This window comes from Styela clava, chromosome 12 (assembly GCF_964204865.1).
Source record: "Styela clava chromosome 12, kaStyClav1.hap1.2, whole genome shotgun sequence".
Taxonomy (NCBI): domain Eukaryota; kingdom Metazoa; phylum Chordata; class Ascidiacea; order Stolidobranchia; family Styelidae; genus Styela; species Styela clava.
In genome coordinates this window covers 6,699,110-6,770,669 of record NC_135261.1, presented here as the reverse complement: position 1 = coordinate 6,770,669, position 71,560 = coordinate 6,699,110, and the positions used below count along the sequence as shown (strand labels likewise).

The 71,560-nt window shown below is 34.8% G+C and overlaps 6 protein-coding genes and 3 long non-coding RNA genes across 12 annotated transcripts in view; 5 read left to right on the top strand and 4 right to left on the bottom strand.

Moving 5' to 3' along the window:
- Positions 1-5,572, bottom strand: part of LOC120329497 (uncharacterized) — a 6,244-nt gene extending 672 nt beyond the window's left edge. The window contains exons 1-4 of one of the 2 annotated variants that reach the window (XM_039396145.2): positions 5,428-5,572; positions 2,335-2,448; positions 1,860-1,965; positions 166-371 (exon numbers count right to left, since the gene is read on the bottom strand). In XM_039396145.2, the coding sequence (XP_039252079.2) occupies positions 166-371; positions 1,860-1,965; positions 2,335-2,412 (390 nt within the window). In that variant the 5' untranslated portion in view covers positions 2,413-2,448; positions 5,428-5,572. Of the gene's footprint in view, positions 1-165; positions 372-1,859; positions 1,966-2,250; positions 2,449-5,427 lie in introns of both variants that reach the window. The other variant, XM_039396144.2, reaches the window with a different exon arrangement.
- An 8,381-nt stretch (positions 5,573-13,953) lies between these two features.
- Positions 13,954-22,479, top strand: LOC120329476 (neuropeptide Y receptor type 1-like). 3 transcript variants are annotated; one of them, XM_078118719.1, is made up of 10 exons: positions 13,954-14,190; positions 14,692-14,814; positions 15,385-15,507; positions 16,161-16,290; positions 16,449-16,577; positions 16,747-16,874; positions 18,022-18,152; positions 19,091-19,207; positions 20,123-20,264; positions 21,304-22,477. In XM_078118719.1, the coding sequence occupies exons 2-10, from the start codon at positions 14,714-14,716 to the stop codon at positions 21,446-21,448; spliced, it is 1,146 nt and encodes a 381-aa protein (XP_077974845.1). In that variant the 5' UTR covers positions 13,954-14,190; positions 14,692-14,713; the 3' UTR covers positions 21,449-22,477. The 3 variants fall into 3 exon arrangements, with proteins under 3 accessions (XP_077974845.1, XP_077974846.1, XP_077974847.1); XM_078118720.1 differs by having other exon boundaries at positions 13,955-14,190; positions 21,307-22,475; XM_078118721.1 differs by lacking the exons at positions 13,954-14,190; positions 14,692-14,814 and adding an exon at positions 14,902-14,994 and having other exon boundaries at positions 21,304-22,479.
- Positions 22,480-24,688: 2,209 nt separating this feature from the next.
- On the top strand, positions 24,689-28,591 carry LOC120329485 (lactadherin-like). Its single transcript, XM_039396133.2, has 5 exons — positions 24,689-25,002; positions 25,272-25,304; positions 25,995-26,123; positions 26,607-26,773; positions 27,472-28,591. Exons 1-5 carry the CDS (start codon positions 24,702-24,704, stop codon positions 27,607-27,609), a joined length of 768 nt encoding a protein of 255 aa, XP_039252067.2. The 5' UTR covers positions 24,689-24,701; the 3' UTR covers positions 27,610-28,591.
- A 145-nt stretch (positions 28,592-28,736) lies between these two features.
- LOC120329493 (lactadherin-like) lies at positions 28,737-33,989 on the top strand. Its single transcript, XM_039396140.2, has 5 exons — positions 28,737-31,133; positions 31,523-31,555; positions 32,396-32,524; positions 33,012-33,178; positions 33,722-33,989. The coding sequence occupies exons 1-5, from the start codon at positions 30,833-30,835 to the stop codon at positions 33,857-33,859; spliced, it is 768 nt and encodes a 255-aa protein (XP_039252074.2). The 5' UTR covers positions 28,737-30,832; the 3' UTR covers positions 33,860-33,989.
- A 3,388-nt stretch (positions 33,990-37,377) lies between these two features.
- LOC120329860 (uncharacterized) lies at positions 37,378-39,503 on the top strand. The gene is made up of 3 exons (XR_013479505.1): positions 37,378-37,474; positions 37,776-37,923; positions 38,819-39,503. It is a non-coding gene; the product is annotated as an uncharacterized LOC120329860 (long non-coding RNA).
- Positions 39,504-43,106: 3,603 nt separating this feature from the next.
- LOC120329859 (lactadherin-like) lies at positions 43,107-46,812 on the bottom strand. The gene is made up of 5 exons (XM_078118964.1): positions 46,652-46,812; positions 46,077-46,161; positions 45,248-45,379; positions 43,689-43,858; positions 43,107-43,293 (listed from the first exon to the last, which is right to left on the bottom strand). The coding sequence occupies exons 1-5, from the start codon at positions 46,799-46,801 to the stop codon at positions 43,156-43,158; spliced, it is 675 nt and encodes a 224-aa protein (XP_077975090.1). The 5' UTR covers positions 46,802-46,812; the 3' UTR covers positions 43,107-43,155.
- Positions 46,813-51,473: 4,661 nt separating this feature from the next.
- Positions 51,474-54,634, bottom strand: LOC120329515 (uncharacterized). Its single transcript, XR_013479678.1, has 6 exons — positions 54,512-54,634; positions 54,259-54,392; positions 53,474-53,568; positions 52,999-53,034; positions 52,582-52,687; positions 51,474-51,970 (listed from the first exon to the last, which is right to left on the bottom strand). It is a non-coding gene; the product is annotated as an uncharacterized LOC120329515 (long non-coding RNA).
- A 3,214-nt stretch (positions 54,635-57,848) lies between these two features.
- Positions 57,849-60,362, bottom strand: LOC144430362 (uncharacterized). Its single transcript, XR_013479488.1, has 3 exons — positions 60,251-60,362; positions 59,793-59,828; positions 57,849-59,125 (listed from the first exon to the last, which is right to left on the bottom strand). It is a non-coding gene; the product is annotated as an uncharacterized LOC144430362 (long non-coding RNA).
- Positions 60,363-65,739: 5,377 nt separating this feature from the next.
- Positions 65,740-70,842, top strand: LOC120329506 (uncharacterized). Its single transcript, XM_078118959.1, has 8 exons — positions 65,740-65,830; positions 66,750-66,834; positions 67,565-67,688; positions 67,817-67,950; positions 68,556-68,650; positions 69,203-69,244; positions 69,985-70,108; positions 70,468-70,842. The coding sequence occupies exons 1-8, from the start codon at positions 65,824-65,826 to the stop codon at positions 70,490-70,492; spliced, it is 636 nt and encodes a 211-aa protein (XP_077975085.1). The 5' UTR covers positions 65,740-65,823; the 3' UTR covers positions 70,493-70,842.
- The last annotated feature ends 718 nt before the right edge of the window (positions 70,843-71,560 follow it).

The window sequence follows — 71,560 nt, the reverse complement described above, 5'->3', positions numbered from 1 at the left end:
ATATTGAGACCTGACTTCATAATAAAATTGAAATTGCGAAGGGAGTTTATGGACACTCTTTATTACTCGGATATAGGTGTATCAAAACTCGCTCAATGGCATTTTGGGTAAAAAATATACAACACATATAATGCTAAATAGAGGAAGTTACATAGATGTGCTTACTTTCAAGGCAATTATTTCCCCAGTTTGAATTTCGCGTTTTTCCAGTTGATCTGCTTCATGCAAAGCCGCTGTTCCTACTTTTTCCCACTGACCATCTTTGAAAACCTCAGAAATCCAAAATTTCACGTAAGTCTTGTCTGCGTTGACAATCTCCTTTTTAGTCGTTGTCATTCCCGGTGCAAAGAAACGATAAAACGAAACTGCATCTAATCGCAAAAATAACATAAAACGATTGGTAACTTTTTATTTTATCGAGTGCTAAATTTGTTTGTGTTGAATTAGTTGTACTTAAACAGGAGAGTAATGCTCCAATATAGGAACACCAAGGCCAAAGTCACCGGTACGGCAGTCTTTCCGACTTCGACTGACCACCAGATCGCGATCGCGAAACCACTACAAAATGCGGAATTTTGGTGACGTCATCACACAAAAATTATTACCGATAAACGAATCACATATCAGCAAGAAGAAGAAGAAGAGAAAGAAACAACATAATAACAAAACGATTCATAGGTCATCTTCGTGTCCAATAACTTTTTTACAACTTGGTGCAAAAATGGTGACATCATAGAATAAAGAATTACTGCACTCAAATATCAGTTAAAGCTTTTTATCGTTGAAATTATCGCTTAGGGTTCGCACTATCAGCCCATGCTGGTCCAAGATTAGTGAACAATCCAGAAATGAGCGAACCAAACAATCAAATTTGGGATTCAACTATACCAGGGATGGCGAACCTTTTTCAATGAATGGGTCAAAAATTATATTTATATCGCGGAACAGAAGAGAGTGGGTCACAGATATATGATCAATGTTTGTATCTATAAGAAACTTCTGAAACAAATCTTTTAGGCTTCAGTTGGTGTAATTTCAGGCTTTACTTATGCATCACTTCTAAAAGGGACTTTTTATGGCTCTCGATTTTATGAAATTAGAGTACGAAAACACGCATATGAATAACCAAAAACGTTTAGGATGATGCGGTAAATTATTTTACGGTTTCAAAGAGTTCGGAGGGAATCCCACCCTGACAGTGTTCTATTTTTCGATCAACTTTCAACCTCATTAGGGCACTTTTACACTGCCCCATTGGTATTTCAGATTTCTAGGCTTTTATTTCAAGTCTGAAAGATTTTGTTCTCTTAACGGTATTGTGGGCGAGGAACTATTAAAATACAAAGTAGCATCTAGTTCTCTCATAACCCCTAAAACAGTCTGCAGATAAACTTCCGAAAGAGACCAGACGTAGCGACAAATGAACATATCAGTTGCATTGTTATTTCATAAACGATGTCAGAGCCAATAGCTGAATAATGGTTCACAGCGGTGCAGACATGCGTCCAAGATTAGGGGTTTTGAAAATTACCATACCGGCCCGAAATTAACAATTTGAATATGAGCTCTCGCGGCCCTGACTGCCCAACTGACGGTAGATTATAATAGTTTAGGTATTTTTAAATTAATTTAAGGCCGGTTTTATCAATTTTTATCACTGATATGTTAGCATTTTTTTTAAATATTTTATTCGTGCCTTGGCGGGTCACGAATAAAACGCGGTGGGTCACTTTGTGACCCGCGGGTCAGTGGTTCGCCATCCCTGAACTATACCATCATTTGTCCAGTTTACCCAAGAAATTGGCAATCACGAAGTATAACTGTTACACCGATACTACGACTTAAACAAAATAACTCACTTGCAATAGTCGGGAGAAATATTTGAAAAAAGAGGAAAACAACAATATACTGAGCATCGTATCCGAAGTAATTGAGAAGCAATACGGTCAATCCTGACAGAACAATCTGAATATAGTTTAGTAAGGTTAAGATTTTAGTTATCTTTTTTGTCGAACTTTGAAACTTGTAATTTTTGCATGTGGCATGAGAGTTTCATGAACGTGTTACATTGATAACGACAAAGCAAAATATTTTAAAATAACAGTTTTTTTTTTCTGGGGATTTTGTCAATGTTCGAAATTGAAAAAAAAAAAACAGCTGGGAATGCATTCTGTTGTAATATGAATTTTTAAAACTGTGATATATATATACTTCATTACAATAAGATTTTTCTGAATATTTTGACCCTACCAGTAATCGCCAATTTTTCACAAATAAAGCTTCGAATGCAGTAAACACGTTTTCATGTAAACTGTTGTTGACCAAAACACGTACTCCTGGTATGTCGTCGTGTTCCAACTCACGAATTCTGAAATCGAGGTCGTCAACTGACCATTTGACATCTGGGTACATTCTTAGAACTTGATGATATTCACCGTTTAAACTAATCTAAACATCATTAAAAGTTTATGATAAGCATGCACTATTGTTTACTAGTGTATATACCACTGGTTCTCAACCTTTTTATTTTTCGAGCGGCTAATAATAATCAACCGATTTTTCATCGTGACATCATGTTTGCTTACACAATATTTTTTTAAGAATATCTTAAGAAGAAGTTAGACTAGGATGTTAACGAAAGCTTACAAATATCTTGCATTTCGCGGAAAGAGATTTTGCTATTATTAATTATCTCCATAACAATAATACAATCTCGTTCAAGTATCATTGTGGCAATGGACACATGCCAATCCGATGTAGGAAGTAAATAAGAAAAGACCTACATACAGTTCAGTACTGTAAAGTCGTAAACAATACAACACCACTCTAATTGTTAAGTATGCAGAACGGCAGAACTAGAACGATTGAGAGTACCTTCCTAAGTAATAATTACACTGTAAAGAAACACTAACCCCACATGTATAACAATATTGTTTTTCGACTGTAATATGATTTCCTCGATTAGTATGACCAAGCGTGTGGACTCAAGTTTTGTAGATTGAACTGAGGTGGTTCTAAATTGTTCGGTTAGTTAACAAAGAGATGGAATCCTCGACTATTCAATGTGCAAACCAATGTTAATCTGAAACATTTCTTTCTATAAGCTTGTGATAATGCATGCGCTTCTAAAACTTCCAATCAGTGCTGCCTATTATCTATTTGTCTTCAAATCATCAATATATGTTTATTCGCTCATATCTACTCAATAAGTCGTAATAAAAGTATTCAATAATAAAAGTTTTGCGAGAAACGATTCAGGTAAAACACTCGGGCTCACCGTCTACTCCGACTCTTGAAAGCTTCTGTTTAAAAATATTGCATGCGCTTCTTAAAAATAATTTGAATACTCTGATGGCCTTGCACGCATACAATTTATTACTTATTGTCAAGTCATATGCGCTTACGCGGCTTGTTCAATTTATCACCTACCATTGCCTTTTATTCTAGACAATTCAGTTACGCTGTTCAGACTCAGTTACGTTGTTTGGTAATGTCTACACAAACGCAGTATCTTAGACCAGGGGTGACCAACCTGCTTTCGACCGCGATCGACTGAAATCTTCAAAATAGCTTGCGATCGACTGATCGGTAATAAGGTCATACACATAAACGAATGAATACTGAATATGCAGATAACTACACACATTCCACCCCTGCCAACAAGCTCGGTTACGTGATCGCAATGTTAATGAAATCGCCACAAAAATTTGTGTTTTTTGTGTTCCATTCAATTTGATTATGTAATTGTACCCGGAGTAAATTTTCAGCATTTATTCGAATCATACAATTCAAATTTAAGACTGCTTAATTTGTGTTAAAATTTCCTCAAAAAACCTTGCCAAGTATCTATATTATCTGAACAGCGAAAAATAAATATGCTTGAACCATAAATGTTACAAAACTGCTCAAACTTAAGTATCTAGAATCTAGATTCTAAGTTACAATTGTCTCCAAGTCCGATTATTCGCTCGCTTGGGCATTCTGATGCCACAGCTGCCGTCGCGAATTCAATTTATCTCACTGCAATTGGAGTGAGACAATAGCTTTCGCATACTGTAGAAGTTATTGTAGGATCGTTTCTCAGGCATGAAACACGATATTGGATACGTTTATTTCTAAACCGTGCCAGCGGCGAAACTTTTGTTACGTAATAATATGCTCTATTGGATTTGCCAGGACTCAAATACTTTGTGTGTACCGTTACTACCGTATACTTTGTTGTGGTGATATGCCTGCATGACTTCGCTACATGCAAGGCTCGTAAAGTAGCCTTCCACTTATCGCGATTCTGTGTCAATTAAATGCAAAATGCATTAAAACGTAAAGACGAATCCACTTATTTCTGTTGAGCTCAAATATCATAGTTATTATCCTTTGTATTCAGTCCCGTCAAATCTTGAACCAATATTGTTAACTACGTACAGGATAGAACTAGAAGGCAAATTTTTTTGCGATAGTCATTGTAAGCGTGATGTACTCGCAATACGCGGAAATAATTATAATCAGTAACTTACTGTGCGATTAAACGTGTGATTGATTAGAATGCCTATGCCAAACAATGCAAATTGCAGGCCTAAATATTTTTATAACGCAGGCCATTCAAAGAATATGGTACTCCTGTAGTACGTGAACCAAGATAGCGGACGCCGGAACATAGTATGTGTGTACCAGGTTAGAGTTAGAGCCATAATTTTAGATACAAATACTACGCCACTTGGCTAGTCCCCGAACCCGCTATAGAACTAAAATAAGGAAAATTGGAATAAAATTATGGCCTAACCCTAACCTGGTACACATACCACATTCCGGTGTGCCATCTTGGTTCGATACTATAGGAGTACCGAGTATATAATGAAGCCCTAAGACAGTGGTTACCAGCCTTTTTTTGGCAAACTCCTTCTTTTGTCTATTTTGAAACTCTTCATTCTTCGACCTTGTGCATAAAACTACTTTATTTGTTAAATCTTTAATAGACTCTTTTCTAGTGATGTGCGAAGGTCGCACACTTGCTTTTGTAGAGTTTAAGTAGTTTATTAAGTATAAGTACTTTGATAATATTGAATATTTACAGAATAAGAGTATTACTACAGCGAATACGAAGCAAAAATCCTACCCGGTTGGGAAATCCTACCCAAAGAGAAAACCCTATTCAGTCTGTTTTCTAAGCTTCATTAACCTAAACGTTACTTACTATACTAAAATAAAACTAAATCAATTCACAAGATGTCACAACTATGATGCCCGCTAAATAAATGACGCAAGATTCGCTTTGCTTTGATCAAACATGGAAAATTTAAAGATATTTATACAATAATTGATTGTCTTTCATGATTATGCATGTGTATTTTTTATGATTAGTGATTAATAATGCTGTAGTAGATGTACCGATTAACTGTGTTTTATATATTAATAAAAAAAAAGACTCACTTTGCCTCGTTACTATTACCGCCTTCAAATTGCATGATTATGGCGTCACGAAAGTCATCACAAAAACCAGTGATGGGAATCCGGCCTAGGAAATTTAAGGGATCGACGAACCCGTTCATATTTCTCAAAGATATCAGTTGCATATGATTCTGTTTAATGAGGAAACCTACTGTTAGTGAGTTCGATACAAAAGAGCAAAGTGAGTTCTCAAAATATTGAATCTCACCACTGACAACAACCCACCTATAATTTTCACCAATAACCAATAATTCGGAAATGGAAAAACAACAGCACTTGCACTTTTACCAAGGTTAAGAGAATGGGATCTCCGTACCAATCCGAATTCTTTTGTATTGTACTAAATCTAGTTAAGAGCTATCCTCATGTTCTCTAACAGCATCTAAATATCCATCGATAGTAGAACTACTCTGAGCTTCCTTTGGTAAATTCGTATACGTTTTCTTTACGTAGCTTTTGAAAGAGGAAGCTGCTCTCGCTTCAGCTTTTGATTGATCAGGACATAACGTCATGCCTTTCATACGAACCGTCGTTTGTCTACAACCCGGGTGGCACACCAGGGCATGCTTTGAACTGGCATTCAAAAGATTCATTACAGCAGGGGTTCTCAAACTTTTGATGTTGTGGAGCCCTTGATGAGGTTGAATATTATTCATGAAGCCCCGCAATAAAATTATGAAAAAATGCAAAATAAAAAATAACACACACATTGTTACCTACCGATTAATGTTCCTGAGTAAATTAAAACAAGGCGGTAACATTTCGACGGTACCGTTGTCAAATTTTATTAATGCTGTTATTGCTTTTTTGGACAGTTACAAAATTAGCCAAGTCAGTATTTTGAGAAGTAAACGAATAGCTCGCGGAAATTTAGGGGTTTTCTTGCGGATCGCTAGGGCACAATGCGAACCTATGTACTACGGCACAATCCTTGTTCAACCCTATTTGCGAAACAATACAATATACTATATCTCTCGAGAGTAGCCACTCAGGAAATGACTGACCCAGCATAAACCGTTGTTGAAAACCAAATAATAATAATGATGACAAGAGAATAATTTACCCACAATTTCCCCAAAAATCATATCCCCATTTGAAGATGGAACTGTGGATCATCGTAACTTATTAGTGACGGTAGCCGGGCTGCCCTATAGCTTTACCAGGTTCCGTGACATTGATGATTTATGTGTCTTGTGCCAACGTGAATTAAAATGCTAAATGATTCGATTCACAACTGTGTATCAAATCATTTACAGTACTCTACCCTTTACACTAACTTACTGTATCTAGAGTACCGTGCGTTACCGGTATAGAAAAACTTCCGATTTTCGCATAGCAAGATTTCGCAAAATCAAAAAGGATGATCACCGTCAAGTTTGGCGGGTTAAAAACTGTGTTCGCATAAATTAAAAATAATACATTGAAATTTTGGATAAATCAGAAATCATAGGATTCATAGAAAATTTAGGAATAAATAAAAGTAATAGCCTTCTAGCGACACATACAATCTTTGACAATTTAAAATTTCATAGCAATTGGTCTAGTAGTGGAAGAGAAAAGAGATTTTTCATATCAACAAAAACGAGAACGTAACAAAAAATTCCTACAACAACATGATATTATTGCTAACACATTCTTGATGATATTGAGCGAGTTCTATCTAAGATACAGAGGTACATAAACAATATATCACACGGCGTATTTGTAGGTAAAAATTGAAAAAGGTGATCAGTTTTATAGCTTAGGCCAGTGGTTCCCAACCTTTTTCATGCAACCAAAATTTTCTAAAAAGTAAGTTCTGTAAAATCTCGCGAGTCAAGAATATGCTCAAATATGGAATTATATGTACTACTTTGATGGTCGCAAAACTAAATGAATAACATAAAACAATCATTTTTACATAACATTCATTTCTTCGGAAATTACCTCAACGAGAAAAAGCTGCGCTTGTATGCCCTATAGCGAGATTTTGAAATCTTGGCGTGGCGTTATCTAAGCCAGTGTTTTTCAACCTTTTTCGAGCCATGGCACACTTTTTTCATTGAGAAAATCCCGCGGCACACCACCAGCTGAAAATGCGGGAAGAAGACCTAATATTCACAATATACGGTAAGTGTTATATTGTTAATATAAGCTTTTTTAACATTGAAGAAAGATGTTGAATTGGACATCTTGAATGGTAGTCAAATAAAAACAAAGACAAATCGCCACCTGCTGCTGCCACCTTCTGGTATAGAACAGTATTACATGATTACTCTGCCGGGCGCTACACCGCATAGACATACAAATTGGAGAATTTCCCACGGCACCCCTGACAATATTTTACGGCACATCGGTGTGCCGCGGCACCCCGGTTGAAAAACAATGACCTAAGCAAAATGAATGCTGCCAAGTTTTCACGCTGTGATACTTCGCACGCATCCAATTACTATTGAGTAATACTTAAATACCAAATATAAAATAAACAATAAAATTTATTAAAAAAATGAAATTAGGAACTTTTAGATTTTTGTTAAAAAAAACGAGCGACTCAAGGAAATTTTCATGTGATCCCCTGTTTGGTTGCGACACATAGGTTGGGAACCATTGGCTTAGGCGACTCGTAAATAACTTCTCAGTAATAACTTGTCAGCATCCTGAGTATAACTGAGTTACGAAAAGTAGTTGAAGATCAAAACAATTCCCCTACATATTCGTGTCACAGGTCTGTATTTTGTTTTTAATTTTCAAAATTGTACTATATGTTCAATATAGATATTAACGACTAGCGATAGACTTATGTAGCAGAATGTTAAACAGTTCTTTTTAAATTTGAGAGTGGATAAACACGACAATTCGAACTCTTTACTTCTATCTCAAAAAAAAAATCAGTTATCTCAATTGAAAAATTTTAATCAATTTTTTTCTGAATTACAAATTTGCTGATTCATTTAAACGTAATGCTTGATCGACAAATGCGCTAAACATGACTGCTTCGTAAAGTAAAGATACTTATAAGCTACTTCAAAATGCACGATTTAGCCTCTTACTCTTATCTCGGTAAGATTAAGATTTCCCCCATCGTGCTATAGTTTGTCATGAATTAATTACGTGTGGAAAGAATTCGTGACTGGTCGATTCAGGTTGCTTTCTGGTTACGCTATATGCGATAAGTCCACAAAACGAATTACTTCATGGTACTGCGACCGCTACCAAACACGTAAATATGCCTGCCTATATATAGACATACAGGGCCACACTTCTCCGCACGTTTTTTTTTAACCAGGGTTAAGAATTCCCCTTTGTTCAGTGCCCATTCAACATAATATAGAACTTTTGAAATCACTAGTTTACTGTAATTAAGTGCTTGCTATCATTTCGAAAATTGTAATATTTGATCGTTCACAAACTTGTCATTAGCACTTCAATTTACCCAAGCGTAGTTTTTTGGATTTATGAACATTTTAGTCAATAACGTTGCTAAAACTACAACTTTAAGTCTTACAATTTATTTATTCAACACAGAGAAAATCTACTTTCAGAATTTTTTTGTAACTAGTCTTTGATTTTTAATAAAAATGCAAACCCAAACCGGGACAAAGGGGATTTAAGACCTGGTCAATTAATACTCGTCCTCACAAATTGTTATTGCATTTTCTGTCAATTTCGATATTTAATAATTTTGCGCATTGTCTTCCAACAAGCTTCAAGACAATCCCAGACATGTCTCTACAGATACCTAATAAGCCACATTCAGTAAGGAATCGCCATTGTTCAGCGGTTAAATCGTGAATTAAATTCATACATTCACAAAACCACTGTAGAACAGAAAATATGAGAAAACTGAGCGCAATATTATGAATATAGGGTATAACGACGCTATATCGTTCCAATAAATGTTATTTCAGGAACAATGCGATAATAGCGGTTCATTCCATCTGGCCAGGTGTCGTTTATTGTTGACGTCACAAACTGAAACCAATTAAGCTATATCAATGAATAATTGATAGATTATTTTATACCGATAAATATTACAGGACTGTTTGATCAAAATTACTTACATGGGTTTCGTACCACAGTGATACAGCTTTTATCGTGAACATTGAACCGTTTTCAGAAGGTATTTTGATCAGTTTGCAGTACATTTGTCTAAAGGGATTTATTAATTATGATGTAACTATGAGAATATATGTGTAAGAGTGCTTAGTATGAACATCATTATGGATAAAAGAAAATTCATTATTGCAAACGAAGTGTACACGTGGATTTGTTATTATGTTGTCATTCTTTTCTTCTACTTCTTGCGAAAAAATCGTTTTCTCATTTACTACAGGACCAATTGCTTTGAAATTGGTGGTTGAAGATTGTGTTCTTCGCTAGAAGGTTATTAATTTCATTTATTTCAAACATTTCTGTGGGCTTTCTGTTATTTGTGTGTGATGACGTCTTAAAAATTGAGAATTGTCCGTTTTGTGGTCTACCGTGACAGTTTACATACCTGTACTACGTAGTTTTGATTTTCGTGTCCATATATTTGAGCATCGCTCTCTTGTAATTCGTATCGCGTTGGAAATAGTTCATGTCATTGCCTTAGCAGCAGTTTCTCATAAAATTAAAAACCATAAACTAGAATTAAAACAGATCATTAGTCCTAATTTTTTACTGACAACCGGAAATGTAAGAACCAAACCGATTATAAAAAAAAATAGATAAAAGGAGTCAAGTTAATTGCTGAGGTATGATTACCGTCATTCGAGGTTTCAAAACAGATCGAAACTACCTTAAAAATTGGGCTTAATTAGTATTTGTCAAATTTGGAATGTTACAAAAACTAGCAAATATTTTAGACACGTTAGGACCAGTTATGGTACCAGATATAACCTATTGCTCATTGAGATTATTTAAGTGTGTGCATAGAACATCAATTATATTTTCAAGCATGTTAAACGTGTAATTTTGTGATAGAATGAGGTATATTTAAATCGAAAACCGCAGCCAAAGTGCTAATTACATTACTACGAAAGCTAAAAACATCAAAATAGATAGTGAAACTGTTATTCTTATAGAATCGAGATGATTTGTCAAAAAATTGAAAAAAAAACTGATTCACCTTTTTAAAATTTTGGTTAAACTATTGTTACAGTTGACATTGTTACAGTGATTAACAAAATAATGGTGACTCGAATTTGAAATAATTATTTTTAACGTGACTAACTAGTTTGCAGTAAAAAAGGTGCCTTATTGCGAATCAAAAATCCCCCTCTGTACAGACAATATTGGGCATATACATAGTGGGTTTGCTTTTGTAGGATAGCTACACCATACCTGTATCTATAATGCAGTGCTTTGTAACGTCTTGGTATTTTAATCTGTGATGAAATATTTTAATGCGTGATGTAAATAAGGACCTCACGGCGAAGTGTAAGGCAAGAAGAAGATCGAGTTTGAATTTGAAATCAGCAAAGGTTTTACTTTCGGGGAGGAGATTTTTCAAGAAGTATAACTCTTAGTTACACTTTAAGATTTAAATTGAATATTTCGTTTTTTGGGATGTGTCGGTATTATTTTCTCACAAAGGACCGCTAACAACTTTGGTCTCGTATGGAATTTGAAAACACAAAGTTGATACAGAACTTCCAAAGTTGAGTTTGAAAGATTGAGCGTATAATATCTTTAGATAGAATTAAAATCAGCTCGTTTAAACGAACAATATACCTTTACAAAATCATAAACTTTTGTTAGCAATGCCACAAAACCTTGAAACTTGTTTGGGTAAGAAATTTGACTGAATGAAATGAGTGATCCACGCTTAGCCAGATAGAAAAAACGGCATGAAATTCTAAATTGTAATACTGAATGAATTTATTTGAAACTTGTGTCAATTTTAACCAACCCAAACCTTTTAAACACGGACGGTAAACTTAATTAATTTTATTACCACGAGTGCACAAAAAGTTAAATGGCAGGGTATACCCGTGTTATTAAATGATATCACTGGCTTGATAAGCAACAAATGTATAGTGGATGGATCTTTACGCTACACTAGCAGGATATAAAGGTAGTTCATGATAAAACACTACTCATGCAGACCCATTACTACTGAGTGATTTCTATCAATATTAAAGATCAGTCTTGCCAATGGTTGTAAAGTAAAAAACATGTAATTTAATAATTCATGATGTGATAAATAATGCTGGGTACAAGACGAGAAATGAATGAAGCAGTATCAATCACCGAAGGCGTACAAGAAATTTAACTTCGAAGGGGGCTGTTGTTCAGAGTTGGTGGATTTGAATTGCTAAGCCTGCATTACAAATTTCTGATTATCGCAAGATTTCGCCTAGATAAATAATGTTCGAGAAATACAAAAAGTAGCCGTCCTTGAATGCGAAATTGGGTTCGTTTTAAATTGAAATGAAACAGTGCAATTTTTGGGGCAATGAACATTGCTCTCGAGAGGAAATTTAAAAATGCGTTTTTTACCAACAGTAGTATAGATCCATATGTATATGTGTACTGCGTATCCAATAAATAGTTGAGCAATGGAAAATCTTTTTGTATCGTTTTATAATAAATCCACTCATTATAAATAGATGATTATTATTTTAACCATGGCTGCAAACATGAGAAGAATGAAGGCCATGGAACTAGAGAATACTAGAAAAAATATTGTTTATAAAAGAGTAGACGTTGATAAAATATATTTTATGTTGGGCTGGAAAAGCAAACTATCTTCGAGTATTGTATTTAGAACACATTAATTTAATTTGAATTTTGAAATGAAAATTTTAGCAAATAACTAAACTAAAATTACATCAAAATAGGCTAATCTGATATTTCCCCTCATTTTAATGTTCCAAATATGAAATATTATTTATTTTATAATTTGTATATGGAATGATGGAATGTTCTGATATAGCATTTAAATGATACTACTATTTTAAATGCGCTTAAAATGTTAGGCCATTTTATTTCATTGCTAAACTTTTCCGTCGTGAGTCATCTGAGAACGAGCAGAAGTTAGTTTCGCGCCGGTATTTTTTTAATCTGCTTACATGAAGTCTTAGTATAAACACAAATGTTTTCTTGGAATAATTAAGCAAATGTACACACAAAATAAGGACATGAGCAAAAATCACAGTTTGTTTTATGAAATTTTTTCAAAGGTACGCAGAATAAGGATATCATGTTCTTGTAAACATGCGAAATCTGGGATTTACGTCAAATTCAATCCTTTCGTTTTCGACGTTATTATCTTAAATTCCAATGGTATGGCAATAAAGAGATACAACTGGCACACACTTGAATTGTTTTTTGTTTCAATAGAAATGTTGATACATGTTCCCTTCCAATACTCATATTGATAGAAAATATAGACTGAAAACAAACTACATTGCGTGACAAGGGAAATGCGGATGTATAGCTAGTTACTAATCGGACTCGAAATAAGCGTCAGCGTTATATAACGAGGTAGAAAAGTTGAATGCTAAAGATTATAGCACACTGATGGGTTCTTACATGCAACGCGTAAAATTAAATTAGAATTTGCACCCCAATTGCTTTAATGGAAGGCTACTGTTTTTATTTGTGTTTAATTTTTCTGTGGGATCTGATATTTCTGCTAATCAGCGCTGTGTAATTTTCTAATTATAAAACACGTTTTTATGATATCGTGATGGGTGTCTTTGAGGTTTTATGAAATCGTGGCGGCTGGTATCGGTAGTCTATTGTGGCAGATTGCATACCCGTACCACGGCGTTTTAAACTTCGCGTATATTTGATCATTGCTCTCTTGTTTAAAAAAGTACCATACGTTGACTATTTTTGATTGGAAATACCACAATTGGTGTGCATAGACTTTTGCAAGAATATATTTTACTTCAATATGCCGTCTACAAGTTTTACCGCTTAATTTAGGAGTTTTGGGTAATTTCTGGAAGTTTTTAGACGAAATATTCAGTGAATTTTTCAGTGAAGTACATATGCATCGATTTTGAGTATCCCAAATTACAGTCGGTATTAGGAACTAGTATATGATAATTTGGAGAATCGTTCAGGATAGTGATTCCAACTCGTTTCCGCTAATTTGCCTCACTTCGCTTATTTTAAAACATTTTATTCCTCCCTCGCTATGCATAAAATCTTTAATGGATCCCAACTAGTGTAATGAAAAAGTCTCTCTTCCGCTTGTGTACAGTTTGAGTAGTTTATAATGTGTGAAAAACTATAGGATATTAGAAATACTACATCAAAGACGAAATTCCTCCCAGAGATCGACAAAATTCTTCCGTTGGGGGAAATCTCTCCCCGGCTGGGCAAGACTGGTCCCCGAAATGCGATGTTTATAACATAAATATATTATGAGGTGTTCAAAATTTCTGTTAACTGCAGTTTGTAAGATCCTATTTATGTCAGCGAAAAGTTTAACAATTTTGTATAATAAACATTTGCAATATTTTATTTTGAATAATTGTACAATTTTTTCCTTATTATGAAGATACCCCATTATCACAGGTTGCGGCTTATATCATGATGATTTAGTCGGCCTAGTAGGCTAATGATGATACCGCACGATGTGACGGATTAGAGATACCTGACACGTCCATGTTCGCAGCTAAATCAGTTGGGAGTGCGCTTTTCCCGAACAGAAAGGAATTCCTCGTTAGGGAGGAATTTTGTGGTTCTTGGGAAAAAAAATTTACTTTATTATCGTCTGTACGGGCAAAATATCTCTTTGTTGGTGAAACTTAATTGTCTACAACCAGGGTAACTATTAAAAATTTTTTGGGATTATTTTACTTTCAATTTCCTTGGAATGTCCTTTTTCTAGTTTCTATTCACCAGTTTTCACGAACAGGATTTAGTTGCAATTATTAACGGGTCATTACTTGAAGCAACTATTATTTATTTAGAGTAGTAATAAATTATTACTGATAATTCATTTAATTTTTACACGTGTATGACCGGAGAGAAATTTTGTCATTATTGGGTGAGAATTTTGCTCGGTATTTGCTGTAGTATTGCTAATGCTTTTTAGTTTTTTATTATTACTGAAATATAATACTTATTTATATATGATTTACTGCATGAGCTCTCCCAAGCCGGAGTGCGACATGAGCGTTTCAAATTGGGCCAAGGGGGAAAATAAACGAAAAAAAATGGGAACCGCAGGATAGGTTATTTAAGAAAATCTAAAAATATTGAAATAAAAATGTAATTCCACAATATTTTCATGTTTTCAGCTGAACTAAATTATAAAACTTTTAGGTGATAGTATTGTTTTAACCCGATGTCGATCTTGGTAGAATCGCAAGTCAACGTTACTGAACATCCAATCATCATGAACTCCACTGTGATGAATGGAACAACAACACCTTATGATTATTTAGTGTGCGTTTTTACATTTTCATATATATATACATATTTTTCATTTTTCTGTTTTTTTGTTATAAACTATACTGCAATGCCTTTATCAGGCACAGTCTAACAATATAAAATATAAAGGATTCCCATAAAGTCCCTTCAATTTCAATTTTGTTATGAAGTCAGCTCTCTATATATCGTAACCAGGTTTGTTGTTTTTCAATCAGTAACTGTTTAAGCATTTTTACGTAGTTTAATACATCTGTGAGGGACAAAACAATATATGGTATCGTTAATTCCCTTTGCAATTCTTAACTAGTTAAGATTTTATGCATACCCTACTTATATATACACACTTAGTAAGAATAAGTGATTACATTTTTGTTGGTTCAGAATACAATATATATGCTAATCTAAATAAAAATGAATCATTTGAACAACATTCACTCCCCACCCCTAGAGAGCTTCAAATAATTTTCGCGTGTTCAAAGTATTGGTAAGGTTCGTTTTCATTCTGTACTTGCTTCAATTATACAACAAATTTACAGTCGGTTTTAAGCTATTTTTTGCAGATATTACCTTATATTTTTATTACAGAGACCAGAACAAGCTCTTCACATTTGCTGGTGCAGTAACAGTTACAACTTTTCTAGGAATTCTTTCCTTATTTGGGATGTTCGCGAATCTTATTACGTTCATCGTGATTTTAAGAATGAAGAAGTAAGTTTTTTGTGAAATATTTTGAATGAATAAATGTCTGATCACATTTCATGTAAATTACCTGTGTGTTTATTGACATTGGATGAAATAAAAAAAAAAAGTAATCTGATTTTTATGAGGTCCGAGAATGGTGGTTCTAAACACTTTTTGTTGACACATTTCGACAGTCAGGGGCGTGACATACTTTTCTGATGTTTAGAGTGAGTTTTTCAGAGGATAAAAAAAATATTAATGTTGGTATACATGAGAATGAATAAATTAAAGGTCAAGTAAGAGTGAAATGTTTGTATTATTATTAATTAAATCATCAAACTAAGCAACAAACCTACAGCGTGTGGCCCGGGGCGGCTGCCCTTATGCCCCTTCCCCAAGGCACACCCTGCCTACTGTGTGTTGGCGAACTGTCGTTTTAAAGGCACACTGGTCTACCTTGCATATGGTGTCAGCTCAATCCTTATGCTCGAAACGGTAACGTAGCCAGCTTCAATGCGCTAATCACAAGAATCTACATGAATAGCGCTCCATTTCTAATTTTCACAAGTTTGAAATAAAATTTGTTCAATTTTAATATCCGTTTTATATTCTTCCTACATGGAATGACCGTATTCAAAAAAATTAAACTCGAGTAATCATTTCATTCTGTTATTTTGCAGGACAATTTTCAGTATGATTCTAGCAAGCTTGTGTTTGTCAGATTTTCTGTCTGCACTTGATAGTCCGTTTGTGATTTACCGAAGCACGTTTGGATATCGATATTACGAAGCATCAGAGGCTGTCTGCAAAGTAAGATAAATTCATATATAAATATTTATGGATTTGGGTAAAAAATGATAACTGCAAATCATCTTTGTAGTGTGAGATCTTGATTAATCCTAATTAACCAGGTACACATATTACGCGAGTACCGTTTTCTCATTTCAAATTTTCTTTTGTTTGTTTAGATAGCACAAGCAGTTGATTTCTGGACTACTATTTTAACAATTCAACATATTCTCATATTTGCAATACTCAGGCTTATTTCAGTTTCGAATCCACATAAATTCAGAAAAGTTAATACAAAACATGCGACGGTAAGTCGATTTTTAGATTATTTAAGAAACAAGGCTCGCGGTCACAGACAATCACTGTACAATAAAATATTCTATTTTTAATTTTATTTCTGCAAAACACCAAAAATATTTTATTTGTCCATTTCGTTTTGTCTGACTTTTTAATTTTTTTTCATCAATCCCTGTTTAGTTTATTGTCGCTTTCATATGGATTGAAACTCTGCTTGTTGGATTTGTATGTTTTGTTTTGTGGCCTGGAGTACACATGCCACCAGCTCATGCATTTGGAGGAAGGTCTTGTAGAATGCAAAGGAAATGGTATGATTTTTATCTAACACATCTGACAATTAAACCGGTTTCAAATTTTATTAATGATAATCGCTATATAGAATATTTGAAAAATTTTTTTTTTAAATTTATTTTGCCTTTTATGTTTGCTAATACGCTTTAATCAGATGTAATGACAGGAAATTATGACGTCATTATGGTTTGCGGAATTTCTAATTGGGCGGAAAAAGAACTCAATCGGAAAAAAATCGAAACCAAAAAATAGCCAAATTATGAGCTTAACTGCACCAATTACCACGTTTGAAATGTTCTTCGAAGTGTTCATTTATTCTACCATTGTTAGTTTTTGTAGGAAACAACACTTCAATTTTACCATTCCTAACGTTATGACATTTGTTCATTTATTTAAATAGCTTATATTGGAAAAACTGTTAAAATTATATATTTAAAATGCTTCTTTATATAAAAAAAGTGAAAAGTAACCAAATTGATTTGCTTCTTTGAATGTATCCAGTATTAGATCTAGCTTTTTGAGCTTGAATTGATAAAAAAAATATTAAAAAATGATTACCGTATTTAAGTATTTAACGGACCAAGAGGCCCTTTGAGAAAAGTGGATTTAAAGTGATCCTTATAGTTATTCAACTTCAAGTTAATTTTGATTTTTAAATTCACCTACAACTTTAAAATAACAGAATACGACTCGGATAATGTGGGTCTCGTGTTAGAAACTTAGACCGAATTATTTGATATTATAAGACACGAGGAGTGATCGTGTTTTTACCCTGTTGTTGCTGTAAAAATAGCTTTTTACTTCAACTACTGGACCAATTGGTTTGAAATTTTTAGTGGTTAAAGCTTGTTGTTGTCGATTGAAAGCTATTAGTATTTTTATTTTTTAAAAATATTCATGGGTTCTATGGAATTCTTTTTTTTTCACTTGCAAGTTTTGTGTAATGACGTCCCCAAAATTAAAAATTGCGCACTGTGCGTGGTTCCGTGATCACATCTCAGCGATCAGACTAACGTTACTATTAGAGATTTGATAATACTTTGTTTAATCTTTCGTGCCCATATATTTGAGCATTGCTCATTTTTTATTGCTAATTTAAAAATTCATGGAAAAATATTTCAGAAATTTCCACACACAAGCTTATAATACGTATTTATACTACAGGGTACCGATGGCGATGATCTATTCAATCTACATTTTTCCGATACTTCTATATCTACCAATGCTTCTTGTTGTTGTTGTTTGCGTTATTTTATGCATAGTAATATTGAGAAAACGATTCAAGCCTAGTGGAGGTTAGTAGCAGTGGCATATTTACGTAAAATAGCGTCCATGGGAGAGTTTTAGAATACGCGTCATTGATAGTTGAGATGGTTGTACGTTATTATTTGAGTACAAATAGGAGTTTCAATTATTTCTGATGTTCCCAAATGGGGTGTTTCCAAATCTACCAGCTGCACTTCTATGTGCGCCACTTTCTGAATATTCAAATACAATTATTTTTACCGTATTTCCCGGCGAATAAGTCTACCCGGTAAATAAGACGAGGCCCGTTTTTAAGCCTGAAAAAATGGGTTTTTGCATATAACCTGCCAATAAGTTGGGGTAGTAAAATCGCGTCAACATCGGAATCTCAAATTACCATGCAGTGGCTTTTGAGCGGTCGCCGCGTTTGCGCATTGGTTAAAATAGCCTATAATGACGATTCTTGTATAGCGCAATATTCAATCCATAATAATTACGGGAATTCAAACTGTCTTCAAATTTTCATCTAATTGTGTTCAACTTGCGATTGCGTCCACCATAAAAGAACTTTACCTAATACATAATAAAGCGACACAAAAAAAAAGTTACCATACTCGACTAATAAGACGAGCCGCAAAATAAGGCCAAAAATTTGAGAAAGGCCAAAAGGGCCAAAAATTCTAGAAAAGCGACTTATTCGCCGGGTAATACGGTAATTTAGAAATTTAAAGTATGATGTCACACTTCAAAATTGGGAGGGTGTTTGAAATTTTACCAGGGTGTCCACCCTTTATGGGAGGGTGTGGGAAAATCACTGACCATTTCAACCAAGTATATCAGCAGCATTAGGATAATTTTCCATGAATTAGAGTTGAGCGATAACTCGTTTTTGTAAAATTGTGCTTCATTGTACTTGCTAGCAGATTTACCATTAACATTTTTGTTTTTGAATATTTATATCATGCAAGAGTGTCTTATTGTTTTCCAGAAAATTTCTCAATTACTCATCGGCGAAGTGCTAATACCGAGAAGAAAGAAAATTATGCTTTGCTACAACTAACCTTGATCGTTGCTTCATTTTTATTTGGATACATTCCTGATATATGTGAGTGGAATGGTATTGGCAAAAGTTGAAAATCTCAAATATTTTTAATGTATTAAACAAGTGTTTCCTTGATATTTTTGAAATAGAGTATTTTTTAGTTATTTTAACGACGGCAATGATAGAGGCTGACATTTGGAGTCCAGCAGGATCCTAAAATACACTAAACGTCCAAAACTGTGTTAAAAGAGATGCATTAAATGCGGCTGGTTTCGCATTAACTCTATCCTGGTCAAGTAATCGAAGACTATTCTAAGACTAATTAATTTCAGATTCAGATTCAGATTTTATTTTCGTCATGCAAAACCAATATACGATATGAAAAAATAAAAAAAGACATATAACAGATTACGAAGACAGATATCGGCTTGTTGCAATAGACGAGGGATCGCGAAAGACTCAAAGAGATAATTGTGATTCGCCATCACATACCCAAAGTATACTGGAAATGTGTGTGTGATGGAATAACGGTTAAAGCAGTGATTTCCAACCTATTTTGTTAAATTCCTTGCTTTGCGTTTTTGGAGTTCTCAGTTCCTCCCTTACCCGCATGTAACAAAGTACTTTATTCATTTAATCCTAAATGGATCCTTTGCTGGTAATATCCGCAAGTCTCCACTCCCACTTTTGTACAGTTTGGGTAATTAAATAGGTATTATAGTAATGGTAATAAACTGAAGAATATTTGGAATAGTACAGCAAATACAAAGCTAAATCCTCCCTAAGAACGACAAAACACTTCCGTAGGGAGAAATTCTTCCGTGGTCGGGAAACGTTGAGTTGAAGGGTTAGTAACTATGTTGCACAACAAAAATAACTCACTAGATAAAGACCTCAATTTATGTTTCATTTGTCCTCTGCTTAATCATATATAAGCTCCATGCAATCCAATATTTATTAAAAACACTTCCATTACAGCTTACAGAGCGACAGCAATCATTTCTAAGAGCAGAAAAGCTCCTCTGACACCGAGGGTTGAGTGGTTGTATTCAGTAATTGCACATTGTCTTCTCAGGATATCGGAGTGTTTGAATCCCATATTCTATAACTTGGGATCAAGGTATATAAAGTTCAATATTATTTTATTCATTTTGGGGTACTCTCGTAGTATGTGTACCAGGTTAGGATTAGACCTTAATTTTATTCCGATTTTCCATATTTTAGTTCCATTACTAGTTCGAGGACTTTCTGTGTTAGCCAATTGAATATACCTCATGCCCATAGGTTTCAGTTTCTTTACACAACTTGATGTAAAGTAGGCGAACAAAATTATTTACCTCCATATTGGTACACATACTTCTGGAGCGCTCATTTTTGCAATCCTATGCTTCAATATAGTCTGACGTAGAATATCATCGCAATTTGCAATATGTGGTATTTGTAATTTTGAATCATTAAATTGAGTCGAGTCACCATTTATCAAAGACTCGAAATAACTCTTCTGACTCGAATTGACTTGATGTGAATGAAATGATGCAGACTCGTCCTAAACTATTCACCAGTGAGACTTCGAGTTCTATGATTGACTCGACTTCGAACTCAATTCAAGATTCGGATTGCCCGTGACTCGCAACTTGGGGTTTAGGGACCGCTATACTAATCCCAGGCATGTGCCTTCGTTTCTTAAGGTTCTTAAAAATAAATTTTCAATTATTAGAAGAGCGTGAATTCTATACAGTATTCAACTGTATTTACAAATTCCAAGCATGGATGATGTATACTTGACTTTTTGACTTTATCACGATGGTGCCCACGTCCAGCAAGTTATACTCAATCCGACTCGACTAATCCAAACTTTCACATTTAACTCGATTTTATTCATTATTGAATCAAGATCAAAGTAAATCAGGATCTTTTGTAGAAAGCCCTCGCCCCCGTTCCGGGGTGAGCGCAATCTGCAGTACTTAAAAGGGGCGGGAGTATTTTTCTAAAAATCACATTTTTCGAAAAACGATCAGAAAATTTATTTCAAAAGTTCAGGCAGTGGCGATAAAACATTGTTCAAACAGTCGCATGAATCGTTATCAATATAGTATTATTAGCAAACTATCTTACTGCGTGGTATACTATTGTTGCTTTTACTTCAATTCATTTTTTTGCAGTAAAATGCGACGTGCTACGTTCGCGTTTCTACGCAAGTGTGCTCACTTGACACCGACTGTCGGATCAAGATCATCAAAATCAATATCCTCCAGTAGAAGCGGTAATCCGTCCACTCCACAATTAGCGACGACTAGGATATAAAAACATCATACATATTCCGATAGATTACAAATATGGACTTGAACAGCGTTCAAATTTGTTTAACAGTTTCCCGTACAGCAGTTGGTGTTTTGACGCTATAATGCTCACTTGAGAAATTAACTATCTCTATTGAGCAATGTTAGATTATTGATTCGTACAATACTCACCGTCAAAAACAGTAGTTTCCTAACTCTAAAATTGCATTTTTTAAATTCGACATTTGAACCTGGTGTCGCTGCTCGCTGCTTGATAGCCAGCTTTGGTTCCCCGCGACTTCTCCTCCTCAGTATATCTGTATACTTTTCATTTGTATCGTATTTTTTTCATTTTTTCATTTTATTATTTACTGGTTGGAAAAAATAAACTTGACTTGACTTTAACATTAGATGTAGAATTGTGTTGAAATACATGACTTGTAAATTTGATTATAAGAGAAAAAATTTACTGTGTTTTCCTAACTTTATTTTATGTTGCAATTTTGTCACCAATCATTAAATCTGAACAAATATTTTGTGTAGTGAATTACTATTTCAAAGCGTACAAAATGAGAAATACTTGACCCTCTATTCAAATATTGTAGTCAAATTCAATATAACGAAATGGATTGACTTATTTTAATCTTCAAACTCTAGTGAATGTATCTGTATGTAATGTGTGCAAGGATACTCAATCGACTATTATAACATTGAGATTAAAATTTTAGCTATTCGTCTACTTATATATGTGACATATGGACGAAACGCTTTTTCATAAACATTTATTCGTGGTGCAAAACATTGATTCAGATATGAAAATATTGATGGAAAAAAGGAAAAAAAGAAAAAATAGCGTTTCGAAAATTTCATTTGTTTTACCGGTACCTTATTTTCAATTACATGCTTGGGTTTGAAGTATTTTCGCTAATTGTTATCTTCCGATTTCCGATTGGTTGCCAATCATATACAATTTAACCGTAATTTCATGCTGTAGATATACTGAGTGGTATCGACAACACTATACTAATCCTCAATCATGAAATTAGTAATACTAACTATTGAAGATCATGGTACCATAAGATTATGTGAGATGCACTTTTAATAATTATGGTATTCATGTCATAAACAAGAAAAAGTGCTAGCCTAATTGGTATCCATTAAAGGGCGCTCCAGATGTATGTGTATCAATATGGAAGTAACTAATTTTGTTCGCCTACTTTACATCATAACAAGTTGTGTAAAGGGACTGGAACCTATACAGGCTAGGGATATATTCACTTGTTTAACGCATACAGTCCACGAACTCGTATCAGAACTAAAATAATAAAAATCGAAATAAAATTATGCCTTAACGCTACCCTGGTACACACACTATGGGAGTACCCTTGAATGAGTTGTTTGCGGTAATGAGGTAGTCCTTAACAGGCAGAATTAAAAAGCTGGGGCTACGGTGCAGTATGAGAGTTATGAGTTTATGTATAAAGAATCCCAATTGAAAGGCGAAATGAAATGGTTTCACAGATATACACAATTTTATGAGGAAATTTCAATAGAATGCATTGAATGGGTTGTAGACAGTACTATATTTTAAAAAGTCATAAGCTTTTATTATGTATCAAATGTAATGGTCTACTCTATGCGGCGAATGTAATGGGCTACGTCACAAATTACTATTCGACGTTTTGACAGAAACAGAGTCAGTTGCTGCTCGAGAGGGCTATGTTCAGGACGAAAGAAGGGATTAAGAGCTTTAAAAATAAAATAAAAAAAACTCGATGAAGATATGACGCTTAAAAATTATAAGATAGATATGACGCTTAAAAATTTAGCACCATTTTGGTAAAGTGCGAATGTTTTGGATTTTCAAATATCTTTTATTTCTATTGCACTCGGCCGATTTAAAATACATGCATGTGCTTGGTATTGTAGTTCGAACACACACAATTCCTTTCCAATACAAACATTCTGAGCCAATTACTCATTTTTCGGTGAGTATTTTTCTTCAAACCCTGCTATCCCGGGATGAGACTTATGTCCAATATAAATATGGCTCTAATATGATTGGTCAGTAAGAGTTAATATTCTTCATGTATAGGTCTTATCTTGGACTTAACTCAAAACAAACCCAATAAGACATTTTCGCGCCGTTTTCAAGCATGATATAGGCTTGTCCGAGTGTTTTTGTATCTGGGCTGTGCGTCACTCCCTGTTGGCCTATTTCCAATTTTACGAGTTTATATCTGTAAATATTTGGAAGCTAAGAAACATACAAAGAAATACGTTATTACTTGAAAGAAAGTACTTTGCGCGGCCGAGCGCTCATTTTTCTCGCGTAAACACGCACTAATAATTACCCCCACAATAATAAACAAACAAGAACTGCGTTGAACTACGTTGACTTCACAAACATACCGCTTCGTCACTCGGCAGCTGTTTGCGCTACACCATTGCCTGTGGTATCATTTTGTTAGGAAAAAAAACAGCAAGACGACTATTACGCTTGCGAGAGAGTGCCGTTATCATAAGTAACGGTTCAACCGCCATAAAGAAGAAAGGTTCGAATGTTTGTTTACTATCGTCGATGAATTTTCTCACGTACGCAAAATTTCGTAGCTGGAGCGGTCCATTAGCGACCTCTTGCGTATAGAAAACAATAATACGATTCAAACAAGCCTTCAATGGCTTTTCAAGCCATCTTGGTTAGGTGACAAATTCTAATTGAAAATATTTAAAAAAATTTGACTAGGGAGTGTCGAGATAAGGAGGGTTTACTCTAGTCTCAAAATAGGCAGCCATCTGAATCATATAAATTGTCGAATAAAAATTTTCCGCCTCTTACCAATCAATGCCCACGGGCAATTTCAAATCGTTGAATCGCATATCAAGGTTAATGGTTTGGTGAACCAAAATTTTTAATGAATGAGCAATGAAGCATCTTCAACCGCGTAGTTCATTGTTTATGCCTGAAGGGGATAAAAAATATGAGGCATAAGTGTTCGACATAAAGTGAGTTCGCCATAGCACATTAATCTATTTCCACGACTAGAATTTTTCAGATTACGTTAGTTAGATGGTAAAAATCATTAATTAAAGTAGAGAATAGGTCTTGTTTGATAGCTAGTTACAAAACTTGCTTTAAGATTAATAACGTTCGCTAGTTCAAGCTTTTGATTCGTATGCATCCCGACAATTACTGAGACTCATGTCAAACATTATGCAAAACGTAAATCATTATTTTCTGTATAAAAATACCACCTATTTTTAGATTTTACTTTAAAATGAGATCTATTTGGTTGGGAACGTTCGTATTCCTCTGCCAATCATTGTCATCTTGCTTTGCGACTAACGATGAGGCGTGCATGTCCGTAATGCGACAGTTGGTCGGAGACCAAACAAAAGGAAATATGGACAAAGTAAACCCAGTTGGGTGCAACAAATGCGAGTCTAGGCCCGGTAAGCGAGGTCCTTTGGGACCTCCTGGAGACCGTGGGCCAAAAGGTTTGAAAGGAGACGAGGGTTCTTGCGTATGTGACCTGAGTGAGGTGGAAAGACTAAAGCAGCGATTAAGCAGACAAGAAGGTAAGGTATATACTTCTGAGTTGAGTCAAACTTCACAATACTTGAATTCAATCAATTATATAACTGAAGGTGTGGTTTACACCTAAATCCATAAACTCTCTCATTGATATATTGACTGAATTCCGGAGTTTTATAAAAACGCACTGTGGCAAGGAATCCATGCGGACTTGATATAGAATTCGGAGAATTTTTTTGCATATATATATATTCCGTATACATTATTTATATACGTGAAAACCGAAACTAATGTTTTTTTCGTTCGATTGCAGAAATTTTACAAAGAGTTGGACGTCTTGTAAAAGGTAATGTATTACATTACTCCTTGAAATTATTTGATAAAGCCAGAAATACGTAGAAAGAAAAAGTGATCGTGACTATCGAATACTGTGAAGTGTATTTTTTGCTGTTATTGTTGAAAAATAACCCGCATTTTCACATATGACTGAATCAATTATACCAAAGTGTCAAAGATAGGAGAGTCGCTGAAATCGGTTTCATTTTTGAACACTAAATGAACATATGGGTCGTTTTGTTTGTATGTTGTTGTAAACAAATTACCGTTCTCTTCTCAAGTACTAGACCAAATTGCTTTGAAATTTTCAGTGTTGAAGCTTGTTGTTGAAGGCTATTACTATATTCATTTCAAAAATATCTGTGAGCTCTGTGGGATTCGTTTTTCGTTTCGAAGTTATGTGTAATGACGTAATCAAAATTGAAAATTGCATCGTGCTGTGGTTCCCTGATCACATCTCAGTGATTTAGTGCTTAGACTACTTGTACTGTAAAATATTTGATACATTTTCGTTTTACCTTTCGTGTCTATATATTTGTACATTGCTCTCTTGCTTATTTTTATCAACTCAAATGTTCTGTCTTCATTCTGTAAAACAATTTTGTTGGTTTTGAACTATTAGAGTGTGGATTACATGCTTGTTCATTTTGTTGAGCTCGAACTCGTTTTACCAACAATTTAAGCCGATATTTTCTGACAGGTGTTTGTTACGTTGGAATCTCTTCAGGTCTTGTGCCGATATCTTCGATTACAGCCTCATCTACACATCCTCATTGTCCCCTTGTCAACATACCGCTCAATTCTCGCATCTCATGGTGTTCGTTGGCGAGTAAGTAGCAAAATCTAACTTGGTCACTTTCATACTGACTTTTCTGTATATCTAAGAAGTCCTACTACAATTGGTATATTGTTTAACACCAATAGAAAATGAAAAAAAAAACGCATGGTACTATTGCATAGAACTAGTGCAATTTTTAATACTTCTATGTGTAAAATCGGTATTCTGGGGTGTCAATAAAGTCCCTTTACAAATTCAATTTTGTGGTGAAGTCAGTTCTCAATATATCATAACCAGGTTTGTTGTTTTAATCAATAATTGTTCAGGTATTTTTACTTCATTTACTACATCTGTGAGGTCCAGAACAATATATGGTATAATAAATGCCCTTGCAATTAAAAAAAAAATCCAGACTTTATGGACATCATATGTGATTGAACTCGATGAAAAATAAACCGATAGTCTACACAAAAAAGAAAGCTATTATATTTCTGAATGACTAATCACATTTTCATATCGTGGTGACAATGTCAGGTCGATCTGGTGAATGGGTGCAAGTTGATCTTCAAAAACCTCGACCAATCACCGGTGTAGTTACACAAGGAAGATACAGGCACAGCCAGTATGTCAAGTCATATAAAGTACAATATGGAAATTCGGTCTCGGCTTTACGGACATACCAAGAAAATGGATCGGAAAAGGTATTTTAAATACAGAAAATTTTTAAGCGGATTTTTGTTACACTAACTGTGCGCACCGGGTCATGTCTATATATAAATTGTGCGGTTTGTCAGGCGAATCGATTCCACGATCTAAGTGAGGATTTTTTCAAATACCTAAATATAAGTGCAAATCTACTATGTTTGTGGCATTTCCTTAGCTTGGCATAACCTTGCATTGGACAGCATTGCTTCAAAACATTTTAATTCACCTATAATGCCGAACGTTTAGCCAAGTGTATTAAAATAATAACTCTAACTAAGGGTATGCCATAGCACTCCTAATTTTTCTAATAGGCTGCGTCAAATTAAACATCTTACAATTATACAATTATAAATATGCTGATGCTTTTTGCATCGAATATGTACAAGGTGATCCCGACAAAAAACAAACCAATAGAATTGTTATTATTGTTAAATGGAGAAAATTCACCTGATTTTGTATAGGCTTGGACATCGGTTTGCGTATGATTGTACCCAAAGTAACGGCAATCTCAAACGCTTTGCACAAAAGTCATGTTTTGTCTAGATCTAGAACAAGTTCCAAACATGTTACGTTGGAGACAATCTTACATCCTTTTTATTCAATGTATATTTATAATATTGAAATTCATAAAAGCTTCTTAATTAATAAACATACATTGCAAAATTCTCCATGACTTTTGGATTATTATGTTTAGATTTTCAAAGCAAATAGCAATGTGGACACTCCTGTTGAAAATCGCTTTGAAGAAGCAATAGTGGCCAGATATATCAGGATTTATCCAGTTGAATACTACCTTCACATGAGCCTGAGACTTGAATTACTGGATTGCTGACGACCGACATAAACTGTCGTGAATAAATTAGTAAACAATTTACTAAAACAGCAGTTTCCTTTCTAGTAGAGACATTGTTCAAATCTATCCATATATAACTCAATATCCCCATCTCATTCCTTGTATTTCACTTGTCTTTATGTCACACCCTGAATTGGTATTTGCTTTCATCCTAACTGTAAGAGAAAATATTTACTGTGTTTTACGGTTACAATTAAATGCTTTATATATAAATAAATATCAATCAATTCACTCTCCGTGCCCTAAACATTAGAAGATTTTGAAGACTTTCCATATTTTTTTCGAATTCCCACAGGTTTACCTATTGTAACCACTCATACCGGAAGAAATTCCTATTATCCCTGGAAGAACTGAAATATACAATGTAGTTGCGTATCTACCGCATTTTTAATGTGGTTCTAACGAAGATATTCAACGTACTTGGTTAGTTCCGAAGCACCGGAGTGTTAATTTATTTCAGTGATTCTCATACTTTTTAAGCCACGCCCCCTTTCTTGAATTTGTCAAGTTTCGCGCTCTGACTCAAAAATAACGAGCTAAATATAAGCTACAAATAGGAGATAGTACAGCGAAAGTATATTTTATTCAAAAACACTTTGAAAATACGTGGATGGAACGTGAATATCAAAAATAAAAAAATGTTAATATCCAAAATGAGGCGGGCAGTTCAAATCTAACAAATATTTTTATTTTTAATTAGCTTCACGCCAGCTTAAAAATCTTCTACCCTATCTTGTGCGGCGCGCCCCACCGTTTAAGGACCACTGATTTATTCCATCGTTCTAATAGGTGCTCCCGTAGTATGTGCACCACCAAGATGGCGCACAACCTGGATATAGTATGTGTGTCAAGTTAGGGTTCAGCCTGTGCGCTATCTTGGTGCACATATCACGCGAGCGCCTTCTAATGTTCCTAGAAAATAGTATATCTGTTGAAGTGGATGAGATTGAAGGATGGCCGCGCTATGGTCCACAAAAAAAATAAAATAAAAAAATCCGGAAAAGGCAACAACGTTTTGAATTTTTCACGACTCATATAACAATATTGAAGTAATAAATTTTGCGGCTGTGTGTTTGAATTTGTTGTTGAGTTGCAGAGATTACAGAAGGATCATTTTAAACGAACGAACTAATTATTTTTCGTGATAGAATGAATGGACAATTCAACCCTTCACTACCCGAGATTCTAAACTGTCATTATAACCATTTGAAAACATTTGAAAAACATTACATTTCAAAACTTTTCATGATTTACGTCTCAGCCACGTATTTTCAACGTTTTTTGAATAAAAAAGACTTACTTACTACCTTGCTATCTGTTATTTGTAGCTTATTGTTAGCTAGCTTATTCTTAGACTTTACAAATTTTAAAAAGATTGCGCGGTTTAAAAGTTTGAGAACAACTGGGTTTGCAGACGTTTCGGCCTATGGACGCTTCGGACTAGCCGTCAATGACATCATAAGGATAAAGCAACGAAATATTTTTTCATACCTTCAGTGGCGAAATATGCAATCACGGAGATGGAGTCTCGCGCAATATTGATAACGGTATTTTGCACTCGATCTTGCGGGGGCCGAAACGCCTTTATACCATGTAGACCACAGTAGATAGGTACATTTTTGATCATCATTGATACATTTTATCATCTCGTGGTATACAAAAAGTTTTAAATCTTTGAATTGCTTCCGAAAGCAAATAAAATAGACATCAAAAAAATGGGTGCTCCTGTAGTATGTGTACCAAGATGGCGCACAACCTGAACATAGTATGTGTACCAGGTTAGGGTTATCAGGTTGTGTGCCATCTTGGTACACATACTAGGGGAGCTCCAAAAAAATGAGCATCAATCGTTGTAAGCACTTGTAAATCGCTATATTATAATGCTCAATACTTCTTTATCGTTTCCATCAACATCAATGCGTACTGCCCACTGTTCAAGTTTTTGGAAACAAAACAATCGGAAACGATTATTACTTGCGTCTAATAAGCGATGTAAAGGGGATTGCTGACACCAAGCTACGTGCATACATTTGACTTGAATGAGTTGTTTGACGTATTGAAGTAGTCCTTAACAGGCAGAATTAAAAAGCTGAGACTACAGTGCAGTATGGGAGTTATGAATTTATGCATGAAAATTCCTAATTAAAAGACGAAATGAACTGGTTTCACAGATATACACAATTACGGTACGGTACTATATTTTAAAGCTTTAATATGTATCAAAAGTAAGGGTCTATGCAACGAGTGTAATGGGCTACTTCACAAAGTACCATTTGAGGTTTTGACAGAAACAGTATCAGTTACTGCTAGAGAGGGTTTTGTTCAGGACCAAAGAAGGGAATAAGCGCTCTAAAAATGAAACAAAAAACTGATATGACGATAGATATGACGCTTAAAAACTTAGCACCATTTTGGTAACGTGCGTATGTTTTGGATTTTCAAATATATTTTATTTCTATTGCAATAAATATAGACGCATGTGCTTGGTATATCGTAGTTCGAACACCCAGGAGGTGATAACCCAGTTCCTATTCCAATACAAACATTTTGAGCCAGTTACTCATTTTTTCGGTCAGTATTTTTGTTCATTAAACATTCTTCTCAATATAGACAGTTATCAGAACCATATAAATTGTCAAATAAAAGTTTGTTGTCTTGTACTTGTAAATGCCCACGGGCAATTTCACATCGTTGAATGGCATATTAATGATTTGGTAAACAAAAAATTCTAATAAATGAGCAAATAAACCGCGTAGTTCATTATTTATGCCTCAAAGTGATAAAAAATATGTTGCATAAGTGTTCGACATAAATTGAGTTCGCCATAGCACAATAACCTATTTCCACGAATCGCTTTTTTCCGTTTTAGTTGGGTAGATGGTAGAAGAGAGTTGGTGTCTGTTTCAAGAAGCTATTTTTTTCTGCGTTATTTCAATTCAAATAAAACCTTTATATATTTGTCAACCTAGATTCATTACAGAGTTGATAATAGGTCTTGTTTGATGGCTAGTCACAAAATTTGCTTTCAGATGGATAACGTTCGTTGGTTCAAGCTTTTTGCATTCGAGCTGCTTCTTCCCTCAGAACTATGATTTGTATGCATCCCGCAATTACTAAGACACATATCGAATCTTGTGCAAATAGAAAAATGCGCACAATAACATAAATTATTTCTTTTCCGTCTGTAAGATTTTACTTTAAAATGAGGTCTATTTGGATGGGAACGTTTGTATTTCTCTGCCTAACATTGTCATCTTGCTTTGCGACTAACGATGAGGCGTGCATGTCCGTAATGCGACAGTTGGTCGGGGGCCAAGCGAAAAGAAGTATGGGCCAGTTAGCCCCAGTTGGGTGCAACAATTGCGAGTCTAGGCCAGGTAAGCGAGGTCCTTTGGGACCTCCTGGAGACCGTGGGCCAAAAGGTTTAAAAGGAGACGCGGGTGCTTGCGTATGTGACCTGAGTGAGGTAGAAAGGCTAAAACAGCAATTAAGCAGACAAGAAGGTAAGGTATATACTTCTGAGTTGAGTCAAACTTCACAATACTTGAATTTAATCAAGTATATAACTAATTGTGTGGCATTCACATCAATCCATAAATCCAGCGTATTGGCTGAATTCTGGAGTTTTATACTTAGAACGCAATGAGGCAACTCCATGAGAACCTAATATAGAAATAAGAACTTAGTCTAGAATTTTTGTATACACGGCGCTCCAGAAGTATGTGTACCAAGATGGCGCACAATCTCAACCCTAACCGGGTACACATACTATGTTCAGGTTGAGCGCCATCTTGGTACACATACTTCGGAGTACCGTATATATACTGTATATATATTCTAAATATAATATTTAAGTAAAAATTGAAATTAATCATTTTTTGTTCGATTGCAGAAATTTTACAAAGAGTTGGACGTCTTGTAAAAGGTAATGTATAACATTACTCCTTTGAAATGATTCAACAATGCAAGAAATACGCAGAAACAAAAAGTAATCGTGACTATCGTGTATTTTTTGCTGTTGTTGTTGAAAAAGAACCCGCATTTATTACATATGACTTGATCAATTATTTTAAAGTGTCAAATATATTAGAGTCCCTGACAACGTTTTCATTTTTAGACACTAAATGGACGTATGGGTCCTTTTGTTTGTATGTTGTTGTTGTAAAAAATCACATTTCTCTTCTAGACTAGTACGAGACTACTACTAGATCAAATTGCTTTGGAATTTTCAGTGTTAAAGCTTGTTGTTAAAGGCTATTACTTTTGTTTACTTTGAAAATATCTGTGAGCTCTATGGGATTCGCTTTTGGCTTCGAAGTTTTGTTAAATTCAGTGATTTTGTGGTCAGACAAGCGGTAGGTCCCGGTGTAAAAGATTTGATACTTTTTAAGAGTTACTTTTTCAACGAAAACGTTACCTTAATTTTGCGTATTATATTAACTTTTTATACTTGTATTCAATGCATCCGTATTTCCCAACACAAAGTAGTAGTTAGGTACGAGCAGGGATGTAAAAACGAATCGAATATTTGAATAAATTGGAAATGGAATATATTCGATTCATTTAATTCTTGATTTTATTAATATTTTGGAATATATTTATTTGGGATGTTTTTGTAAGATTTTAATTTTGTAAAATTCAAGTTTTGCCATTGTGTCCATATCTTGTTTTTTTATTAATTCAAATGTAATCTCAAACAATTTTGCTGGTTTTGAACTATTTGTGAGTGAATTATATTGGAATTGAAGCTTATATATTCCAACAGGTGTTTGTTATGTTGGAATCTCTTCAGGTCTTGTGCCGATATCTTCAATTACAGCCTCATCTACACATCCTCATTGTCCCCTTGTCAACATACCGCTCAATTCTCGCATCTCATGGTGTGCGTGGGCGAGTAAGTATCAAAATCTAACTTGGAAATTTTCATACTGACTTTTCTGTATATCTAAGAAGTCCTATTACAATTGGTATATTGTTTAATACCAATTGAAAATAAAAAAAACGGATGGTACTATTGCATAGAACTAGTGCAATTTTTAATACCTCTATGTGTAAAATCGGTATTCTATGGTGTCAATAAAGTCCTTTTACAAATTCAATTTTGTTGTGAAGTCAGTTCTCAATATATATATCTTAACCAGGTTTATTGTTTTAATCAGTAATTGTTCAAATATTTTTAATTCATTTAATACATCTGTGAGGTCCCAAACAATAAATGGTATGATAAATGCCCTTGCAATTTAAAAAAAAAATTTCCAGTCATTATGAACATCATATGTGATTGAACTCAATGAAAAATAAACCGATAGTATTCACAAAAATGAAAGCTATTATATTTCTGAATGACTAATGACATTTTCATATCGTGGTGACAATGTCAGGTCGATCTGGTGAATGGGTGCAAGTTGATCTTCAAAAACCTCGATCAATCACTGGTGTTGTTACACAAGGAAGAAACGGAAGCGGCCAGTTTGTAAAGTCATATAAAGTACAATATGGAAATTCAGTCTCGGCTTTGCGGACATACCAAGAAAATGGATCGGAAAGGGTAATTTAAATGCTCAAAATTTTTATGCGGATTTCAGTTGCACTAACTGTACGCGTCGGGGCACGGCTAAACATAAATTGTGCTGTTTGCCAGGTGTATCGATTCCACGATCTAAGTAAAGTTTTCTTTAAACACCTGAATTTAAGTCGAATCTACCGTATGTTTTCGTCATTTTCTTAGCTTGGTATAACCTGCATGTTACAGCGTTGATTCAAAATAATTTACTTTACCTAGAATTCTCAAACAGTTAGTCAAGTACATTACTTTTAACTCAGAGTATGCCATAGCAGTCTCATTTTTTAATAGGCTATGTCGAATCAAACAACTCACACATATGAACTTATAAATATGCTGATGGTTTTACAGCGAATATGTATGTACACGGGGACCGCCGCCAAGAAAATAACGGAACCAATAAATTGTTAATTACTTAATTACGAAAGTGGAGAAAATTTACTAAATTTTTCACAAAAGTTACACTTCGTAATTAAAAAAAAAAATGATTTGCAAAATTCCTTATGACTTTTATATTATTATGTTTAGATTTTCGAAGCAAATAGCGACGGGGACACTCCTGTTGAAAATCGCTTTGAGGAAGCAATAGAAGCCAGATATATCAGGATTTATCCAGTTGATTACATCTCTCACATGAGCATGAGGCTGGAACTACTGGATTGCTAAAAACCGTCTGTGCTAACTGTGTTAAACGAATATTATATCACCGTGGTTTGACATTGTAAATGCAGTACATCAGGGCTGTGGCCAGTGAAGTGGCTGGAAATACCTGAATATCCATCACAATTTCAAATAACACGAATACACATGAAACCTCCACGTTTGGAACAATAACAAAAAAAAGTCAAATGGAATTTGTCAGATTTTAATTCCTATTCCAATCTCTCAATGTTTATTTATTTTATTTAGTTATATTAATATGATATCAATTCGGAAGCTATTATACATAATTTAGGAATCTTAGAATATCTTGTTAAAATCGCCAATAGAAAATTTTGGTGTGAATTATACGAAAACATACAATTCCCTATTCTACTTCTCATTTGCAGCTTCCGGAGTTTTATCTATATGTAACCCATTCCAAAACATATAATCTGTCTGAAGTCACCTATAAGCGCGGTGCTTCAAATCTAATTAAGTAGTAAACAATTTACAAAAAGAGCATTTTTTTTCAGTATAGAAACCCGTTTTATATCCATCCATACATTACCCAATATCCCCACCTCATTTCTTATATTTCACTCGTCTTTATGTCACACCCTGGGTTGGTATTTGATGTTATTCTGACTGTATCGTATGACTGTACTGTATTTTTATCATATTCAACTGTTTCAATTATATCATTTAAAAATAAAATGTGGTAAAAGCATTTCATATGAAATTAAGACTACTCATACCTAAATGTATAACTCAATCTATGAGATTGCCAGTCTTGGCTAAATATATAATTGAATCAAGTGTATTGTACTATCAAGTATGCACATATAAGGAGTTTTATGCAAGGAAAGTGTATATATGGGAAGCAAGGTGAAAGTTACGCAACGTGAATACTCTTGCAAACTTATCATCCTCATTGTTTGCTATTGCAAATATTGATCCAGTATCAGAGTTCAACACGAGTATGGTGAATAATATAACCGTACTCTTTACAACAAATTATTTCGAGGTTTAGAAATTTGCGTTTAATATTCCATCAAACTTCAACAAGATGTGTACCGATTAGGGCCATAATTTTATGACAATTGTCCTCATTTTAGTTCTATTACGAGTTCGGGGATTGTCTGTGTTAGACAAGTAGGCCTGCCCATCCCTTTACACAACTTGATGTAAAGTGGGCGAACAAAATTAGTTACCCCCATATTGGTACACATAACTTCTGTAGCGCCTAATACTGTGCTATACTTTTCAAAATATTTTTAGTGATAGTTAAAACTTCAAATTATTGCAATTCTCTGGCTTGTAGCATGAAGTTTACTTAGTGCTACGTTTGCATCGAGTTTGATAAACAATGCACGATGAGATTGTTTGTATTGTCATGGTTACTATTGTCTTATATTGACATTCAACTTCAACGCACAAATACAAGTGCCGTAACAAACATTTGTGGACGTACATGTATTATGTCTATATTAGTATAACTTATAGAGAGCAGAATGTTAGATATATATGAATAGTAAACGTTGAGTTATATTTCAACATGTTATTTTGACACCGAGCGAAAAATTAGAAAGACGTGTGTGCGGGGGTCTAAAGTAAAGCAGGTAGAAAGACCTTTCATTAGCAGCTATTACTGACTAGCCAGTCGATATTCCTGGCATATGTCAGTCAGAATAAAAACAGTTTGTATACAAATTCGACATGCAATTCCATACTGGAAGGGCAATGACAAGTTTTGGATGCTAACAATACTTTTTTTACTAAAAAACGTTAATCATTACTTTAATCAACAATTGATTGCGTTTGATTAAAAAGACTTTTTGAAAGTACATAACTTGTATATTATAAAAAATGAAGGTCACACCACAAATGACAATCCTGCCAGGTAAGCTTTTAAATAGATTTAATTTTGTGATATCATTTTTAATTGTTCATAGATGAGCAAAGCGAACTCAGAACAGACTGCCAGCCAGGAAAAAATTATAAACATCCAGACACTCGACCCCGGGTTGTGAAAATCATGACTCCGGATTCAACTCCGAGAATAACAAATTTTGATAGTGAATACCTCAGAACACGGAAGCTTAAATTCGTTAAATTTTAAAAAGTTCAGCAAACTTTATTCTTTTTGATTCTTTTAGATTAATTTAAATTGTCTATATTACCCTCGAAGGTCAAAATTTTAGGTTTAAAACTATTTCCGCCCCGACTTCAATTAGTATACTGAACCCCGACTTAGACTCCCAATGCGCTAAGTAAAACTGTTCACAGTAACTGTTGCTTTTAAGAGTAATGGGAAGTTTATATGTTTTTGTATAAATCCCCGCAGTTTTATTTAAGTCTTGACTATTTTCACTTCAGATTAACGATTTACTATCGAATTTGAGGACGTTTTACCTAAGGCCAAAACAATATGTATAATTAGCATTATTTCCGGGCAAAGAAATGGGTAAATCATTAACTTTTCTGTAAAAATGAGAAATGAGCAGCATTCTAAAGAAAATATGCAATAAATCACCAAATTATCAAATAACCATATAGACTGAACGGCGCAAATGTATTATCTTGATTGCAAATTTTTTGAGGCTTTTTGGAAAAGAAACCCCCATTTGTTCAGTCAGACACTGCAACAAACTGCCATAAGTGCAACGAAATATTCAGTGACTACAGGTAAGACGTTTTGCACATTTTTATGTTCCTATAACTAGTGTTTCGAATCCTGGCCTTGAAATACTTACTTTTTATTCTGACTATGAACACGGGAAACTAATTATAAACTAAAAAAGTTCATTACCACGAAACAAACGGGGTATTTCGCACCTAAAATGGTACAGCTGAACAGAAATATAATTGTTCTACGTTGCATAATTAGCATTGTTTTCTTTGTGAAAATGCTTGATGTAGCCAATAAGTCTGCGAAATTCGCGAGAAGAAGTCTGGTGAGTATACTGCGACCTAATGTTTGCTCGAAAATTTCCACATACGGTTTATACAATTCGTTGCGTTACAGAAGTGTGTGTACCAATATGGAGGTAACTAATTTTGTTTGCCCACTTTACTTCAAGTTGTGTAAACGGACTGAAGCCTATGAGGCTATGGGTTTTCACTTGACTAACAGAAACAGTTACCAAACTCGTAATAGAACTAAATTAAGGAAATTCGTAATGAAATTATGGCCTAACCCTAACCTGGTACAATACTACGGAAGTAATCAATTTGTTTTGTAACTCCATCACTTGACTAAATGAAGAAAGGTAAATAAATATATACAAAATAAATTGAAGAAAACTAAAATTCGACGAAGCAAATAAAACCTCAAAAGTTATAGAACTAAATGCAATTGTCTATGTTTGTGATAAGAAAATGAAACAAACGTAAAAAGTATTTATCAATAAAAATTAGTAGTGTTGATTCTGTTAACTCCAGTGCCGTTTGGTAATTCTTATTTCCATTAATGTTTTCCAATAATATTTTTTTGAATGAAGTAAGACGCTCTAACTATTTTAGGATTTGAGATACATACATTTAACATACAGTAACTTTCAACAATGTGTTTTAATATTGTTAAAACAGTTTTATTTTCAATAGACGAAAATGACGACCTCTCAGTCTCTTGTACTTCAGGTATGAATAGATAATTCATTTATTTATTATCGTATTAAACTGAAGAAAATTAGTTTCCGTTAGTGTATATTATATGATGAATTAGGTATATTGCAATAGTGAGAGTCTTGTTTTCCCTGAATGCGTATTTGTTTGTATCATGAAACTGAAACGATTAACTATTAACGCCGATACCAAACGTCCGTGGATTCATCGTTGAATGTAAACTATGAAATATCAATAGATTGTAAATGGATATCACAAATTATATATTTTTTTATTTGTATATCATGTTGTTCACTATTTACTGACCTTTTTCCAGCTTCCACTGATTCTACATACTCGAGTTCTCCTCGAGCGGATGATCACGAAGGGAGTAACTGCTGCGGAATAAACAGTTGTGATGACATTGAATGTGGGTTGATTGGAGATGTCATCGGAGAATGTTTAGGTTGCGTCTTTGATATGCTGTGAGTAACATAGAATGATTTTGCATTTGTATCTATGGTAAAATGGTCGTTTAATAGAGAGAGTGTGTTAGATTAAAAATGTAATATCACAAATATGTGTTTCTCCCATTTTTACTGCCAAGGCCGATCATCGAAATACTTTATTGTGGTTCTAGAAAAATTCGCCGCATAAAAAACATCGCCACATGAAAAATCGCCACAAGAGCATTTTGCTGTAAAACAAGTATTTGTGATAAAAACAGTTAGGTTTTTGAATGAACCTTTTTTTTTTAAATATTCGTTATTTAAGAGCATACCCTAGAAACCTAACTATTTTTATCACAAATACTTGTTTTACAGCAAAATGCTCTTGTGGCGATTTTTCATACGGCGAATTTTCTATGTGGCGAAATTTCCTGCGACGAAATACCCTATATTGAAATTTCCTGAGGCGAGTTTTCCTGCGACGAAATACCCTATGTCGAAATTTCCTGCGGCGAATTTTCTGGACACTCTTAATTGTATTGAGATTTTAAACATAATTTAAACTAATTTACCGGCGCGAAATCTGCTCAACCGATAATGAACTTTGTGCGCACGCATTATACGTTCGCATATTGTTAACAATATATCAACAAAGCTCAAAATTCATGGTCTGATTGTTGTCCAGTAGTTTCGAACGACCGAGTTGTAGCCTTGGTCATTGTATGTACGATTTTGTAATTGCGATGATTACTGAAAGAAACGTCACAATTACTTACGCGCTACCGCGGTAATTATGTAATAAAATGTCAGTACATGAGAATAGACATGTTTCAAATCGAATGTCTTATTCGGTGAAACACAGATTGAGATAAAATTTGGTATCCTTAGTTAGATATAAACTTCAATATTACCTAAAATATATATTTAACAGTTCCTCACCCGAAGAAGAATGAAACGGGAAACGTTTATATGAATTGCCATGCATCAGAAAAACATACCATTTCATATGCTGGACGACTCATCACCCCATTATTTGTACTTACGTTGTGAAATATAATTACAAGGAAATTTATGAACTAATTTGCTATTTTGTTCATTTTGCTTTTATCGTAAACTAACCTTTTTAATGTATAGACCTAATATATTTTTGTGTTCCATGGATTCAATATTTAATAACAATTTGTTTTTGTGCCAACAAGCTTTGATTTTCTCGCAGTATTATCTCGCGTTTTATCTTTGTCAACATAACTGACACTTAAGGGCCTCCATCCAGTAAAGTATGCCAATGGGCTGCTAAAAAGGCCGAGTTGGTTTAATTTTATTGTTTCTTCACTGTCAATGTACTCTGAATCGTTTCTTTTCGATTTTCATCCTGTTATATGTAAAGTTATTGTAGCGGAAGAGAATTTCACTCTTTACAACTACATCAATATATCTACTGCGGAAACTTAATGAGAACATTTTTTGGACCTCCGAAAATATGTGTACCAAGATGGTGCACAACCTGAATATAGGAGTTGGTACAGGTTAGAGTTCAGGTTGTGCGCCATCTCGGTGCACATACTTATGGAGCGCCGAACATTTTTTGTTGTTCATATTACAAATATAACTTTGAATCCGATAAATAAATAGGAATGTGAAAACTTCAAGAATGTGATCATCATTGTGATGAACTTCATAAATGTAATAATCGACAATCTGTTTACCTACACGTAAACTGCACTACCTACGGTCAATAACACTTTTAGTCACGTACGGTCGTTTGTAGGGATTTGTTTGAAAGGAATTGTTTTAAAACAATTGTTTTAAAGTTTTTTTAAGTTTTTTTGCCTGATTTGTTCCAATTGGCTGCACTATTTGATTTTTTTGTATTGAATAAGTTGAAAGAAAAATGAATGTAAAAACTTGATAAGCGCTTCTTATTTGCAATAAATACCTCAAAACGCCACAAACATCGTTAGAGGCTCATACACACCTTCTCAAGCTGTAGTTCAGTGGTTTGAACGGTAAGATGCAACCGATAAGCCATTACGTGAACGACCCTGCTACGACGAAACCAACTGGCGAAAATTTAAATGCGACCGAACCTTCAACCTTAAAAACAAAGTACGCTAAGAATAAATTAACCGAACAGTATTAACCGTAATAATTAATGCCTTCATTTTATGAGAATATTGCCAGTACATGAACTCGAAATCCATAATATGGCGTCATAATAGATTAGTTGTGGCGCCTTTGCATCAGGGACTCTACTTACTATTAGCATAGGCTAGGCTAGGGTGTCTCATCGTTTATATCGATAGATTGCCGCCGATGTAAGCATATTCTTTATTATCGCAACCCACTCGTTTTGCCGAAGGCTGCCGTTGATCTAATTGCTTCTGTAGTAACTCGTGAGCTAAGTTTCATGATTTTTTTTACTCAAAATGTCTCTCTGATATCTCGGATAAACATTCCGGTTAAAATCTAATGACTTTGGTGGAGATACAAACGTAGCGATAAATGTACACAATAGAAGTAAAAGTCAAAATAGGAATTTTACTCACAACTTTTTGAAATTTTAATCCCGGCTGCGTGTGCAGCTGCCAGAATGCAACGTTTTGGCGTAGTTTTGCGGCGATGAAAGGGGTATTTCACTAAAAAATACAAAAAATTCAGAAAAAAAATGATTTAAAACAAGCCCTTGTTTTAAAACACGATGTTTTTTTTAGAATTGATAAAAAACAAAACCCTAGTCGCGTGTACCGGAACCACAGAAAACAACTGCGACTGGAGGTTAGGAATCTAAAAAGTAGATAATAGACGTCAATCTCTACATTTAGTCGACAGTTTCAACATTATAATTTCGGTCAGTTCGGTGATAAAGTTTGTCCCTGCTATTAACGTCACAAGTTGTCGCCAGAGATATAAAATAATTTAATATCGAGTACTCCCGAAATATGTGAATCAAGATGGGAAACACCGGAGCGTAGTATGTGTACCAGTAGCATAATTCCAAGTACAAACACTACGGGAGACACTTAGCTAGTTCCCGAACTCGTAATAAAACTAAAATAAGGAAAATTGGAATTGTCTGCCATCTTGGTTCAAGTACTTCTTGAGTACTGAATATCGTATGGTAAAACACGAAATACATCGTAACAATACATTCATTAGAAAATTTAAAATTCAATTTAATCTCCATTGGAAACAAACTGATAGCGAGTGCGGAAACGTGGTTATCAGCAAGAACACATTTCACCATAGCCATGGTTGCAATGCGAACAATGCGAACAATGCAACAATGCGAACAACTAAGTAATGAATGTTTCCCCGACTTTTGATCTCTTGAATTCTTCCTCACTCTACCATTGCAAAATTATTGGTACTTATTTCAAGAATGGTTTTGCGAGTTTAGGACTTATAGTTACCAAAACACAACTAAAATATAACAAATAACACGCGAAAACCGACAAAACGAGGTAATATCACAACCACGAAAGACTGTCTGAATGGCAAAAGTATCTGAGCGCTTCTGAAACGTTTATTGGTACTTCAATTTTGTACTTATGCTGATTGGCCAATGTTACGGCAGTAAATAAGGAAGTGTATACTCGGGGAAACATTCATAATTATAATCAGAGATTTATAAAGTTGTTATACATAAATACGCTGCACAGACGCGATGCTCATATTCATGGTAAATTTAAATTGGGTCGCGACTCAGTAGTTGCGGACCCCTGGCATAGACAGTACCCTAACTTGATAATGCTAAGCATTATATATTATATCGTTTACAACTAATCAAGTAAAACTTACTAACTTAACTTGGGAACAAGGCAGAAATACTGCTCGTGGGGTAAGAAAATACATTGGTAGATTAGGTACATATTATGAAATCATATAGCAAAAAGTACCGATTTTATACATCTTAGGGGGGCCGATGACATGTGATATCAGTTCAGCAACACATGTCGTATACTTCACTTTAGCAACCAATTGTGATGTCCATAATATCGTTTACCAAAATGGAATCAATTACATTGTGATCTATGAAGAAAAGGGAGAGGTTCAAATTTTCAAATTTATTATTATACTATACTATATATATATATATATATATATATTATATAATTATATTTGGGGACTCTAATTCTTTCTTTAATTGGGTTTTAATTGTCTTTGAATATTGTTTAAAATTACAATCTCTTGAAGTCATTGTAAAATTTTGTATCGATCAATTTGCTTTCTTATCATACTTTAGCATCCTTATGTGTGATGCTTCGATTCATAATATAGTAATAAGTGATGAGATTCTAAGAGTACCACTCTACTTGAATGCGTGGTATGATTTTCAGAGCACCATACAATTAGAAAGCAAAGAGTAACAGTGTATAAATAATTTGTATTAGTTCGCTACGACAAATTCACTGAAACTACTATGGCAGTGGTTCCCATACTTTTTCGACAAATTTCGTAATGCCTCATTTCACCTTGCCTCATTTGGATCTTTTTATCCCTCCCCAACTACACTTGAAAATTCTGTTTCCTATTCCTAAATTTTTAATGAATCCTTAGCCAGCGCTTTGAACAACTCGCACTCTGGCTTGTGCACATTGTGAATAACTTATAAGATATCCATAAATACGTATTATAATAATACTGAATAATTAAATAATATTTTCGAATATACACCAAATTCAAAATGAGAGTTCTCCTCAGGAACATCCAAAATGTTGGGCAACTAATTTTTATATTGTTTTTCCAGGGAACGACAATTGTTAAAGATTTTTCTGACCCGTGACTGGAAATTACTTGTTGTTTAAGCCTTTTTTTCGTTGGGATGTCGGCATTGGTCTTGTCATAATTACGACAAAACACTACTTTCCTTTGAGGTTCTGTGGCATTTTAATCTTTATTATGATTTGGTTTTTTCATCATTTTTCAATCCCGTAATCCCTCCATTTTATTTGCACAAAAAATTTATAAAAAAAAACAATTTTGGGCTGTTAGATCACACCTTTCAATAATTGTTATTTCCAAATGCTTGATTTATTGAATTTCCGTATATTGACGACAACTAAGCGATGTCAGTCACAATTGACCTGTGACAACAAGAATCGCTTAGTGACGTGAAAGAGCACCGCAACCATGACCACCCCCAATAGCGCGGGGATTTAATATTTCAAAACCTGCGAGAAATAAATTCAGACACGTACACAATTCAAATTTATATTTGAACAAGTAATATTATCACATTTATAAAGACTGCTGCATTCTGTCTCATTCTCAGCAATCTAGAATTTCAATTCTCATGCTGATGTGATCCTGCCAAGTGACAGGATGAATCCGGATGTACCTTGCTGTAATCGGCTGGCTGAAGCAATTCTCTTTAATTGTCGTCTTGTCGTGATTCCCAGTGAAAATCTAAAAATCAATTACGTTTATGAAATTCAAGCATTTCATTGTGTTTTATTATATTGCTAATTTTTTTTTTCTTTACTGCAGGTCGTTTTAATTGTTTACAACTATGGGCGCTTAATCGAGCATATTGTATAATAAATACTGTAGTTTTTCACCTGTGACGACAAAACAACGTCTAGACTCTTGTCCAGCCGATCAAGATTTATGCAGAAGATTATTGCTTTGACTGGCGAATGAAACAATAGGTATTAATGCGTGCTAACGTTAATTCTGCGAATCGGTGTATTGTATCGACTGACTAAGTACGCACTAATTTGAACTGGTCCTTCTCTTTTCGAAAATATATATATATATTCATTTTTCTAACAAATGAAAAAATATAATGTTAAGATATTCACCTTTGTGGCCCCATTTTCTTGGTACATTGCCAATGAACTCTCACTGTTGCCGTACGACACTTTGAACGATCTTACCCACTGATTACAACAATTCGATCTTCCTTGAGTCAACAGACCTGTCACAGTTGTGGGTTCTTGTAGATCAACTTGCAGCCATTGGCTCTCATCATCTTAATATATTTGAAAAATAGTTGGATTTAATATTTCCGTTCAAAATATTGTACCATCTTAATTTGAGGAAATGTACCACAGCAGGAATTTTGATTTTTCTGTGTTGAGTCACCAAGATGGCAGTAACTAATAATTTTAGATTATTAGTAAATATTAGAAAAGGAAGATACATAGGCAGACAATACATTCCATCTCTATTATGGTAAGGAATACTTTTACAAAAACATATATCTATCTGGTATATCCCAAAATTTTTTTTCAGAAATTTTCAGAAACAAATACTAGTGAACATTTTTATTAGCACCATTTATTTTTATTTTATTATTTCACCGATTATTAGATCTACCGCAACGACGTAATATAATATGAGCATAACAAAAACAGGGTACTCCCGAAGATGTGAACCAAGATAGCGGACACCGGGACGTAGTATGTGTACCAGGTTAGGGTTAGGCCGTAATTTCAGATACAAATACTACGGGAGTCAATTGGCTAGTCACCGAACTGGTAATAGAACTAAAATAAAGAAAATTCTAATAAAATTATGGCTTAAACCTAACCTGGCACACATACTAAGTTCCGGTATCCGCCATCTTGGTTCCCTTACTTCGGGAGTACTAAAAAATGAACCTTGCAACCCTAAAAAGATTTTATTAACACACATCGAATGACGTGACGTGAGAGATGTGACATGCGCGAGTAGTGCATACTTTGGGAGTTTCACTGACAGATTAATTTATATGTGGTTTGAGCCTGGTCATGTAATCTAAGATTTTTATTTTATTTGCGGTTACATGAGACTAAATGAACTTATCGGGATAATTGTTTACATAGGAGTATCACTTGATTTTACAATCATCGACTATGAAACGGAGTGTTTTTGACGATTTCTAGTATGTTTATTGCCGTTTGTTCGATATATAAATTATAATCCGTTCTAATTAATAAAGCTTTGTTGGACAAAGGGCGGAGGTAATTTGGTGACAGCTGATTGGAACACCCTGTCGCGAGGCCTAATAGTTACTACTTTTGTATCATAGTATCATAGTAAAATGATATAATGTAGGTATTGGCTCGGACCATGGCAAAGTAAATTTTCCATGACAGGTAAAAATTAAACGTTTCAACATGTTTGGATTTGTCGAGAATATGCTGATTGGTTTACTTGGTTTGCAATCTCAACAAGGATCATTCACTAAATGTGTAAGCTGAGGAAAGAACTGAAAGCTTTGTACGATTCTACGAAATTACCAAGCTATGGCTACTTAAACTATTGCAAAATAAAATATAATAAACATAATAGCTGATTCCGTCAAACCATCTTTGTCTCTGTCTCTACTCATAACATCAAATTAGAAATTGATTACTATTAAGACACAAGCACATACTTGTTGCTGCACACCATGCGCCTAAAGGGTTGTGTAGTCGGAGATATCGAAAAGGAATAGTATGGTGAATGGATGATGCTTTGATGTGGGACATAGGAATGTATCCGCTGTAAACTCCAGCGTAGCAATATTCTAAACAAAAGAAATATATCATAACATACCTGTTCAATTTCATGGCTTAGTTAGATTAATTCAATAGGAATAAGATATCCTTTTTATCCCGAGGAGAGGTTTAAGGACCTGATAAGACTGGTTAAACATTAGCGTACCACGCTTCTCATCTGATTACTGTCCACGACGCGTTCACCATGTTTTTTTTCTAGATGCATGTACTTGATGGCGGAGAAAGCTGTAGCAGACCAGCGGTTACGTAAACCAGCCTACAACGGTGAAGAATCCAGCAATCCTATCATTCCCCACCAGATTTGAACCTGCGAACCCATTAAGTGAATCAGAGGTGCTATGGCAAGTGTCTTCCTAAAGCTTACGACGATGCGACATCCGCCGTGCAATCTTCGAATTGTTTTGCAGTAATAAGATGTTTTAAGTTTATTTCATAGAATTTTTTTTACACAAGAATATTGAGTAATTTTATCATTTCAAATTTCAGGAATTCTAATTTTTCTCAGCTAGCTTTGATGAGAATTGAAGTATTTAATGCGTTTACAAACTTGTCTGTGTCAAAATTATTTGATAAATCGAAATCCACTTTGTTCTTCTGCTAACATAGACGCAATTAAAAATATTTTGTGAAAATGCAGTTTCTGCTACGAATTGTCTAAATACTCAAAGTTCAAAACAAACTGAGATGTACCTAACCGTATCCTACCTTTCATTCGTCGCAGTCTTTTCTCAATTTGCTCAACGGCACTTAAGTCAGAAACGGACGAGCCCGTGACACCTTTTGGTTTGGTCTAAACAAACATTATATAAATAATATTTCTTTGCAAGGTAAGTGAAACAGGAGAGCAATGCTCAGTTATATGGATACGAAGACTATGAATAAAAAATGTGAAGACCATGAATAAAAACGTGTTCCCATGAATAAAAAATAATACTGTGAAATTTTGGATGAAATATAAGATATCATTGGATTCATAGAAAATTTAGTGAAAGTACTAGCCCTCTAGCGACAATCTTTAATCTCTTTAATTTTAGCAATTGGTCCAGTCGCTAGAGAGAAAACCGATTTTTTTCATAAGAAGAAGAAGAAGAAGAAAAAGAATACTAACGTGAAGCTCAACAACAAAATAGAAAAACGATTCATAATACATAGGTCGATTTCGTGTTCAATGAACACTGTGAATACGAAATAAGAAGAAAAGGGGAAACGATTTGCAGTTTGATACACAATATCGAAGGACCCCTAAATGATATTAGTTGGCATTCTCCACAATCTCTTACCGTAATATGCCCATCTACCATATTAACGATGCTTCCAATGGCAGCAATGGAAGATGTACATTTTTCTGAAGGCTGTTGCTGTCCAGTTGCATAAATTGTGGCATACGACACCACGAAAAAAATACACGGAATATGTTTCAGAGTATTCATATTAAAGCATTACTGCTGTAAAAAAATGATAAAAACAATACAAAATATACAGATTTTTGGGTACTTCCATAGTATGTGTACCAGGTCAGGGTTAGGCCACAGTTTTTTTCCGATTTTCTTTATTTTAGTTCTATTACGAGTTTGGGAAGGCTCTGTTAGTCAAGTAGATATACCCCCTGCCCATAGGCTTCAGTCCCTTTACACAACTTGTTGTAACGTAGGCGAACAAAATCAGTTACCTTCATATTAGTACACATACCTCTGGAGCGCCGATTTTTGAGCAGTTCAGTTCAAAAATCAAATGTGCTTTATTCAATGTGATTGCTTTACCTGTTATGCAGTGGCGGCGCGTGGTCATTTTGACAACCGGGGCAAGCTACTGCGGGACCAAGTCACCCCCATCTACGGGGACAGGATGAGCGCTGTAAGTTCTCCCATCATTTTATGAGTATAAAAACCATTCCATCGGTAACAACCAATCGGCAAAAGCGACAATTTTTAACGATAAGAAAGTGTCTTTAAAACCGGTCCAAGTCAAGGGATTAATAAATATAGACATAGTTTATTTTGAAACCTCTTTCAAAGGGAAAGGCAATATTTACCCAGATAAATACAATGACATATTAACAGAAACTTCGGGAAAGCAGACAAAACCTAAAATAAGGTTTAAAACGTTACTATTAAGAAAGGAAAGGTAATGCAAAGATAAGGACATGCGTCGCTCACTCATAGATATATATGCTGCTAGACTTTTACTGCTTGAACATATATGCAACACGCCGCGGTTTCTTGGAAGCAAAATGCTCAATAACGCGCTGATTAAAGTCATGCATCTCAGAAATAACGTCTCTGTGAATGGATAAAACAACCAAGGAATTTAATCTATCTTGCTTCATTGTGTTTCTGAGATACGTTTTAATACGCTTCAGCGTGCTGAATGTTCGCTCTGCGTCGGCGGAAGAAATAGGCGTCGTCAAAATGATGTCCAGAAATTTTGCAGACGCCGCAAAGGTAGTTACTAGAGTGTTATCTATGAGGAACCCATAGAGCGCGCAAGTTGATGTGATGTTCAAAAAAGTTTGATTGACATCGCAATTCATTTTCCAATTTACCCACGTTTATCATGGGGTAAAATTTGGAGACAGTAGCCAACAAATGGATGGGAAATTGACGTGCAAATTTTGAAAAATTTTTGGGGTTCATCAAAGAGAACGCGGCAAGGTGTTCAGTGCGCAGACGATCGCCTATTTGATTCACCAGAATGTCACAGCATTCCTTTGCAGACAAAATCAAACGCTGCGTTGTTTGCCCGCGGCGTAAAGAAGCACTCCATGTGTCGTCGTATTTTATTGTTTCCCGGATACGAGATACAGCATCGCAGAAGTCTGAAATACACGACTGCACAGACGCTCCATCCATTAGCCTTGACTGCAATGCGCCGTATAATACATCCACGTGATAGAATATTGTGGAGAAAAAATGAAAACTCACCATCTTCTAGCAGACGCTTTGGACCTGCCGCCTCCCTCACAGAGCGTTCGTCCCAAACCGGAGAGCTCTGAATGCCATCGAAACACTCAATGAGCTCAGACCTAATTTCGGACACGCCCTGCACCACGCGTGATTGGAAGTTCCGCCTGGGAGACGGCGGCGATATATCTGGCGAAGGAGGTCAGAGCGCTTCGGCGAAACGGAAAAAAATGAAGAAAACCCCGAAACATTTGCAAAAAATATACGGACGAGAGGGGTATCAAGACACATATTTTTAATAACGAGGTTAAATTGGTGTGCATAACAATGTAAAAAATGCGCATGAGGAAAATCTTTTTTTATATAAACTTGAACACCATGTTTCGACCCACTCATGACTGCCGCGCCGTCATAAGTTTGAGCTATCAATTTTGACTTCGCGTTGTAAGGCTGTAACACTTCTTTCAGTACAGCCGATATCCCGCAAGCCGTGCGATCAACGATTGGTACAAAGCTGTGAAATCTCTCGGTAGGTTTACCATCTTTCACAAACCTAAAAATCACAGCCAGTTGGGAAACGCACGTGATGTCAGTTGTCTCGTCAGACTGAATCGAAAGGAACTGGCAATTCTCAATTTCCAGAGCCAAATGTTGTAAATAAATTTTATACATTGAGTCGAGCAAATCATTTTGGATATCCTTAGATGTCCCTTTCGAAACAGTTGCGGCATCAAGATGATCTCTCACTACTGTATCTAGGGATGCGGTGTAAACCACCATATCCAAAAATACCCCTCTATTAGAAGAGCCAGCCCGTTCATCGTGCCCACGGAGGGACAGCTCGTGACAACCAATGAACTTCAAAACATCTATCAATCGACCGAGAACATGGCGGTTTTTCTCGACGTTTTGGTTGTGCCGGCGAAAAGAAACCGCGCGTCCTTCATCCAACTATGCTGCAATATTAACATTTCCGAATGTTCGGTATTTTACTGCATTGTCCAGATGCTCCATAGAAGATTGATGATCCCTGGCACGCTCGGGAAGATGTTTAAGATCTCTAAAACTAAATTTACACCAACGTGAGTCACGGACGGTAGCAAAAAGTAGGCAATAAAAACAAAAAAATGCTTTTTTTCCTCGCTGTAACACAACCATTCGTGTTTTTTATACCAAGTTTCTGCGCAGAATGTACGCCGACGCTTTCCTCCGTTATGGGATTGTTCCAGTGAACAATTTTTTGGTTGATAAGGCCCAAGACGTTGTACCTCTAATTTTTGTTCCAGCGGCAGCTGCGATAACGGAGTGCGAAGTAGTGCATCAACCTTATTCATTATGAGGTCTAAGGCTAAGAAATGCGAAGCCGGAAAGAAGTGAGGAGCTCAAAAGGAATGTGGAAAATCGAAAGCAAATGGACTAAAGGTCTCTAACTGATTCAAATAACGAAACAAGCGACAAAAACGAAGGCGAGGAAACTATCAACTCTTCAAGCAACCAACGAACGAGAAGGAATGCGTGAATATGTCAACACGTTGTTGTAAGAAACGTCGGTATTGTGTCGTCATAATTTCGGGGCTATCCCCGATCGGCCCCGATGATTTAGTAAAAGAAACAGAAAACAAACGAGACAAACGCGGCGAGTGGAAGATAAAAAAGAGAATACGATATACAACGAGCAACCGGGGCAAAATCGGCGTCGCCCCGTCGACGTTCGGCGAAGGCTTTGCGAGCGAAAAATGAACCATGTCGGGAGAATATGGCTAGTGTAGACAGTCTGTGCAACCGATATTGAGAAATTTTTCGAATATTTTTTAATATACCGAAAAAACAACCGGGGCATTGCCCCGGTTGGCCCTATTGACGCGCCGCCACTGCTGTTATGCCTTTCTGATGCGCCTAGATTCATTTACAAATCGGTAATCACTGAATCAAACAATTAGCTCTGAAACAGATTATTTGCGTCACAATCACAACACTTGAGCGGTAATACAATTGTGGAATACGGAATCACTAAGGTCCGAATTTCTTTCCAAATATATCCACCCGTTTTAAATGTCTGAAGAGTAAAGCTTCTTTGCTAACCTCAGTCTCTATTTTTATACCCGAAACTATTAGCTGTTGTTTATCATATCCATTTCACAGTCTGCAAAAAAGCGCTTTTGTAATTTTCTGTAACTCCAAATACGTCGTTAGAATTATTAATATGTCTTAGCAAAACAGCGTACGGTGACAATTGACAATAACAAAACATATTTTCGTCTCGCGATTTAATTCAATTTGTTTCTGTGATATATTGTCTGAATCAATATTGTTATATAGTTTTGTTACTAGAATATTCCATCTGTAATAAAGTCTCAATTCCAATATTTGATAAGTTGAAATAATATTTTGAAAGTTGTTCACAATACTTTATTTACTTGGGAACAAAATAGTTTCAAAACAACTGCCGTACTTGCTAATACATCTCTTTCACACATTATCTAAAATCTACCCTTAAATTAACATTTCTGTTTATTTTCCAACAAAAAAATTAAAAATTGATGACAGTTGACATTCACACATTTGAAACAGAATATATGAATTATTGGACTCGGAGTGAACATATGGATCGTTTTGTTTGTTATGTTCTTGTTGTTAAAATTTTTTCTTTTTATCACTTTTTAAAAAATTGGGTTTCTTTTTAATTACTGGATTAATTGCTTCAAAATTTTTAGTGGTTGAAGATTGTATTTTTCGCTAGAAGGCTATTACCTTTATTTATTTCAAAAATTTCTGTGAACTCTCAAGTGATTCGTTCTTTGTGTGTGGTGACGTCATCAAAAATAAAATTAGCGCTACTTGTGGCGATTCCGCCTTTGCACAGCGAACTAGCGCTCGAGCGAAGTCGTGAACACTGCGGGTACGTACGGTAGGCTACTGTGAAAGACTGTATTCCAGTATTACTCTCTTGTTTTCTCGCTTAGGAACAGCATTGGCCGGTTTATTATGTCGCAGATTTTTTTTCTCTGTGCCTTTCAAACGCGATCTGCTACCAGACTGCGATGTTATAAAACAGCACAAATCAATTCAGAACGACTTAAAATATACAAGCAGCGTCAAAAAACAGAAGTGCTCAACGTATGAACCTAACCCGACCCCTGATCCAAGGTAGAACGTACCACAAGACTAGATGGTTATCCCATACACGTTCAAGTTGTTTTTATATGTTATATTTGTTAATGCTAAATCTTCAAAAAGAATATATGAAAAATACTCGTTGACAGAGTTGTAAATCGAAGTAATGAAAAATATTGGCTCTATAATAATGGTCAGCAGAATAGGGTCCATGTCAAAACCTATCCCCAATCGTTTAATTGGATTGCAGATGAGCAGAAAACATTTCATTAGATATTTGAATAGGCAAATCAATTTTAGGTATTTTTAAAACGAATATACAGGATATCCATAAAGTCCATTTACAACTTTGTTATGAAGTTTAGTTTTTTTTTACTTTATTCAATACATAGGTGACGGCCAAAACAATATATGGTATTGATCAATTCCCTTTGCAAGTTATAATTTTAACTCAAACACTTTCTGGATGTACATTTTCCAGTTTACAGTACATAGTACCTGCTGTATGTGAATGATTTCAATCCCGGAAGAGTATTATGAAGACTTCAACTATTTTTCCTTTATTCGTCTTCAAGAGCGGAACAGCTGGAAATATACATTTTTATTTATAATAGTAATATTTATTAAAAATAAGCATGAACCCATTAAAACAAATTTACTTTCAATTAACCGTTTTTCGATTATCCATTTTATATGATTTTTTCGGTGCTCCCGAAGTATGTTACCAAGATGGCGGACACCGCAACGTAGTATGTATACTAGGTTAGGGTTAGGTCATAATTTTATTCCAATTTTTCCTATTTTGGTTGTATTACGAGTTTGGGGTCTAGCCAAGTGACTCCCGTAATAATTGTACCTAAAAGTATGGCCTAATCCTAACCTGATACACATACTACGTTGCGATTTCCGCCATCTTGGTACACATACTTCGAGAGTATCAATTTTTCAAACATTCCGATTTCTCTCGTTATATGAATACAAGAGCCTGGACTAATTTTTATGGCTGATATCGTGGTGATATACACTCTAAATCGATATACATGTCTAGAATATGATTTCCTCCAGCTACAAGGTTAAACCTACACCAGGATGTAATAAATTGATTATTCTTCTTTATAAAGCATATTTTCACTATTTTATTTGCCAAGTGAAGACTATAGTCTTCTTTGATATAAGTTTCGACAAATGCTACTCACATTATACGGCAAAGGCAGCAACATAATTCCCCAATGTCAAAATCAATGCGTTCACAACAGTCAAAATCGCAGCAATTGTCAGACAGATCCGTCGGATCGTACGACCCTGAGCATACAAGAAATCGTGAATTTACAAAACGCAATGCAATGAATGACGATGTAAAATCAATACAATGAGAGGCTACTTTTGTCTAGGATACCGTTAAGTTCTTAAGCCGCTTTGCCGCTATTTATTGAGCTGAAACATATAGTCAGCTGGCTGCCAATAGTAACATTTCCCAATGGCGTATTAACAAAATTAAACACATTCAAGCCAGGCTAATTGTTTTATACTCTGAATATAATATATCAACTTTACTGCAGTCTCGTTCTAACTATCCAATATTTTGGGGGTATTGATAAGAGCCATTGAACTACCTGAACTGCTCGAAGAGGAAGATCTTCTTTCGTCATCTAAAAATATAAGTTTTTGTTCTGAATATCTTGATCATTAATTCATCAAACGAAAGGAAAAATGCCGAAACACTATGTCGTCACTTGTCATGGTATAAATATGCTGATCAATTTTATCAAATGAGTTCTTCATATGCAAACGACAAATATTAAATATTGGGTGCTCCAGTAGTGTTCGTATTTTCCCTTACTAATCCCCACATTGGTACGAATACGTCAGGAGCGCCAAATATTGTATAAAATTGTTAGGTAATAAGCTTACATATTACTCACTATCAAGCTTACATATTCAGGCTCATTCGTTTCCTTCTTTGACTTGATAGAATATTCTACAGCATCTATTACTTTCATTATTTGCCAGTTTCTATCCCAGGCATTTGATTCGCCATACTGATTCACCCCAATATAGGAATTCGAAATGATAATCAATCAAGTTTACCTTTGCAATTGTCACAAATATTATTTTTATTCTTGTGATGACCACTCGCGTCCAAGCATTTGATGCAAAAAGCTCTCTTGCATTTTTCACAAAAGCTGGCAAAATAAATTTTGAGAATTAGTTTAAAGCATGAGCAAGGAATATATTTTTCTCAAAATATATACTATATGTTAATCATTAGTTCCATTTCAAATACGAAACTTTATATCTTCCATGTTACAACAAGCACAAGTGAGTGCTACCGAGTGGCTTTTTATTTTTATCACTTTGTGTCCGAGTCGACTCAAGAGACTTGAAGCATTAAGTTTAAGTACCGTCTAGTAATCTAATATTTTTGGATTGAGAAAAGGGTACTTCCAAAGTATGTGAACCAGAATGGCGGACACCGGAACGTAGTATGTGTACCAGGTTAGGGTTAGGCCATAATTTTAGGTACAAATACTGCGGGAGTCACTTGGCTCATCCCCGAACTCGTTAAAAGAACTAAAAATGAAAATTGAAATAACATTATGGCCTATCCCTTACTTGGTACACACACTACGAAAGTACCAAATTGAGACCCTGTCGCCTCAATTTCAATTCTTAAAGTCAAGCATATGTTAAAGGTCACAAATCAATCGTAGTTGGACTGGTTATTTAGTCACGACAAGTGGACATAAAAAATCTCACTCGAGAATCGAGATATCTTAAGTTTGCCTCCAGGGCTTCCAAGTCTAAAGCGCTTTGGTACGCTAAGGTTTAAGTAGCCTTTATTTTGGTTTATTTTTTTTTTCAATTTTACTCACTCAACCCTCTGCATTTCTTTAAAATTCTCTTTGCATCGGCAGCATCTTGGTGCTAATTCTCCAATTTCAGCCTCGTATTGCAGGTTGCTTTGTTTCGTATATAATGGCGATTGGTGGATTTGACTATCCAACCCCTGTTATGAACTTGTACCTTATTTATGTGTATGAGGAAGCGAAGAAAGAAAAATTTTGAAGAGAAACAAAGCATGTGTAAGAATAGAAAACTGTTGTCAGAAATTGACGCACGTTTTACCTGAATTTTATTTAAGCAGTCGTCGCAAACTTTTTGAGGCTTTCCTTTGGGAAGGTATTGAAGCCAAATTCGATTTTTGCTGCATTCATCACAAACAATATTCCCACATGCTCTGCAGTTAATCCTTAAATATTAAAGGTTACTTTATTGAACTAAAGTTTTTTTATTCCAGGGTGTATCATTTTTTCTTCGATATTGTGAACGTAATAAATAAATTTATATATGTAGGAGTCTAGGATAAACAATGCTGAATCTCAAATCTTATTTCATAAAAAATATCCATGCTTCACCTTAAAATAGAACATGAAAAATCGCGCCAATGAAATGTTCAAATAAATACCAATAACAATAATAATGAACATAAAAGAGCGATGCTCAAATATCTGTACACAAGTACTTTTCGTAACGTACATACTGTTGGGGGTAACCTATCAAAAAATCTCCGTGTTTCGCGTAGCGACGCGTAAAATGGCAAACCGCCGCCACGCTTGGCGGATTAAAACCGTGTTCTCATCAATGAAAAATAATTCAGCGGAATTCGGAGTGAAATATCAGATGTCAGCATATCCGTAATTAGGAATAAATAAAAGTAATAGACATCTAGCGACAACAACAATCTTCAATCACTGAAAATTTTAAAGCAATTGGTCCAGTAACGAATGAGAAAAGTGACTTTTTTACAAGATTAAGATAAGGAATACCAACAAGATCAACATCATAATATCAAAACGATTATAATGTACATTTCGTCTCGAAAAAAATTAAATATGCATCTCTTGCAGTGACAGTACAGCAAATAGTTTAATCTACAATACACAAGCATTTTGTTGATATAAAAAACATCTTAACTGATCTTACCTGAACTCTATGAATACCTGTTCGCAATTATGACAATTCTGAACAGTGTTTGATTCAACGAAAGGAGGTTTCTTTTCCACCAAATCTAAATTTAAAACAAACTAAAAATATGAAAACGAAATGAGAAAACATATATTACTCTGGAATGAAAGCAATCAGTTGATAAGTTTTGCTTACTATAACTATAACAGAAGTCTTATGTCAGACAGAAGAGTGATGCTCAAATATATGGACACGGAGTAGCACGGTATAAGGTCTTTCACAGTCGCCTGCAGGTGTTTAGATGCTTTTTGAAACAATATAAATACTTGGAAATATAGAGTAAAGCACTTAGACTCCCGGACGTAACCGGGACGTATTCTGAAAGGACGTGCATTTATGTGAATTATAAGACATAACTATACCCAGGTCTGCCATAACGTCCTTATTTCTAAGATTTGCCCTTATTTGAAGGTCTTCGTCTTAGAAAATATTTTTGTACTTATTAATAAGAAAGGTCCTTTTTTTTAACACATGTCCTTATTTTTGTTTTATTTTAGGGGTAGTGGTACTTGTATCGGGTACTCAGATTGGTCAATTCGAATGATTGATTTGCTAGAAATGAAATTAGAATCTCATTGATTGCTACGCGCATTCATATCGAATGCGCGTTCATATCGATGGCAGCCTTGACTATAGCATCTCGCTGATACTCTAATGCTTAAAATATACCAAGAAACGATTCGAATACAGTTCATGTCACAGCCCAATTATAGTAGGTTCGCGTGTTTATAAACCCTAAAAATACCAAACTTGAAAAATATAAAAACTTACGTGTCATTGTTGTTGAAACATCGGTTTATAAATCTGCTGTCGCGTGTAATAATCCACTTACTCAATACTCTCTGTATTGCCTTTACTCTGTATTGGTACGAGTGCCTCGTATGTACTGAAGGCAAATATCAGACATACCACGGTTATGTCTTAGCAATTAAAAATTTAAATTTTATGTAATAGGAGAAATAGTAATACAAAGAACCGCATCATGTTATTTGTCAAACACATCGCATTGTCAATGATTCACCACTGAAATGGCAGTGTTTTCATAATATTAGTTGCCGGCAATAGCGCTCAGCTCGAGAGTAAGTGATTCGATCATTTTTGGTATTTTGTGACTAATGTCGACGTTTCTGTCCACACCAGATTGAGTACTGGGATGCGTTATTATTTGATTATTTCGTTCAAGTATTTTGTTATTGTAATTGAAAGTGGGAAACATGATACGTTATATGCGTAAACGTCAATGACGTTAGGCTATAATTTTATTCCAATTCTCCTTATTTTATTTCAGTTACGAGTTCAGGGACTAGCCAAGTGACTCCCGTAGTACTTGTACCTGAAATTATGGCCTAATCCTAATCTGGTACACATAATCTGGTAACGGTGTCCGCCATCATGATTCACATACTTCGGGAGTACCAAAACGGAGTGTGACTTGCGCATAACACTAGCAAAGGATTCGTTTGAGATTGAACAAATAAAGTATTTTTATGCACAAGGACGGAGGAATATGGAGTTCCAATATGGGTCAAAAGAGGATTTACCAAAAGAGGATTGAGGACCACTGTCATATGCAGAAAAAACGGCGCATGAGCTAGGTTTACTAACATCAAGCTCACGCCATAAAATGGCAATATCAAGGGGCATATTGACGAAAATATTCATGTGTAAGGTTTAAACCTACGTTACTCACTATAAACCGGAGGTTTACACGTAATTTCTGGAGTTTAGCTTAACCCTTGCAATTCCGATTTATAATAAAGCCCGTGAAATTTTTATTGAAAACAATGCAGATTGAGTTTATATGTATGTTTTATATGGATTCATGTTGTTTCTCATCATTTTTATTTTGGGACATATTATAAGTGTGACTACGGTATTTATTATTGGGATGAAATTGTCCCATTGGTATTGAACAACAGAAATCCATACTAGCAGCCGTCTGAAAATTTCTGATTGCAGTGCCAGACATGCTGGTAGATGAATATATAAGCTATCTATGCTGGTAGAATACCACCTTGTTCCATCCCAATGCTTTTTTATCACGAATATTCAGGCTCGGTGTTAAAAGGCAATCTCAGGGACGTTTATGTCCCGACAGAATTGAAAGGGTTAAGTTTAAACCATTGATTGCCTTAAAATTGAAGTGAATATTGAGAAGAAGGTTGACAACAGACCATATTGGAAGATATTTCGAACTAGGAATATCGATAGACTGAATAAAAATTTTATTATACAAATTTATGATTGATGAAAGGAGTTGTAAAGGGTGGAATTATCTCCCGCGACAACAACTTTATGTATAACAGGATGAAAATCAAAAAGAAGCAATTCATAGTACATTGACAGTGAAGAAACAATAGAATTAAACCAACTCGGCCTTTTCAGCAGATCCTTGGAACCGACGTTTTTGGAACCGACAAAGATAAAACGCGAGATGATATTGCGAGAAAACCAAAGTTTGTTGGAACAAAAACAAATTTTTATCTTTATATCTATGGAAGACAAAAATATATTAGCTTTATACACTAAAAAGGTTAGTTTACGATAAAAGCAAACTGTAAAAGCGAAATAGCAAATAGAACAAAATAGCAAATGAGTTCATACACTCCCTTGTGACTATATTTCACAACCTAAGTACAAATAATGGCGTGATGAGTCGTCCAGCATATGAAGTGGTACGTTTTTGATGCATGGCAATTCGTATAAACGTTTCCCGGGTCATTCTTTTTGGGGTGATAGACTGTTGAAAACCTTACTGATGATACCCAATTTTATCTCAATTTCTTGTATTTCCCCGATTTAAGACATTGGATTTAAAATTCGTCTTTTCTAATCCACTGACATTTCTTCACAGAATTACAGAGATAGCGCGTAAGTAATTGTGACTTTGCTGCCACCATCGCAATCACAAAATTGTACACATAATGACGAAGGCTTGGTCGTATAATTGGATAATCATTTCCGATTATTCGTTTCGTTATTTAATACGTTCATTTTATTTATTAATTCCCACACCGCGTTATATCGTTTAGATCCTTTTTATCGAAGCTACGGATTTATATCAATCAAACCATGAATTCTGAGCTTTAATTATTTTGAAAACAATCTTCGAATGTATATAGCGTGCGCAAAATACTTAATCACTATTCAAACAGATTTTGCACGAGTAAAATAGTGAAATTATGATTAAACTTTCAATATAAAGTATTTCGATGATCGGCCTTGACAGTGGATGGGAGAACCACAATTTGTGATATTACATTTTGAATAACATCGGGCAAAAAAATTCCAGCCCGGCCCGACCTAGGCCCGTGGGTATTAAAGCCGACCAAGCCCGAGCCCGAAGCAAACCCAAAATTTCATATTTTATTCAGAAGTTCTTTGAATTGTCGTTGCAAGATTTTAGTACAGTATGTGTTCTATTGATGAGGTAACTTTTGTCGTATTGATGAGGCCTCATTTGAAAAAAAAGGCAGGAATAGAGAAACCTGGCCCTACCCGACCCGACCGTAATGGTTGACATTTCAGGCTTGACCCGGGCTCGGGCTTCAGATCTTAGCTCTAATACAAATGCAAAAGTATTATATGCTACACACAGTTATTCGTTAAAACCAATCCAACATTCGCGGAAAAATAGGAAACCTCCTCCGATGCATTCTCCAATACATCTCCCAATTGATCCAATGATGTCATCACAGCAGTCTGATCCTGCGGCTGTTTGTGAAAATAAGTCAGTAAATAAAAAATACCATAATATACGAGCAAGTTGTATTTATACACACAAATAAGAGATTGTGGCTCAAATATGTTGACACGGAGTAGCACGCGTATACAGTCTTTCACATTAGCCTACGGGTAGCCGCAGTGTTCACGACTTCGCTCGACCGCATGATCGATGTGAGAAGTCGGAGCGCCACAAGTAGCGCTATTTTTAATTTTTATGACGTCATCGCACACGAAAAACGAATATCTCAGAGTCCACATAATTTTTTGAAAGAAATGAAAGTGATAGCCTTCTAGAGAAAAAAACAATCTTAAACCACTGACAATTTCAAAGCAATTAGTCCAGTAATTAAAGAGGAAGGCGATCTTTCAAAAAGTGATGAGAATATTTTAAGAACAACAACAACATAACTACAAAACGTTCCATATGTCTGTCCACTCCATGTCGTAAAGAACGTAACTTATGAAATTCAACCACAATATGATGATATTTCGCCGTCTACATTCAACGATGAATCCACGGACATTTGGCATCGGCGATAATAGTTAAATCGTTTGAGTTTGAGGATCCAAACAAATACACATCCAGTGAAAACAAGACAAAATATTGTAAATTACCTGATTCATCATATAATATACGCTATTCATTTATTCATACCTGAAGTGCGAAATACTGAGCCGTCTTCATTTTCGTCTAATAGAAATAAAACTGTTTTAATAGGTTTATGACATATTGTTAACAATTATTGTATATTAAATGTATACATATTAAATCTCGTGTCGTCTTATTCCATTAAATATTATTATCGAATAAAAGTAAGGGAAATTAAAATTTACAAAACGACACTAAAGTTACCAGAATAAGCATTACGTTTATTGGTAATTAACTTTTCGATCGTTACATTTCCTTCAAAAACATAATGCAGATGTCAATAATTTAGCTCGTTTTCATCTATCTTCATCTTTATGACTCTTCCATGGTTCATTCGCTTCATCCAATCTTCAGTTTTCGTTAATTATTTTGTAATAATTCGACTCAGTCACGGTTAAAATTTCAAAACTATACTGTAATGTGAACCCTGAATGAAAGAAATTATTTGGTCGCAGTATACTCACCAGACTCGTTTTTGCAGCTCTTACAAATAACAGCTCCATCTGAACGATGATCGCTTTCAGAATCTAAATCCAGACATTCGGTGCGAAAAGCTCGTTTGCATCTTTCACAACACCTGAAAACAATTTTGAGACCGTTTTTACTAGCACCCCTGATTTGTCAATGCACTCGGAATAGAACAATTTATCTGCAGTGCCCAAGTCAAGAAATTTAAAGAATCAGTTTAAAGGATGTGTTAATCAGTTAAAAGATGTAGTTTCAGCAATCTTCAAGTCAACGCAAAAGACTTTTAGATTATATTTGATTAAGACACTTTGAAGACGGTGTTGATTTTATTCACCAATCACGCAAGGAAAAATTATAGAAACTTGTTACGTAAAGGTGAAGAACTACATTTTTATTCTTTACTAAGGGAAGGATAAAAATAATATTTTATGATTTTATATAGCTACAAAAGCCGATACATAAATACTTGTTGTACTAATGGCTAACATTTACTTACTGTTATCGATTAACTTTACGATCGTCGTTGTTTACTCACGTTCTGGTTTTCTGCTCTTCGTCAAATATCTCGGTGCATCGACAATATCTGGGCGCCAATTCTCCAATTTCATTTTTGTACAGCACATTGCTATTTATCACATAAAACGTCGATCGAGGCGCTTCGAGATTCAAATTCTAGAAATTTTGTTTTTTTTTGGGAACATTCATAAGGAAAAAATTACAGACGTATACCAACCAACTATAACTTGCGGGCTATACCGAGAGAACAAACCTGCTTACGAAGAAAATATTCTGATCCCTGCAGAACGCGGAACACAACAACTTTATGCCTTTTTAGATGCCGCGGAACCAATTAAAGCAATTATAACAATCACTTAAAACAGCAAATGAGAGAAAACACAAGTGGGGAGACAACACACGGAAAGATCATATAACACGTTTAAAAATATCGGATTTAAAATCTCCAGTTCACCATTTCACTCAGGAAGTATTCGGACCCATTCAAAGTAAAGTAGCTCTCTATCCAGCAGTGACTGATTATATCTACAAAGCTTTGTGTGGAGTGAGGGACGTTAAACATCCAATAGTAAGACTAGAGTCTGTTCATGTCATTGGTTCAATCAAGTTACCTGTATTATTTCAAAGCAGTCGTCGCAGGCCTTTCGATGCTTGTTGACAGGAAGGTATGGAAGCCAAATTTGATTTTTACTACAATCATCACAAACGAGAATATCGGTCGGAGACCGAAGACTTATCGATAGAAAGTTAGGGGATCACCCAAAACAGCGCTCTTACTCCATAGTGACACCTTGTGTTCCATCACTAATTAATTAATATCTCGCTAATTATACTACATAATGTATCCAAAATCAATAGGCTTCTGGTACGACATATGGTGAATGCACATGCAAATTCTGGAGCAGATTCAATCTCGCTTTCGTGAGATATCGCGTGCGTCTAACAGACAGACAGACAGACAAATACCTATCAACATACTTACCTATTTAAATCGATAACTAACAACATTCTCACATGCAGTTAATTCTAAAAAACGAAGAAATATCTATCTATTCTTGGACACAAAGTTTCCATATTTATCGTTTACCCGGAGGCGCGGCCTCAAATAAATAATCGACGCATGCTGGTAATTTTGCAGACTTATTAACTACAATCCCGCTTTTCTAGAATAAGGAATCATACTAACAACGTAAAAGAATTATAATTATTCTCAGCTGTACCATTTTAGTTGTGCAATAGCCCGTTTATTTTGTGGCACTATACTTTCTTAGCTTATAATTAGTTTCTCAAGTGAATGGCAAAACGAAAAACCATGTATTTTGAAGCGAGCATCTATAGATTTAGGTACACAAACATAGAATTATGTTACAAATCTTACATATAGTCAATGAATACCTTGCTGCACTCATGGCAGTTGGTTGTAGTGTCTGACTGAACAAATGGAGGTTTCCTTTCAAAAAAGTCTAGGAAAAATCGTAAATAAAATATTACATTTGCGCTGTTCAATCTTTATAGTCAGTTTATAATAAATTATGATTCAATAAATATTTTCTTTAAAATACTGCTTATTTCTCATATTACATTGAGGTTAATGATTGACCCCGACCAAATTGGCAAGACTTAAATAAAACTGCGCGGTTAATACAACAAAAAATAAAATTCCTATTACTCCAAAAAAGCAGTTTCTGTGCAGACCACTACTGAGGGCAGGGCTGCAGAATGGGAGTCGAAGTCGGAGTTCGTTATGTATTCATTGGAGTCGAAGCCGAAATATTTTCAACTTGAAATTTTTGTTTTTATTGGTAATATAGAAAATCAAAATATTAAAATAGAAACTTTTTGGAATAACCATACACAAACAGATGTTCAAGCATATACATTTTCGCCATTTTCGTAAAGGAAATTAATAATTTTATTGGTACCGTATTGGTAATATAGATAATCAAAATATTCTACAAAACGCTAAAACCATTTAGTTTAATAAACTTTCTTAAAAATCAACAAATTTAAGCTTGGCAAAGTATTTACTAAAATTTGATATTCTCGGAGTTCGGAGTCGTAGCGGGAGTCATGATTTTCACAACCCAGAGTTGGAGTAAACGTGTAAAATTTTTCTAATTTCGTGTTCGAGCGTCGGGATGATTATATTATTTCCCCACTTCACAGTTTTTTTCATCCAATCTATCCCAGCATTTACGAGCTTTGTTCATTTATGAACAATTAATTGGAAGTAATGTCACAGAATAAATCTATTCAAAAGCTTACCAAACAGGAATGCCATTTGTGGTGTGACCTTCATTTTTTTGTAATATACAATCTATGTACCGTAGTTTCAAAAAGTCTCATTTATTAGGCACAATTGAGTAGTGATTAAACGTAAACTAATTGATTTTTGTGTTTTCTAGTAAAACAGTATAGAATTGCATGTGCAATCTGTATTGACTATTTTATTCGGACTTTCTAGCCACCTTTCATTAACCCTCCCATCACACGTCTTTCTAAACGATCCCTCGATGTCCAAATCTTAAAATATAACTCAACATTAGTATTCATACATATCTAATATTTTGCCTCCTACAAATTTTATCGATAGACATGATATAGATACGTGTGCAAGTGTTTGTTACGGCACTTGTATTTGTGCGTTCCAGTTGAATGTCAATTTAAGACAATAGTAACCATGACAATACAAACAATCTCATCACGATTCATTTATCAAATTGGCAAACAAGGTTGTGCAAACACAACATAGCACTAAGTAAACTTTATGCTACAAGGTTCAAGTCAGAGAGTTTAAATAATTTTGTTGACATATAGCCCAGTATTGTGTATGAGTGAAAGCTCGATGGAGAATGTCGGGGAGAGACGTAATTTCAAGTAATCTCCAATATTGATAAACATTAAGAGCTTTAAATGTTACGGTGGCGCATTGGTAATGTTGATTTAAAATTCAAGATTGCTCAAATGTAATGGAATATTAAACGCACAATTCTGAATTTTGCAGTAATTTATTGTAAAAAGTACGGTTATATTATTTACCATATATTTGTGTTGCACTCTGATACTGAGTCAATATTTGCAATAGCAAACAATGAAAATGACAAGTTTACAATCCACCTTACGCAAAGCGTTACGCACGAAACGTCGCGTGGACGTTATCGTGACAATGTCGTCATCGCCCTTTGCGTCGTAAAGCAAACTTGGCATCAGAATAGTTGATCAATTTTGTTCACAAACCATTGGAATCGATAGCACAAATTCCGCAATAAAATGAGTTATGCGTAAGTTAAGAAAGTCATTCGTATATCCCCCGAAAGGTAATTTTGTATACTTTTCAAAATTTTACTTATATTGATGACACATTTCTAAAAAAGGTGTCAAATCTTATGGAACTGAAAATAGGCTGACACATCTCACATCTCATCAAAACATCTCGTAAAAAATGATGCCAGTTATAAATAAAAGACTAGATTAGCTTTTATAAGACATATTACAGACCATCTGATATCTAATGGTTTAGAAGTTACATTGATTTAAAATTAGGGATATTACACATTTTTAACGCGCCGAATCGATGAGACGCCGTGGGAGGTCAGGGTGAGAGAGTAGCGTCGTTCTGGGTATTCAGAGTTCAAAGAGTTAACATATATACACTTGGTTTAATCATAACTCGTTATATATAAATGTACATGATTGTCCAATAACTGCATTTTATTTAATTACATGCGCAACCAAGACTGGCTCAACCTCAGAGATTGTGTTTCACATATAGGGGGCTATGAAAGGGTTCTACCAATTTTAATTTTTAAAAGATTATAATTGAAGTAATTCAAGAATCTTGCTGCACACTAACAAAAATATATTTCTGTAACATTTCGTCTGACCAAGGTCAGACTTCTTCAGACATACATAATATATTTGCGTTAGTGTGCAGCAAGAATCTTGAATCACTTAGGATAGTTATCTTTACTCTTGCTACAGCATCCTTGCAATATATGCATAGGGACCCGCCGGCACAAAAGCATAGAAGAAGGATAAGTAGTTAGTCTCGCAGAAACCAAATCATTATAATTGAATTTGTATTAAATATAAAGTTTTATAATTGAAGCAGTTGAATATGATAAAAAGACAGTACAGTCATACGATACAGTCAGGATAAAAGCAAATACCAATCCAGGGTGTGACATAAAGACAAGTGAAATATAAGAAATGGGATGAGGATATTGAGTTATATATGGATAGATTTAAATTAGGTTTCTAGATTGAAAGGTAACTGATCTTTTTGTAAATCTTTTACTACTCAATTTGATCCGAAGCACCGCGCTCATAAGTGACTTCAAACATGTTATATGCTTTGAATGGGTTATATATATGTAAACCCCAGAAACGACAAACTAGAAGTAAAATAAAGACTTCCATGTTTTCATATAATATACATCAAAATTTACTGTCGATTCTAACAAGCTATTTTAATATTCCTAAATTATGTATACTAGCCTCCGAATTGATAGCATATTTATACAGTATACATTAAACAAGCATTGAGAAATTGGAATTGTGAGATAAAATCCGAAAAAGTCCATTTGATCCAAGAATTTTAACGTTTACGCAGATGAGTTTCTACAGCGGATCATGTTTTCCACTGTTATTTACAATAACAAAATACTTGAAAGAAATAATACAGTAATAACGGATCTCGATACTCAATCTTGTGATATTAGTCACAAAATACCAAAGATGATCGAATTACGTACTCTTGAGCTGAGCGCTATTGTCTAATATTATAAAAACGCTGCACGTAATTTCAGTGGTAAGTCATGCAATGTGCTTTGCAAACGACATGATGCGATTCATGATATTACCATTTCTCCCATTACATAAAATTTACATTTCAAATTGCTAAGTCATAACCGTGACATGCCTAACATTTTCTTTTAGTACATACGAGACACTCGTAACAATACATAGTAAAGAATATAGATAATACGGAGAGTATTGAGTAAGTGGATTATTGTACGCGACAGCTAATTTATAATTCGATATTTTAACAACAATGACACGTAAGTTTTTTACTTTTTAGGTTTGGTATTTTTAGGGTCAATATAAACGCGAACCTACTATAAGCGAGCTGTGACGCGGGCTGTATTCAAACCTTTTATGTTTATATTTACAGCAATAGTGTTCCAGCAAGATGCTAGACTAGGTATAGTTATAATTTCCATAAACAGGATGTGCGACTTTTCAGAATACGACTTCGTTAATAGAACGCAAATACGCAAATCCAGGAGTCTAATTGCTTTACTCTGTATTTCCAAGTATTTATACTGTTTCAAAAAGCATCTAAATACCTGCTTTTTTAGAAAGCACGACCATACTTTTGTATTAAAATCAGTCATATTTCTCCTTATATAAACCCTGCATGCGTACTTTTGGTGACTGGGTATTCCACCGAACAAGAGGAATTGATAAGAGACGTAGTAGACATATGTATCGTTTTGTTGATATTTTGTTGTTCTTGTTTTTAGAATTTTTTTTGTTCTATCATTATTGAAAAACCGCTTTCTCTTTAATTATTGGCTTTAAAATTTTTTAGAGGTTAAAGATTGTATTTTTCGCTGGAAGGCTATTACATTTATTTATTTCAAAAATTTCTGTGGGCTCTAAGAGATTCGGTTTCTGTGTGCGATGACATCTTCAAAATTAAAAATAGCGCTCCATGTGGCGATTTCGTCTTTGGTTCAACGATCTTGTGGTACAACGAAGTCGTGAACACTGCGGTTATCGGTAGGCTACTGTGAAAGACCGTATACGCGTGCTACTCTGTGTCCATATATTTGAGCATCGCTCTTCTGTCTGACATAAGACTTCTGTTATAGTTATAGTAAGCAAAACTTACCAACTGATTGCTTTCATTCCAGAGTAATACATGTTTTCTCTACGTCAATTCATTTTTATATTTTTAGTTTGTTTTAAATTTAGATTTGGTGGAAAAGAAACCTCCTTTCGTTGAGTCAAACACTGTTCACAATTGCCATAATTGTGAACATGCATTCATAGACTCCAGGTAAGATCAGTCTGTTTCTTTCATCAACAAAATGCTTGTGTATCGTAGATTATACCATTTGCTGTACTCCGAGCCACTCCGAAAGACGAATATTTAAATTTTTGGACACTAAATGAACATAACGATCGTTTTGATATTAGGTTGTTTTTTGTTGGTATTCCTTTTCTTCTTCTTGTTGTGAACAAATCACTTATCTTGTTCGTTACTGGACTAATTGCTTCAAAATTTTCGAGGTTGAAGATTGTTGTTGTCTTTAGAAGTCTATTAATTTTGATAATTCGATGAAATATTTCTTTCATCCAGGGGAACTCGGTTTTGAATCCTTCAATCGTGACGGCGGTTTTTGACTGGAAACGACGCGAAACTAGAATATTTTTTGGTATGCTACCGGTAACAGTATGTACGGTACGAAAAGTACTTTGTTTTGAATTTCGTCGCATCGTGAGCATCGCTCTCGTTTTTGTTATTATCCGTCTTGGTATTTATTTACGCATTTCATTGACGCGATTTTTCATGTTCTACTTTTGGTAAAGCATGGATATTTTTTATTCGTTCCGTTTGCAACATCGAAGGAGACGTCTGAATTTTCTTATTTCATGTGATCCCGGCCTAGCAATTATACTATTATATCGTACCATAACCAAATAACCCAGAAAAAATAATAGGCCCTGAATAACAAATACCAGAAAAACAATTGCTTAGTTTAATAAAGTAGCCCATAAAATTTAAGAATCAACTGCAGAGCATGTGGGAATGTTGTTTGTGATGAATGCAGCAAAAATAGAATTTGGCTTCCATACCTTCCCGAAGGAGAGCCTGAAAATGTTTGCGACAACTGCTTTGATAAAATTCAGGTAAAATGTGCTTCAATTTCTGACAACAATTTTTTAATCTTACCATATGCTTTGTTTCTCTTCAAAATTCCCAACTCTTTCTCTCTTCGCTTCCTTATACTCACAAGTAAGGTACAAGTTAATAACAGGGGTTGGAAAGTCACACCCATCCATCGCCATTACATACAAAACAAAGCAGTTTACAATACGAGGCTGAAATTGGAGAATTAGCACTGAGATGTTGCCGATGCACAGAGAATTTTAAAGAAATGCAGAGGGTTGAGTGAGTAAAATTAAATCAAATAAACTCAAATAAAAGATAATTAAACCTTAGCGTATCAAAGCGCTTGAGGCCTGGAAGCAAACTTGAAATAACTCGGGTGATATTTTTTTTAACTACGATTGCTTTGTTACCTTTGACATATGCTGTGACTTGGAGAATTGAAATTGACGCAAAAAGGTCTCGTTTTGATACTCCCGTAGTATGTGTACCGATTTTTAGTTCTATTACAAGTTCGTGGACTGTTTGTATTAGCCAAGTGAATATATCCCGTACCTATAGGTTTCAGTCATTTTACACAACTCGATGTAAAGTAGGCGAACAAAATTAGTTACCTTCATATTGGTACATACTTCTGAGGCGCCCTCGTTTTAATTCAAAAACATTTGATTACTACGGTACTTAAACTTAATGCTTCAAGTCTCTTGACTCTACTCTGACATAACGAGATAAAAATAAAAGCCACTCGGTAGCACTCACTTGTGCTTGTTGTAACATGGAAAGTTTCGTATTTAAATGGGACTAGTGATTAACAAATAGTATATAATTTTGGGAAAATTTATTCTTTGCTCGTACTCTAAAATCATTTTCAAAATTTATTTTGGCAGCTTTTGTGAAAAATGCAAGAGAGCTTTTTGCATCAAATGCTTGGATGCGAGTGATCACCACAAGAATAAAGATAATATTTGTGACAATTGCAAAGGTAAACCTGATTGATTATCATTTTGAAATCCTATATTAGGTGAGTTAGTATGACAAATCAAATGCCTGTGATAGAAACTGGCTAAATATTCTAGGTAATTGAATTGATTGAATTTTGTTTGCCTATTTTACATCAAGTTGTGTAAATGTACTGAAACCTATGGGCAGGGTGTATATTCACTTGACCAACACAGACAGTCCCCGAACTCGTAATAGAACTAAAATAAGAAAATCGAAACTAAACTATGGCCTAACCCCAACCTGGTACACGTACCACGGGAGTTCAGGTATATCAAGTCAAAGAAGGAAATGAATGAATCTTAATATGTAAGCATGATAGTAATCTTATTCAAAGCCTAGTATTACATATATAATTCCTTTTTTACCTAACAATTTCCTACAATATTTAATATTTGAATTTTGCATATGAAGAACTCATTTGGTAAAATTGATCAGCATATTTATACCATAAAAAGTGATGACATAGTAAAGTTTTTCGGTCGTTTGGGGAATTAATTCTCCAGATATTCAGAACAAAAACGTCTATTTTTAGATGACGAGAGTGAAAGAAGATCCTCCTCTTCAGGCAGAGCAGGTACAATTAAAGAAATAACTAAATATCAAAATATGAGAAGTTCAATAGTCCTTATATTTATCCCTAAAATATTGGATAGTTAGAAAGAGACTGCAGTAAAATTGATATATTATATCCAAAGAAAAAAAAATTAGCCTGGCTTGAATGCGGTGAAATTTTGTTAATACACCATTAGGAATTGTTACTATTGGCCGCCTGCTACTGAGACTGCAGTAAAATTGATATATTATATCCAAAGAAAAAAAAATTAGCCTGGCTTGAATGCGGTGAAATTTTGTTAATACACCATTAGGAATTGTTACTATTGGCCGCCTGCTGGTACCATGTTTTTGCTCAAGAAATAGCAGCAAAGCGGCTGCATATCAGGAACTTAAAGGTATCCCAGAAATATGAGCAGCCGATCATTTGGCTCTCCAGTGGATACTCCCGTAGTATGTGAAACAAAATGGCGGACACCGGAACGTAGTATGTGTATCAGGTTAAGGTACAAATTTCAGGTACAAATACTACGGGAGTCACTTGGCTAGTCTCCAAACTCGTAATAGAATTAAAATGAAGAAAATTGGAATAAAATTATAGCCTAATCCTAACCTGGTACACATACTACGTTCCGGTGTCCGCCATCTTGGTTCACATACTATGGAAGCGCCCTCCAGTGTATATGTATGAATATGAATTGATTTTACAACCTCATTCATTGCATTGCGTTTTAAAGAAGTCACGATCTCTTGTACGTTCAGGGTCGTACGATCCGACAGATCTGTCGGACAATTGCTGCGATTCTGACTGTTGCATGTTATTCTGTGAATGCATGGAGTTGGGAGTTGCCATTGGGGAATTATGTTGCTGTCTTGGCGGTATAATGTAAGTAATATTTGCCGTAACTTACATTCAATAATCTTCATTTGGCAAACAAAACAGTGAAAATATACTTTTTGAAGTAGAATATTTACTTTATCACATCCTGGTGTAGGTTTAACCTTCCAGCTGGAAGATCCTAGACACGAATATCGATTTAGAGTTTATATCACAACGATATCAACCATAACAATTATTCCAGGCTCTTGTATTTGTAAAACATGCTCGAGAAATCGGAAGGTTTGGAAAATTTCAACTAAAATGGTTAAATGAATAACAGTTAATTGAAAGTAAATTTGTTTTCATTGATTCATGCCTATTTTTAATAAATATTATTATTATAAATAAAAAAGTATATTTTCCAGCTGTTCCGATCTTGAAGACGATTAGAAGAAAATTAGTCGAAGACTTCATATTACTATTTTGGGATTGAAAACATAGAGCCGGAACTATGTACTGCAAACTGGAAAATGTACATCCATACAGTCTTAAATAAAAATGGCAAAAGTTGCAAAGGAAATTTATCAATACTATATATTGTTTTGGCCTTCACCGATGTATAAATGAACTAAAAGTACTTAAACAAGTACTGATTAAAATTCAACAAACCTGGTTAAGATATATTGAGAACAGACGTCATACCAAAATTGTAAAAGGACTACTTTATGGACACCCTCACTGTATTGATTTGCTTATGTATTCAAAAGTCGGGTTTCATGAAGTACTTCTAGCGGACGTAGCATAATAATTTACTACGGGTGGATATAATTGGAAACCAAGTTCGGACCTTAGTGATTCCTTATTCCACAACTGTATTACCGCTCACTCGTTGTGAGTGTGACGCAAATAATCTGGCTTAGAGCTAATTATTTGATTCAGTGATTAACCGATTTGTAAATGAAGCTGGGCGCCTCTGAAAGGAATAACAGGTAGAGCAATCACTGAAGCACATTGAATAAAGTACATTTGATTTTTGGACTGAACTGCCTCTAAACACCCAAATATATGTACATTTTATATTGTTTTTATCTTATTTTTACAGCAGTAATGCTTGTTTGTAAGATTGACTATGAATACTCTGAAACATATTCCATGTTTTTTTTCGTGGTATCCTATGTCAAAATTTATGCAACTGGACAGCAACAGTCTTCAGTAAAGTGTGCATCTGCCATTACTGCCATTAGAAGCATCGTTAACATGGTAGATTGGCCTATCACGGAAAGAGATTGTGGAGAATGCCAGGTAATATCATTTACTACGATATTGTGTATTGAACTGCAAATCATTTCTCCTTTTTTCCTATTTCGTATTCGCAATGTTTATTGAACACGAAGTCGACCTATGTATCGTCTTACTATTTTGTTGTTGAGCTTCATGTTAGTATTTTTTTCTTCTTTTTCTTGTTGTGAAAAAAAATCGCTTTTCTCTTTAACGACTGGACCAATTGCTTTTAATTTT

What these genes read in the sequence shown, in the direction of transcription:
- LOC120329476 (XM_078118719.1), top strand. Translation starts at nt 14,714, where the DNA reads ATGTCGATCTTGGTAGAATCGCAAGTCAACGTTACTGAACATCCAATC. An exon ending in TGTAGAATGCAAAGGAAATG is followed by an intron (nt 16,875 to 18,021) that starts GTATGATTTTTA and finishes TTTATACTACAG; the next exon opens with GGTACCGATGGCGATGATCT. An exon ending in TGGATACATTCCTGATATAT is followed by an intron (nt 19,208 to 20,122) that starts GTGAGTGGAATG and finishes CTTCCATTACAG; the next exon opens with CTTACAGAGCGACAGCAATC.
- LOC120329485 (XM_039396133.2), top strand. Translation starts at nt 24,702, where the DNA reads ATGAGATCTATTTGGTTGGGAACGTTCGTATTCCTCTGCCAATCATTG. An exon ending in AGTTGGACGTCTTGTAAAAG is followed by an intron (nt 25,305 to 25,994) that starts GTAATGTATTAC and finishes ATTTTCTGACAG; the next exon opens with GTGTTTGTTACGTTGGAATC. An exon ending in CTCATGGTGTTCGTTGGCGA is followed by an intron (nt 26,124 to 26,606) that starts GTAAGTAGCAAA and finishes TGACAATGTCAG; the next exon opens with GTCGATCTGGTGAATGGGTG.
- LOC120329493 (XM_039396140.2), top strand. Translation starts at nt 30,833, where the DNA reads ATGAGGTCTATTTGGATGGGAACGTTTGTATTTCTCTGCCTAACATTG. An exon ending in CTCATGGTGTGCGTGGGCGA is followed by an intron (nt 32,525 to 33,011) that starts GTAAGTATCAAA and finishes TGACAATGTCAG; the next exon opens with GTCGATCTGGTGAATGGGTG. An exon ending in AAGAAAATGGATCGGAAAGG is followed by an intron (nt 33,179 to 33,721) that starts GTAATTTAAATG and finishes TATTATGTTTAG; the next exon opens with ATTTTCGAAGCAAATAGCGA.
- LOC120329859 (XM_078118964.1), bottom strand. Translation starts at nt 46,801, where the DNA reads ATGAATACTCTGAAACATATTCCGTGTATTTTTTTCGTGGTGTCGTAT. An exon ending in TGGTAGATGGGCATATTACG is followed by an intron (nt 46,162 to 46,651) that starts GTAAGAGATTGT and finishes ATGTTTGTTTAG; the next exon opens with ACCAAACCAAAAGGTGTCAC. An exon ending in AAGACTGCGACGAATGAAAG is followed by an intron (nt 45,380 to 46,076) that starts GTAGGATACGGT and finishes TCTTTTGTTTAG; the next exon opens with AATATTGCTACGCTGGAGTT.
- LOC120329506 (XM_078118959.1), top strand. An exon ending in CATGCATTCATAGACTCCAG is followed by an intron (nt 66,835 to 67,564) that starts GTAAGATCAGTC and finishes ATAAAATTTAAG; the next exon opens with AATCAACTGCAGAGCATGTG. An exon ending in AAAGAAATGCAGAGGGTTGA is followed by an intron (nt 67,951 to 68,555) that starts GTGAGTAAAATT and finishes TTATTTTGGCAG; the next exon opens with CTTTTGTGAAAAATGCAAGA.